Genomic DNA, 72,089 nt, shown 5'->3' with positions numbered 1-72,089 from the left:
GCCGAAGTTCAGAGAGGGAAATGAGCCCTGGTTGTTTCAAATGATCAAGAGACACATGTACCTGGAGGGGGCTGTGTAATCAGGTGAATCCATTTATTACCTTCAGAAAAATTTGATTATTTTTGGAGTCTTAGGACATTCTGTGAGGAGATGTTGGCTTGGAACTGATCCCTGGCCACATACAGGGAAGAAAGGCCTCAGTGCTTGCTTTCAAGATCAGATGCCTGAATGCCATTGGGACTAGTGCCCAGAAGTCCCCTGGGATAGTTTGCATTCTTCCTTAGTCTCTGCCAGATTGTCTACAAAACATGATTTTTCCCTTGAACAATTAAGTCTCTTCCTCCTCCTTAAATTTCTTGGCACAACTGTAACAAACTGGGCTGTCCTTATCTCCATGGTTTTCTGCAAGGCACTGTGGAGAAAGGCACTTCTGCAACACTGGTCAGGAATCTGGCATGTGACAAGTATTCAGCCTTACTTATAACTGTGAGCAAATCCTCAGCCCACCTTTCCTTTTCTCACTCATATCTGAAAGAAGTGAGGCACAAACCCAATGTGGCGAAACATGCAAGGGCCATCACCGTGAGTGTAAAGGAGAAAACCAGTATACCCATCTATCCAGCATGGAAATAGAGGGCTCCAGACAGCAGAAAAAGGGGGAAATTCAGTTCAGGTCAGTGTGGTCAACATTTGTGGCACTCCACTTCATGCCAGGCCCAGTGCGGTGTTCCAGGAACTTCAGTATAGGGAAGATTATTGCCCTCACAGTCACAAGGTCATAAGGTTATAATTTTATTATAATGAGATAAAAGTTACAGTAGTTTAATGTATAAATGTATGGAAACTTGGGGCATAAAATTGAGCTTTGGGGGAAACAGAAAAGGATTCCTGGAGAAGATGATACCTTGGAGTAGAATCTTTAAGGATAAGTGGGAATTAACCAAGAAGTACAGGAAAGTGGGTTCCAGGAAAACTCAGTAGATTCACAGGATCAGGGCACAAAGGTATAGGAGAATATGGTGTGTGCAGATATAAACACATATTTATGTATTGCTAAAATGTGGGTGTGGTTAAGATGAACCTGGAGAGGGACGAAGAGCCAAGTCACGAAAGACCATGAATGAAATTTAAACCAATGTAGACTCAATATATGGAGTGCAGGGAAATGATATGGTCTGATATGCCTTTTGGATAGATCCATTCGGCAGCCCTGTGCAGGATGGATTTAGGGAGTAAGATTAGAGTTAAGGAAGTTAGGGGGCACCTGGGTGGCAAAGCGGTTAAGCGTCTGCCTTCGGCTCAGGGCGTGATCCCGGCGTTACAGGATCGAGTCCCACATCAGACTCTTCCGCTATGAGCCTGCTTCTTCCTCTCCTACTCCCCCTGCTTGTGTTCCCTCTCTCTCTGGCTGTCTCTCTCTGTCGAATAAATAAATAAAATATTAAAAAAAAATAGAGTTAAGGAAGTTAGAAGGCTTTAACTTTGGACAGTCAGCTCTTTAGGCAACACCTCTCTTGGCTTACCCCTTACACTAAAACATCACTCAGGCAGGTAGTGTCCACTATAGAATTATTAATAAGAAAGTGATATTATACAAGCAAAGCTACGTAGACGTTGAAGGGAGAGGTAATGCTACTATCTGAAGAAGAGTGGTCTGACTCTGGGGTTGTCATTAATCCTGTGGATTTACCATCATCTAAGGTCTATCTTGGTTTTCCAGTTTCCAAAAGCGTATCCATCCCCCAGGATCAGACTCACATAAAACAGGCTCATAAGATTTATCTATGAGAGAAGTATCACAATATATTAATTTGTGATGAAAAAGTCAGAATGGGTTTGAAATACTCTTTAAAATTTTTTTAATTTAAATTCAGTTTAGTCAACATCCAGTGGATTATTAGTTTTAGGGGAACATTTGGTGATTCATCAGTTGGCATGTAACAGGTGGCATATAACACCCAGTGCTCATTATATCATGTACCCTCCTTAATGCCCATCACCTGGTTACCCTCCGGAATTGTGGTGCTGCCAGCTTTGCTTTTCTTTTTCAGCTTTTGGTTATTCGGGTTCTTTTCTGGTTCCATACAAATTTTAGGATTATTTGTTCCAGTTCTGTGAAAAATGTTGATGGTATTTGATAAGGATTGCATTGAATGTATAGATTGCTCTGGGAAGCATAGGCATTTTAACAATATTTTTTCTTCCAATCCCTGAGTTTGAAACGTTTTTCCATTTCCTTGTGTCTTCCTCAATTTCTTTCATGAGTGTTCTATAGTTTCCAGAGTACAGATCCTTTACCTCTTTGGTTGGGTTTATTCCTAGGTATCTTACAGTTTTTGGTGCAATTGTGAATGGGATAGATTCCTTAATTTCTCTTTCTTTTGTCTCGTTGTTAGTGTATAGAAATGCAACTGATTTCTGTTCATTGATTTTATATCCTGCCACTTTGCTGAATTGCTGTATGAGTTCTAGCAATTTTGGGGTGGAGTCTTTTGGGTTTTCCACATAGAGTATGATGTCATCTGAGAAGAGTTGAGAATTTGACTTCTTCTTTGCCAGTTTGAACGCCTTTTATTTCTTTTTGTTGTCTGATTGCTGAGGCTAGGACTTCTAGTACTATGTGGAACAATAGTGGTGATAGTGGACATCCCTGTCAGGTTCCTGACCTTAGGGGAAAATCTCTAAGCTTTCCCCATTGAGAATGATATTCACTGTGGGCTTTTCATACATGGCCTTTTATGATACTGAGGTGTGTTCACTCTATCCCTACACTGTAGAGAGTTTTAATCAAGAAAGGATACTGTACTTTGTCAAATGCTTTTTCTGCATCAATTGAGAGGGTCATATCGTTCTTGTCCTTTCTTTTATTAATGTGATGTACCACATTGATTGATTTGGGGATGTTGAACCACCCTTGCAGCCCAGGAATAAATCCCACTTGGTTTTGGTGAATAATACTTCTAATGTACCATTGGATCCTATTGGCTAGGATCTTGGTGAGAATTTTTGCATCCATATTCATCAGGGTTATTGGTCTGTAATTCTTTTTGGTGCGGTCTTTGTCTGGTTTTGAGGTCAAGGCAAAGCTGACCTCATAGAACAAGTTTGGAAGTTTTCCTTCCATTTCTATTTTTTCAAATAGCTTCAGAAGAATAGGTATTAGTTCTTCTTTAACCGTTTAGTAGAATTTCCCTGGGAAGCCATCTGGCCCTGGTCTCTTGTTTGTTGGGGGATGTTTGATTACTGCTTCAATATTCTTGCTGGTTATGGGTCTATTCAGGTTTTCTATTTCTTCCAGTTTCAGTTTTGGAGTTTATACATATCTAGGAATGCATCTATTTCTTCCAGAATGCCTAATTTGTTGGCATATAGTTGCTCATAATATGTTCTTATAATTGTTTGTATTTCTTCAGTGTTGGTTGTAACCTCTCCTCTTTCATTCATGGTTTTATTTATTTGGGCCCTTTCTCTTTCTTATTGATAAGTCTGGCTAGGGGTTTATCAATCTTATTAATTCTTTCACAGAAGGAGCTCCTAGTTTCATTGATCTGTTCTACTTTTTTAAAAAAAATTTCTATATGATTTATTTCTGCTTTATTATTTCTCTTCTTCTGCTGGATTTAGGCTTTATTTGCTCTCTGTTTTTTAGTTCCTTTAGGTGTAAGGTTAGGCTGTGTATTTGAGACTTTTCTTGCTTCTTGGTGAAGGCCTGTATTGCTGTATACTTCCCTCTTAGGACCGCCTTTGCTGCATCCCAAGGGTTTTGAACAGTGCTTTCATTTTCACTTGCTTCCATGTATTTTTAAAATTCTTCTTTAATTTCCTGGTTGACCCATTCATTCTTTAATAAGATATCTTTTAAAGACCATGTATTGGTGGATCTGTGAAATGTCTTTTTATGGTTGACTTCATATTTCATAGCATTTTGGTCTGAAAATATGCATGGTATGATCTCAATCTTTTTGTACTGGTTGAGACCTGATTTGAGACCCAGTATGTGATCTATTCTGGAGAACGTTCCATGTACCCTCAAAAAGAATGTGTATTCTGCTGTTTTAGAATGAAATGCTCTGAATATATCTGTTAAGTCTTTGGTCCAGAGTGTCATTCAAAGCCCGTGTTTTCTTGTTGATCTTCTGCTTACATGATCTGTCCGTTGCTGTGAGTTGGGTGTTAAAGTCCCCTACTATTATTGTATCATTATTAATGAGTTTCTTTAATTTTGTTATTAATTGCTTTATATATTTGCTGCTCCCAAGTTAGGGGCATAAATATTTAAAATTATTAGATCTTCTGGTTAGATAGACCCCTTTATTATGACATAGTGTCCTTCTTCATCTCATATCAGTTCTTTGGTTTAAAATTTAGTTTGATTGATATAAGGATGGCTACTCCAGCTTTCTTTTGATGTCTATTAGCATGATAAATGGTTCTCTATCCCCTCACTTTCAATCTAGAGGTCTCTTTGGGTCTAAAATGAGTCTGTTGTAAGCAGCATATTGACTGGTCTTTTTTTTTTTTTTTTAAATCCATTCTGATACCCTATGTCTTTTGATTGGAGCATTTAGTCCATTTCCTTTTGGAGTGTTCCTGTAGATTATCTCGGTTCCTTTCTGGTCTTTGTTACTTTTGTTCTCTCTCTCCACTCAAAGGGTCCCCTTTAAAATTTCTTGCAGGGCTGGTTTAGTATTCACAAATTTCTTTAGTTTTTGTTTGTCTTGGAAACTATCTCTCCTTCTATTCTGAATAACAGCCTTGCTGGATAAAGTATTCTTGGCTGCATATTTTTCCCATTTAGCATGTTGAATATATCATTCCAGTCCTTTCTGGCCTGCCAGGTCTCTGTGGACAGGTCTGCTGCCAGCCTTATGCGTCTACTCTTGTAGATTAAGGACCTCTTGTCCCAAGCTGCTTTCAGGATTTTCTCTTTATCTTTTTATATATATATATTTTTAAAAGATTTTATTTATTTATTTGACAGAGATAGAGACAGCCAGCGAGAGAGGGAACACAAGCAGGGGGAGTGGGAGAGGAAGAAGCCGGCTCATAGCGGAGGAGCCTGATGTGGGGCTCGATCCCATAACGCCGGGATCACGCCCTGAGCCGAAGGCAGACGCTTAACCGCTGTGCCACCCAGGCACCCCGATTTTCTCTTTATCTTTGTAATTTGTAAGTTTCACTATAATATGTTGAGGTGTTGATCTGTTTTTGTTGATTTTGAGGTAAGTTCTCTGTGCCTCTTGGACTTGAATGTCCGTTTCCTTCCCCAGATTGGGGAACTTCTCAGCTATAATTTGCTCAAATAAACCTTCTGCCTCTTTTTCCTTGCTCTTCCTCTTCTGGGACCCCTATAATATGGATATTATTTCACCTTGCTGAGTTCCCTAAGTCTAACTTTGTGATCTAATAGTTTTCTTTCCCTCTTCTTTTCAGCTTCCTTATTTTCCATCATTTTATCTTCTATATCGCTGATTTGCTTTTCTGCTTCATTCATCCTTGTTTTAATGGCCTCCACTTGGGACTGCATCTCAGTAATAGCACTTTTAATTTGGGCCTGGCTAGATTTTAATTCTTTCATCTCTGCAGTAAAGGGATTCTCTAGTGTCTTCTATGCTTTTTTCAAGCCCAGCTAGTATCTATATAGTCATTGTTTTAAATTCTGGTTCACACATCTTAATTATATTTGTATTGATTAAATCCCTGGCTGTGAATACTACCTCCTATTCTTTCTCTTGGGGTGAATCTTTCTGTCTTGTTATTTTGTCCAGAATAGAAAAAGAAAAACAACCAAACAACAATAACAACAACAACAAAACTAAAAAAAGACTAGATCCTGGGTGTGTTTTGTTCTGCTTGTTAAAAGAAACTAGATCCCCAAATAAGAAAGAAAAACATACATGTAAAATGCATAGAAAGGAAAGAAAAAATAAAAAATATCAAGTATATATAAAAATACAAATTAAAAATAATAAAAAAAGAATTGAAAAATTAAAAAAACTGAAAAAATAATACTAAAAGACTAAAGAATACAAATACAAAGAATGCTACATTCTGTTTTCCCTTAGAGCTGAAGCTTTGCAGCCCTCTATGATCAGTAAACTGAGTGTGAAGTAGTTGTTTGTGCTGGTCTTCTGGGGAAGGGGTCTGTTGCACTGATTCTCAGGTGGACTAGTGGCATTGCTTCTCCAGGGTCCAGGGAGGCAGGGCTTGGTGTAAGCAGCTCTGGACTTCACTAGGTGGTGTTGTTTTGCTCCCTGAAAGCTTTCAGCATTGATGAGTGGGAAGAATATGGCAGAGCCCTGCTTTCTAGCCCTGGAGCTGAAAATTTGCACCCCCACTCTTCATTGAGCCCTCACAGAAAATCAATCACTCCTGTCTCCTGGTTTCTGTCAGAATTCTGTGTTCACCCAGCCTGTAACTGAGCTTTTTTTTTTTTTTTTTTTTTTTTTTTTTTTTTTTTTATCTTGGGCATGTGACTGAGTTTCAAAACTCCAAATTTTTGGAACAGTGTGGACTGGTGCTGTTACTGTGGGAGGGGTGGGGGTGGGGGGACTCTCCCCAAGCTTCTGCCTTTTGCTGGACCCATCCCAGGAAAGCTGTTGCACAAATGTGCAGTGGTTCACAGTTTATGGCAACACTGAGCAGAAAGCCGGCACCTAGACTCGCTGTTCTCATCTGGCTTTCCTGCTTCTATGCCTGAGAACTCTGCTGCACTCAGACATCACCCAATCTTCTTGCCACCCCAAGGATCCCAGATGTCACTGTCACACCTGGGATTCTACCCTGCTTCACCACCTGAGCACCTTTAAGCCAGGCATGTCCCCCACTGTAGCAGACTTCTAAAAGTTCCAATTCTACACTCTGGTGCTAACAATACTTTGCAGTAGCCTCCTTAAGCAGGCTCTCTTCTCTCTGCCATATCCTCAGCTCTGTCACACCAGATTCGAGTTTCTGAAACTCCTACCTTCCAAATGGTGGTCACTTTTCTACTGTAGACTTGAAGCATTTGTTTGCTCAGATCTCTGATTGATTTCTCAGGTGTTCAGAATGATTTGATAACTATCTAGTTGTATTCAAGGGATGAGACAAACTTAAGGTCCCCCTGCTTCCCCACCATCTTAACTCCTCCTCCAGGTTTGGAATATTCGATGTCAGCTTGGTTGTAGCAAGCGTGACTCTGTGGTAGCCTCTCATGCCCTGCTCGAGTGTATACAGAGTTGGGGTATTTTATGCTGACAATTACATTGGTGAGGGTTTGTCCAGAGAAAAATGTTTCTCGCTGATATGAGCTTGAAGTCCACACATCTTACACTGATTTTCCTTGGTTTGTGTCCTAATACATGCTTCCCGAAGTTGAAATAATATTAACATTGAGACTTATCTGGTGGATGGAGTACACTTCCATAGTAACATATCTTATCACCCTTAAAGTCAGAAAGCTCCTCATGGTACCCAGTGATATCTTTTTCATAGGGTGCTATGGGATGCGGGTAATCTCCTTCCAGGCTGAGCTGAGCATGATCTGTTGGTTTCATAGTAGTCTTTTATTATTCTTTGTATTTCTGTGGTATCAGTTGCGATGTCTCCTTTTTCATTTATAATTTTATTTGAGTTCTTTGCCTTTTTTTCTTGATTATTCTAGGTAATGGTCAATTTTGTATATGTTTTCGAAAAACCAACTCTTAGTTTTGTTATTTTTTCTATTGTTTTTCTAGCCTCTATTTCTATTCTAATATTTATAATTTCCTTCCTTCTGCTGACTTTGGGCTTAGTTTGTTATTCTTTTTCTAACTCCTTGAGGTGTAAAGTTGGGTTGATTATTCATATTATTAATTAGTGATCTTTGGCTTACTTAAAAAAATCCTTTAGCATTTTTTGGAAGGCAAATTTGTTTGGTAATGTCTTCACTGCTTCTTCATTTCTAAAGGAAAGGTTTGGTGTTTGTAATATCGGTTGGCTGTTTTTTTTCTTTCTGCCCTTTGTATATGCCATTCCACTCCCTCTTGGCCTGGAGGGTTTTTGCTGAGAATCTGGTGATAGTCTTATGGGAATTCCTTTGTATGTCACAAGTCTTTTTTCTCTTGCTGCTTAAAAATTCTCTCTTTGTCTTGACTTTTGACAATTCGATTATATATGTTGCAGTAATTTTCTTTAGATTCATTTTGCTTCAGGCCTGATAAACCTCAACCAGCTGGATTTCATATCCCTCTCAAGATTTGTGAATTTTTTAGCCTTTATTTCTTTAAATAAACTTTCTGCCCCTTTCTCTTTCTCTTCTCCTTCTGAGACTCTTATAATTCATATATTTGTTCCCTTAATAATGCTTCATATGTCCCATATGTTTATTCATTGTTTCTCATTTTTTTTCTTTTTATTCCTCTAACTGGCTGATTTCAAATGACCTATGTTCAAATTCATTCATTCTTTTGCGTGATTTGTCTCCTTTTGAATCTCTCTATTGAATTTTGCATTTCTGTCATTGTATTCTTTAGGTCCAAGAGTTCTGTTTGGTTCTTTTTATGGTTTTTATTTCTTTTCTTTTCTTCTTAGAAACTGCTTTTTTTCCATCAACCTTATTTCCATTTTGTTTGCCTTTGGGGAAAGCAACTTAAGACCACTCAGTGGTTCCTTTACAGTTTCTATTTCTTTATTAAACTTCTCAATTTGTTCATGCATTGTTTTCCTGTTTTCATTTAGTTGTCTGTGTGTGTGTGTTTCATCTCACTGAGCTTCTTCAAGATGATTACCTGGAATTTTTTGTAAGGCAATTTGTGGATCTCCATTTCTCTAGGGTTGGTTACTATAGCTTTATTAGTACTCTTTGTGGTGTCATGTTTGCCTGATTCTTTGTAATCTGTGTAGCCTTTCATTTGTATTTGTGCATTTGAAGGAGCAAACACCTCTTCAGGTCTATATAGACTGTTTTTGGCAGAAAAAGATTTTCTCATTTGGGATCCTCAGGGTGATGGTATTGTTTTCAGGGTCAAAATCGAGCTCTGAGCAGAGTTCGAGCCAATTTACATGGCTTCTATTGGGTGTATAGCGGGATGCATAGTTGACGGGCCTGTTACCTGGTGCTTGCATGGGCATGGATCATGTCCCGTCCCTGGATGGACAGGTCTGCCTGCAGGACTTTAGTCAGTGGGCTGTTGCTGATACGAGGGTCAACTTCAAGGTCCACAGATGGTGGGACTGTTATCAGGTGTACAGATGGTGTGGCTCCCTTATGGTTCCTGAAGGGGAGTTTCTGGTAGGTGACTGAGTGGGTCACTGCATTGGAAGAATTTGTTTTGGACCATGGCTGAGAGGGTCTGAACTCAGTAACAGGGCTGCTTCACAGTCCACAGCTGGAACCCAAATCTGTAAGCCTGTGTCCAGGCCACAGATTGGCATGCCTCCTGCTAGGTTTCTGGGTAGACAAAACTGCCCTTAGATTCAGCTAAGTGGTTCTGCAGCCTGGTCACATGGCTGCTTCTGGATCTGCAGTCAGACTGATGCTGGTAGGCCTGCTACTTGGGACACAGATGGATGTGTCTCCCTGCAGGTAGCTGGGCAGGCAGGATCACTCTTGGACCATGTCTGAGAGTGACTGGATCTGGGTTATGGGGCTCCTTTAAGATCCACAGTCAGACTGACTCATGGGCCTATCTCCCAGGGCATAGATGGATGTGTCTCCTGGTGGGTTCTTGGTGGGCTAGCAGAAGTGTTCTCAGCCCACTGCTGTGGGAGGCTGGAGCTGAGTTACAGGACCATAACTTGTTTCAGGATCTACAGTTGGATTGACATTGGGAAGTTCGCCTTGGGACATGGATCGGTACCTGTGAAGGCTGGGCTGGTGGCTCAGAGGGACTGGAGGTGGGTCATGAGTCACTTTGGGGTTCACAGTTGAAATTGAGGTCAGTAGACCCGTTACTTGGGGCATGAGTATATGCATGACCCTTGCTGGGCCCCTTAACAATGGTGCTGGTGGCAGGACCAAAGTCAAATGGAGCTGTAGCTGAGATCCCAGGGGCATGAGGTCATTTTTAGGTCTGTAGTTGGGACCGCAGTCAGTGAATCTGCCAACTGGGCATGGGCCCGATTTCACAAAAATAACCCTCCCTGGTCTAGGGCTCCACCAGGAATTTACAGTCTCCACCTGGATCCTAAAGGTCCCACAAAGGTACTTTTCCCTGTGGCTGGCTGCCAAATTGTTGTTGCTATGAGACGACTGCTGAGGGGAACCTCCTAGTCCTCCATCTTGCTGATTTCACTCTCAGTTATGAGCTTCGTGAGTCAGGGTATGTTTTGTCAGTCTGATTTCCATTTCAATTCTGTCACTTCAACAATCTAGCTATCAGTAGGGAAAATTTTCACCTTACTGCCCTCTGTCTTCCCTTCCTGCTGGTCTGTTTATCATTCTGGGTCCAATACAGATTACTACATTACACCTTCCTAAAGTCTATGACTTCATATAACCCTGGAGGAATGATTTCTATTTATTTTATCTCTCTTACTAGATAATAAGTTCTTTATAGTCATGGAATCAGTATCACTCTTTCTCTCTACATGAATATAGTGTAATATGTAAAGATCAATTTTTCTTTTTTTCTTTTTTTAAGTAGGGTCCATGCCCAACATGGGACTCAAACTCATGACCCTGAGATCAAAAGTCACATGCTCTACTGACTGAGGCAGCCAGGTGTCCTAAGATAAAAATAGTTTTTAAAAAATAATTTTTTTACTAGTATCAATCTTTAAAATAGTTTCAGATGTGTAAAAAGGTTGCAAAAATAGTACAGAAATTTCCTACCTATTCATTTTTCAACAACTATTTCTTGAGCTTTTATCATGAGTAAGCAATGGTTCAAAGATATCAAGCTGACAGGGACAGAATAAATTAAAATAAGATGTGGTAAGTACATTGTTTGAGGTCTACATGACTGCTTCAGGAATACAGAAGGCCACTGTCTAACCATGTGGATGATAGAGCCTGGAAAGGGCAGGAAAGTCTTAAAAAGCATCACCAACCTGATACTCAAATTTGAGTCTTAAGGTAAATTTTGGACAAGCTACGTGATGATTGTGAGGGTAGGGAGAAAGACACTTGCAGACAGAGACGTTTTATGTGTAAACTCAGAGGAGGAAGAAGGTATGGAGTATTTGGGTGAGAGAAGGTGAAGTGAGGTCAGATAAAGCTCTTGTTTATCATTCTAAAGAAGGAATTTGGCTATGTCATATGGATAGTAGGACACAACTGAAGGCTTTGGACCAAGGAGCAAAGTATCCAGATGTTTTAAAGAGATCACTGTAGCTGGAGAATGCACTGGGGAGGTCGAGAGTGGAGTTAAGAAAACTTGTTAGAGTTTGTTGCAGTAATCTAAGAAACAGATATGGTGGCTTGGACTAGGTTAAGGTACAGTGGAAATAAAAAACCCCGAATGGACAATGTCCAGAGACATTTAAGGAATATAATGGGAAGAGCTTGGGTTTTGACTAAATATGGGGAGAGTGAGGGCAAACTTAGGAACAATGTTCAAGTTTCCAGCATGGGTAATTGAGTGGATAATAGTTCATTCATTTATATGGGGCAGGGGGAGCAACAGTTTTCAACAGGGAGAAGTTAGTTCTGTTCTGGACTTCATCCAAACCATGGTTATCATAATAGCTAACATTAAGGGCACTGACCATGGGCCCAGAAGTTGTGCCTCAACAACCTTATCTTATTTAATCCTTTAATAATCCTTTCTGAATAATAAAGTAAAAATACTTGAAAGCACAGAAGGGTAAAGTGGTTTTCTTCAGGACACAAACATTTTGGGGCTGGTCTTACACTCAACATAGCTTGTTTAAAGCCCATACTCTTCACTGTGCCCAATAGGCAGGGAGCAGATGGGCCTGGCTGACAATCAGGAGAGACACTGGGACACGAGGTATGACCTCAGAAGTTGTGGGTCAAAAGACGAGTATGGAAAATCTCTTGAGTGAGATTGAAATCAAGGCCTTGGAGACAACTTTGAGGAATTCTAACAGTTAAAGGACAAACAGCAGCAGAAGAGTCTGCGGTGGGATCTAAGAAAGATTGGTGAGAGGCAGGAGAAAAACCATGTGAGTGTGGGCTCAGCAATCAAAGATCCAGATAAGGTAGATAGAAGGGAATGATCAATATTGCTAAATACTGCTATGAGGTTGGGGAAAATGTTTATTGAACTTGGTAAAAAGAGGACATTAGTGACCTTTTCTTTTGTGATGAATGCAAAGAGCAGATGGTAGTAAGCGGGAAGTGATAAAGAGCAAACAGACACAGTTCTTTTCAGAAATTCACCTTTGAAAAGGAAGGGTGAGCTAAGGAAGGCAAGAATAGGATTTACTAACCTATATTTTCTCTGTAACAAAATTGAAATTTTTATCTTTTTTGTGTCTGGCTCTAGTATTAGAAATGTTTTCTGGACCAAGTGGTTATTATCATTATTATTCATATTCAACTGAACAAAACAATATAAATATAAAATCAATTTTGACAGGTAATTAAATTTAGAAAGTGAAACTTGATTGGAAATTTATTTCCAATGAGATGGATAAAATAATTTTTTTCAATTGGTTCACAAATTTTTAGATAAATATTCTGTATTTCTAGAATAAGATTTTATAATGAGTTCCATTCCTGTTTTTTAGATGAAGTTAATTAAAAAAACTTGCTTGTAAAAATGAGTTGATGGATATAGGAGTCTTGTGATAGCACTGTCTCGCAATTCCTCGAATTCTGAGTTGTCTGCCAAAAAATCATTAGTGATCTAGAATTTTAAAAAATGCCCTATCAGTTGACAAGTAACTATGTCTCCACTCAGTTTTGCTGGTATGAAAGAATTATAAACATCTGACTATGAATGCATTTACTACCCAGTCCTTAGAGTCATTGCTGTCTTAATTTCTAAGTTTACCAAAAAGGCTTTGAATTAATTACAGTCATCTCATTTAACCCTCTATTTTCATAAAGAGTTGGGAAATTAAAATACTGTTAACTTCTATATATGTTTGCCAATATGATTTTTTGATAGCTGCTTTTATCTTATCATGTGATTTAAATGTATTTCATTGAAATGCGAAACTTCAACTTCAGCTCTTCTAATCCATGGAGAATATCCACCACAGAAACTAATCAAATCATTGAACACTACATCTGAAACTAACGATATACTATATGTTGGCTAATTGGATTTAAATTAAAAAAAAGAAACTAATCAAATGAATTGGCTTAATTAGCCTACTTTCCATCAGAAAAGATCGGACTTTATTTTTTCACTCAGATGAGCACGTTAATTCATGGCCTCTGCCACAGTTGTTACTTCTGAATTATAATCCTGAGATACACAAACATGCAAGCATGGAGCCCTGACATGGTCGCTTAGATGAAATAAGGTATCCCCACCTTCAGTGTTTCTTCTCATGCTTTACTTTCATGGAGACATCTCTCAGTGCATACTTCCAGCAGGTAGAGGATGAAAGAGATGAGGTAGTTAAATGAAAATTGCCATCAATGTTGCCACCTTACATATATACTTGAATTTGGAACATATCGCTGGGGCCCAAAGCACTTGGCCTTACATTAAAGAAACTCTCCAAACTAAGTTTCAATTGACATTCTGTTGCCTAGGAGATTTTACATGTTCAGTTTTTGGATCAGAGCAAGATTTGGGATAGGTGCTTTTGGATATGCTTTTCATTTTATTTATTTATTAAAGATTTTATTTATGTATTTGAGAGAGAAAGAGGGCGTGGGCAATGGGAGAGGGACAAACAGACCCTTCCCTGAGGGTGGAGCCAGATCTGGGGTCGATCTCATGATCCTGAGATCATGACCTGAGCCGAAATCAAGTGTCGAAGGCTTAACCCACCGAGCTTCCCAGGAGCCCCTGCTTTTCATTTATAAAGCAGGATGAAGTGGGGATGTGGGAAGAACTGGCATGATGCCTCAACTCCGGGTATGTTGAAGTAAATATGGAAGTTGAGGAAATGGGGCTCTTTATTTCTTTTTTATTTTGTCCATCATGTATTATTGCTAACACCGAAATGTACGGAATCACATTTGTGGAGAAGTGTTATTCAGCAGGACATGGAGGATGCAGACAGGAGGATCCAAGGGTGAAATCAAACTTGTTAGCAAGCATATCAAAGTCAAGGAATGCTCCAGCTCATTCTACTCCTCAGTAAAACTTTTCCACCTGAACAAAAGTCCCAGCTGTCACTCCGACTTAGGTGCTGTGTTTTGTAACCAGACCACGAGCTGCTGGGGAGTGCAAGTGTCCCCCAGCCCCACCACCCTCTCTTCTCTAGCTGCTTGGAGTTAGAACTGCTGTCTTCACTCAGTGGTCTTGTTTCTTAAATCATTTCCCAGTCTGAGCAATTGGGATTTCTTAAAAAAAAAAAAAAAAAAAAATCCCCAAATCCATTGAAAGAAATAGCAGAAACACTAATTTCACAATGCTAGTACCTACAGTGGGGGACTTTCTAAACATTTGGTGCCAAAATGTTACTCCAAATCAAAGTTACTCTCTGGAGGTGAGAAGGACACGAGAAAGGAAAGCAGGGAAACTTGGACAGGTTTTGTGGGTTAGTGACAAAGAAGAGAGCATCCTGAAGACGGTGGAGTTGGGGTTTGCTGGGCACCTGCAGGACAGGGACCACTCCCACTTCAAGGGTGTCAGGACCCCTGGGAGCCGTGGGCTGGGGCTCAGGTGCCACCACACCTATCCCCTGCCCTCACCTGTTCTAGTACAAGAGCTCCACATCCTGTCCCTTTCTGGGGCATGGTTGGGGATGGTGCACACGAATGCATCGGTCAGGGTGTGCAGAAGACGCTTCATGAACCTGGGGCCCAGCATCATCCATCCAGACCTAGTTTTATTGTGCCGCAAAGCTCTCATTCCTTGCCAGGTGCTGGCAAGACTTGTTCAAGAGTGGCGAGGTCTGCCTCAGTTCTCTTGGCAGGGCAGCCCCCAGGGGTCCTTTGGCTCCTATGCACCATCCTCTGCCAGAGGCCTACCCTCACCCTACTGTGCTTTCTGAGAGGGCCAGCCTTTGGGTCTGGCTCTCCCTCTCCCTCACAAACTGCCCACGACCAGCCCTGCCTCCCCACCGGGGAAGGATGGGCCACCAAGAAAGGTGGCAGGAAGCAGGGGGGTGGGTAGCAAAGAGGTGTCCAAGCAGGGGAGGAAGTGGGACCAAGCAACCTGAGATGGAGGTGGAGACAGGGGCCCTGGGGAGGTGGGAGACCCAGGGAGTGAGGATGCGGCTGCCAGGAGAAAGCTAGAGCTCCCAAGTGAGAGAGGACAGGGGGAAGAGGCAGTGCAGCCCCCAGGAGAGTCTCAAGTCCAGTCAGCTCTGTCTGTGCTCAGCGGACCTCCCCACGGCTTTGGTGTGAGGGCCAGGCACTCTGCTTGATGGGCCGTGGCAATGCGGGCACCTGGACCTGGGCTGGTGGGCCAGGAGACTCACTTCTTGCTTTTGAAGGTACCCAGGATCTTCTTGAACTTGCCCACCTTGCTGTCCCTGGCGTCCTCCCCTGACCCAGGCTTCTGGCCGCCTGTGCTTGCAGAAGACCTCCAAGCTGCTGTAGGTGCTCTTCTTGCGCATGCTCTGCAAGCGGCGCAGAGGCGGGTTGAGCGCCTGCGCGCGGGCTGGCAGTGTGGGCTTTGCCGGCCTTACGTTCCCAGCGCCACATCTGTCCTTGTCAGCCATGTCAGGGGTCAGGCCGCCGGCAGCTAGTGCTGGGCCCAGCTCAGGGCCGCTGTGACGGGGACCCCACGGTGTTCTGGCTGTGGGCACTGCCGTGCTCCAGAGTGGCTTTCGTGGCATTCCGCAGGTAGCTGCTGTGCAAAGGCTCTGGCCGTGGCAGAGGGACTGCGCGCCTCGGCCCCGCTCGCCTCCTGTGATAGCCTGGGTGCTCTCACCCGGGCCCAGCGACGCCGCCGCCCGGGGGGCTCTGGCAGCCTGTCCTCGCGTGGCGCAGGGAAGCGGCCCACGGGCTCCGCTCTCCCCTGGGGCATCGCAGTGCCTCCACCAGGCTGCCATTCGCCTCCTCCCGGGGCACAGGCGTGGGAGACTCCCAGTCAAGGTAAGGGTGAGGCTGCCCCTGCCTTCGGGGTGGCCCGAGGTTCCCCTTCCTCTCGGGTAGGCAGAGGTGGGCTCCCTTTTGGCTCAGAGGGGGGCTCCTGATGCGGCTTTCTCACCGTTGCTGGGAGGAGGAGCGACGCTGGGCGGAGGGGAAGCCATAGCGTAGGGCGACCGGTCCTCCCCTGTCACACTGTTCAGCAGGTGGGAGGCGGGGAGCGTGGCGGCTCCGCTGCCCCTCGGGCTTCTGGTGCGGCAGCTGTGCGAAGGCGTCTTGCTGGCTTCTCTCACCACCCAGCGCCACCACCTCCCGCCACACCTTGAGGCTCATTATTTCTGTCTTCAATTAACTTGGAAGAAAAAAAAATTGACCCTCAAGGATATGCATGTTCCAGTTAAAAACTGTTGACCTAGACTTTGATGGATGGAGCAGCCTCATTGTTATAGGCAGGAAGAAGAAAAGGAAGGGTTCCGACCGAGGTGTGTAGATGTGACCTTCGGATTTTGAGATGCTGGAGGCTTTGTTGCCAGTTGGAAGGGAGAATGGAGATGATGAAGTGCAAGGTCTGAAGCAAGTGCAGGAACTTGGAAGTTAGTGGCATTTGGGAGACAGTGCAGAGTAGGAAGCCAGAAGAGTAATCAGGCAGCTTGGGCGCTTCCCTGACTTGACAGGGGTGCTAATCTACTTTATTGTGTAATTCTTCTCCAGGAGTGCCCAGCAGTCCAATTGTAGAGCCTCGATTACTGCATTGGTGTAGTCCTTACCAGATTTCAAGCTCTGAGTACAGATGCAATCACCCATGAGGAGTCTGCAAGGCGAATAAAGGACAGTGCTAAGGAGAGTATGTGGGGAACATTCCAGTATAAAGGAAGGATGGAAGAAGAAGACTTTAGGAGACAAAGAAGGATGATAGTAACTCTATTTTGTATTTAGGGAAAAAAAGCCTATAAAAAGCTAGTGACTAAATTTGGAGATTACTTTGAGATTATTATAAAATTTCCTTATGTGTTATAGATATTAAGAGCCTCGCAAGGGATTCTCAAATTTTTGGGATTAGTAGAATCTTAGGACCAAGGAATCTCCCTGGCTACCTCCATTTCCTCTGCCTCTGTGTCACTACGCCTCTATTTCACTACACCATCCATGTGAAGCCTCATGCTTCAGAGATTGTCAGCACATGTGTCTATGTGATGATGCATCATATCATGACATAGGTATGACTGGAGGCAACTCACGAACACCTAGGGAAGGCAGGATATAAAAGGTAACAGGTCTGGTTATAATGTATTGTATTGTATACTTAAAATTTGCTAAGAGAATCAATCTTAAGTATTGTCATGAAAAAGGCAAATATGTGAGGTGATGGATAGTTTAATTAGTTTGATTAGGGGAATCATTTCACAATGTATGTGTATATCAAAACATCACATTATACACCTGAAATATATATACTGTTCATTTGTCAATCATATCTCAGTAAAGCCAGAAAAAAAAGAGAGAGAACAGCTCTGGGAGTCCAGAGTCCTGAGTTCTAGATCCATTTCTCTCATGACCTTCTGTGTGACCTTGACAGTTGCTTTCAGTATCCTAGTATCTAAAATAAAGGGACTGGGAAGATTGAGTTCTAAAGTTGTCTTTAACATTCTCCAAATCAAATTCTCTGATCTTCCCGAACAACTTTGGTTAATCTGCCTACTACTTCAATTTCTCCCCCAGTTGTATTGAGAAACACTTTATAACATTTTATAAGTTTAAGGTACAATATGCACAACATATTGATTTGACATATGTATATCTTTCAGAATGATTAGTGCAATAAGTTTACTTACTTTCTACCACCTGACATAGGTACATATTTTTTTCCTTGTGATGAGAACTTTTAAGATTTACTCTCTTAGCAAATTTCAAATATACAAAAGTCTTTAAGCTGTAGTTATCATGTTGTACATTACATCTACAGAGCTTATTTACCTTATAACTGGAAGTTTGCACCTTTTGACCACCTTTACTCACTTTTCCTCCACCTCCTACCCTCTGCCTCTGGCAACCACAAATCTGATCTCTGTTTCTGTGAGTTTGGTTTTTTAAGATTCCATATGTAAGTGAGATTATATAGAATTTGTCTTTCTTTGTTTGGCTTATTTCACTTAGCATAAAACCTGTAAGGTCCATCCTTGTTGTTACAAATGGCAGGATTTTCTTTCTTTTTTATGCTATATATTATTCCTGTGTGTGTGTGTGTGTGTGTGTGTGTGTGTGCACGCACACAAGCCGCATTTTCTTATCCATTCATCTCTTGATGGACACTTTGTTTGTTTCCATGTTTCGGCTATTGTGAATAATGTTGCAATGAACATGGGGGTACAGATATCTCTTCAGGATAATGATTTCATTTTCGTTGGATATATACCCAGAAGTGGACTTGCTGGATCATATGGCAGTTCTGGTCTTAATTATTTGAGGGATCTCCATACTGTTTTCCATAATGACTGCACCAGTTTGCATTGTACCAGCAGTGTGCAAGGCTTTCCTTTTCTCCACATCCTTGCCAGCATTTGTTATCTCCTGCCTTTTTGATGATAGCCATCCTTAACAGGTATGAAGTGATAACTCATTGGGGTTTTGATTTGCATTTCCCTAGTGCTTGGTGATGTTGAGAACTTTCATGAACTTGTCCATTTGAATATCTTCTTTGGGAAAATGTGTATTCAGGTTGTCTGCCCATTATTAAATTGGATTTTTTTGGCTATTGAGTTATAGGAGTTCCTTATATATTTTACATATTAACACGTTATCAGATGACTGATTTACAAATATTTTTTTTTCCATTCTGTGGGTGGCCTTTACATTTTGTTTGCAGAAGTTTTTTAGTTTGAAGTAGTTCCACTTGTTTTTATTTTTTATTTTTTTGCTTGTGCTTTAGGTGTCATATCCAAAAACTCATTGACAAGACCTATGTGAAGAAGCTTTTTTTCCCCCTCCTAGGAGTTTTATGGTTCCAGGTCTTACATTTAAGTCTTTAATCTATTTCATGTTAATTTTGTGTCAGTGGCATAAGGGTCTAGTTCCATTCTTTTACATGTGAATACACATTTCCCCGCACTACTATTTATAGAAGAGACTGCCTTTCCTCAATTGAGTATTTTGACTTCCTTGTCAAATATTAGTTGACCATGTATGCCTGGGATTCTTTCTGGGCTTTTGAACCTGTTCCATTGGTCCATGTGTCCGTTTTTATACTGGTACTATGTTGTTTTGATTACTATGGCTTTGTAATAGTTTGAGATCAGGAAGTGACATGCTCCCAGCTTTGTTCTTTTTCAGCATTCCTTTGGCTATTAGATATCTTTTGCAGTTTCATATACATTTTAGGATTGTTTTTTCTATCTCTGTAAAAATGCCATAGGGAATTAGAATGTCACCCTTTTGCAACACTTGGTGAATGAACGGATCTAGGCTTTGAGTATCAATGGTTACTGAAAACACAAAAAGAGAGACAAGATATTATGAGCCTTCTGATGAAAAGACACAAGAAAACCTATAGTCCTGCTAACGTGATTAAACCTGAATCTGATGAAACCTTAGGAGCTAGCTGCCAATTTTCAGAAAATATTAGGGCAGACATTCAAATGAAACTGCACCATGAGTGAGTGTGCAATCAGCAAAATCCAGGTTGTGGGTGACTCTGCAGGTTAAATGTTCAAAGCTTGTTAACTAATAACTTTTAAGAGATTAGGAGGGGGAACACATAGATAAAAAGATACCCCCCAAAATTAAATAAGAAATGGGCAAGATGAAATTTTAGTTTGTAAGAAGGCACAATTGGCTGAAAAAACTATAAAGAAATTTAGTAATATCAGGGTAATAACTTGGGGGATTGTGATTGGGATGGGAGTATGGAGGTGGTTTCTAGGGTGGCTGCAAAGTTCTGTTTTGTGATCCTGGTGGTGTTTACTGTGGGGTTAAGCTTATAATAATTTGTGAAACTCTAAATTTGTTTTGTGAGTTTTTGTAAATGTGTTGTATATTTTACAATAAAATTTTTTATTTTTATTTTCTTTAAAGAGGAGTTAATGACAAAGCAATGTACCTTAAGAGATGGGTAGGAATGTGCCAACAGCATGGAGGGGAGGATAAGATTTAGGAAAGAGAATTGATACTTATTCCTTGGAAGAGTTAAGAAAAGAGGAAAGGTGCATAAGCATTTATAGGTAGATGCTTGCTTGTTGGGTGGGTTGGGTAGGAAAACAGAGTAAAGTTTGATGATTTAAACCCTCTGACCTCTATTTTTTTCTGAAATACAGAGAAAAATCATCTGCTGAGGTTAGGATGGCCTGTGGTTGGTGGTGAGCTCAAATAACATCTAAGTTTGACTAGGATATGTAAAAGGAATGACCTAATTTCTAAACTTGACCTGCCTGCAGGATTGTGTAATGTTCTCCAAAGGCTTTCAGAAATCCAGGAGTAGAAGCAGTTTTATGGAGGGCTTTTCTTCTGTGTAGTGCAGTGGAAGAAAAAATAAAAATTAGTGTTCAAAAAAATTGTTTGATGTGGTATCATTTGGGTCATAGATATTACCCAGGAAGATGGAAGGTTAAGGCTTATTATGGATTGAACTGTGGTCTTCCAAAAGATGTTGAAATTCCAACCTCCAGTACCTGTGAATGTGACCTTATTTGGAAATAGGGTCTCTGCAGATGATCAAGTCAAGATGAGGTCATTGGGATGGACTCTAATCCAATATGACTATATCTTTATAAGAAGGGCGAAATTGGACACAGACATAGACACGTACAATGGGAAGACAATGTGAAGACACAGAGAACACCATCTACAAGCCATGGAATGCCTGAGGCAACCATGGAGAGGGGCCTGGAACAGATCCTTCTGTCACAGCCTTCAGAAGGAACCAATTCTGCACACGTCTTGATTTCAGACATCTAGCCTCTAGAACTATGAGACAATACATTTCTGTTGTTTAAGCCACACAGTTCGTAGCACTTCGTCATGGCAGCCCTCAGAAACTAATATAGCATCCTAGAAGAAATTTGGATTTGGTTGATGTAATGTCATATATATGTGATACACATGGTCCATGCTCTTACTGAGCTTGTAGTCAAGTAGACGAAAGTTCATTCTGTGGAAGACACCATCCCTTTAACTGAATAAATGTTGGGTGAAGATTTTTAGGAGGGGAGGCTGATGCAGATTTCTAGGAGGTATGAGTAACATGCGTGAAAGCTGTTAGTTAGGCATATTTGAAAAAAGTGCAGTCCATTAGCATGGAAGATAGTGAGGGAGTGGATAAATCAAAGGAGTTGGGCTGGGAGAGGCAACCAGGGTCCAGATCAGGGTGGACCTTGTCTTCCATGTAAGCACTTTCTATTTTAGTCCCAGTAAAATGTTTTAGGCAGGGCAAATGCATGTCCCAATTTCATGACCTTTTATAAAGGTTATTCTGGTTACTGCAGGAAGGGTGAATAGTAAATATGTAAAAATAATATGGGAGACCAGTTAGGAGGCATTTAATTAGTTTAATTAGTTTAGTCATTGTGGTGCCTTGAATTGATAGTGGTAGTGGAGATGGAGTGAAATGGTTGGGTGTGAGTTGTGTGTCAGAACAGAATTGGTAAGATTTGGTATGGGTGGGGTGAGGGAAAGGAGGTGTCAGAGGCATGCCTGGTATTGTTCTGGAAATAACATGGGACTCTAAGGAGGTTGAGAAATGCTGCTTGCCTGTCCCATGGTAAATGGAGCCTCAGCGGATGAACAGCCTCCCATCACTGAAGGCTACTAGGAAGTAGTGTCCTCAGAGGAGAAACCAGCATTTCACTGGGACCTAGAGGTGGAAGGGTATGTTGGGGAAGAAGATGTAAAGTAGAAGGAACTGATATTCTGGAGGGCACCGCGGAAAGAGTGAAGTGACAGGGTGGGCAGATTGGTTGGATAAGAGGTGGTAACAGGCAGATGGCATGAGAGAATGCAGATCTAGCTGTAGCTAATGCTCCAGGTTAGAAAGTGATCTTCAGGAGAGTGTCCCTTAGTACCCTTGTGCTCACTTGATCATTCCCCTGTGGGATTTCCAAAGTCCTATCTTCTACTCTTTCTATACTTATTGATTTTTTGCTTTGCAATTCTTTTGGGAGTCTTCCACAGGTCTATAATCTTAATCACATCACACATTATATGAAGTTGAAAACAATAGTCCAGTAAAGTGACACACACACACACACACACACACACACACACACACACACACACTATATGGTGAAAAACCATGAGACAGAGTGATGGAAAAATTGGTTCCTGTCCTGGCTCTTCTGCTCACTAGTTGGAGGAGCACTATATCTACTATCTCAAGTTTCAAATGTCTTCTTCTGTTATATGGATCGAACAGTCCCAGAAATGTACATTTTATAAAGGACTTTTCACAAGAATTGCCTCGTCTGACCTCCTAACAAGCCTTTGGGATAGGTAGCACTGATGGTGTACGATCTACTTTACAGGTGGGAAAACTGCCATTTGAAGAGGTAAAGCAAGGGCCTATTTACTGGCTCTTCAATCTGAGTTCAGATCAGAACTTGAATTCTGGTTCTGGGTTCTATACTCTTTGTATAATATCAGGTAGAGCTTTTGTAAAACTTAAAACACTTTGTGAACTGTCAAGCACTGTTGACCTTCAGTCCCTCAAAGCAGGAATTCTATTGTAAATTCTTTGTGTAGCTCACGTTGCCCAGGACAAACGGGTGTGTTCACTGGGGAGCTGTAACATGCAGTGTGCTCTCCAGACTCATGTTGGTGGTGTTAGAGGGATTTGCCCATGCTTTTTGGGAAGCTCTTATTTTCCCTCAATAGATTATGGGCACACTAGAACTGGGCTGGGCCACATGCTCTAATTCTTCTATAGGCAGGAGTCAGGAAAAATTATGTTGTTGCCATATACAAAACTGTGTCAACTTGGGAAAGTCATTTATTCTACCTGAAACTCATGTTTTTGCTTTTAAAAATGGGAGAATAATATCTACTTCTCTGTGTGTGAGTGTATGTGTACATGTGTGTGTGTGTGAGAGAGAGAGAGATTAAAATCAACTATAGAAAACATTTTGTTAACTATGTAAGGCAGCCTTACAGTTCTCTGCACATTCTAGGCACTTGTTAAATAGGTGTACAATGAAGATACAAAGATACTCACACAACATCCTACCAGGGCTAGACTAGGACTGTTCACACAGTATGAGTTCAGTTGCCAGCACACAAGTGGCACTAAGGAAGTCGATTTTAATGGTGAGATGTCATGTTCAAAGTTAGACCTTTAGTTTATTGGACTGCTCAGTGGAGCAAGCAGATGTTCTTGTTCCTGAAAGGTTCACTAGTCATGCAGGTCTTCATGTCTAGAGAGCTACATATAGAGTGAGTCTCTCTTACCTTCCAGTTGTCTCTTTGCTGATTGGTTTAGCTATGAAGAGCTTACTCTTTGTCCTTGTGGTCCTTGTCTTACTCTCCTGTGTTCCACCAGGTAAAATGAAATATCCTCCCTGTGCAATTATAAACAGTGAAGGGAGAGGGAGTGAGGAGAAAGCAGGACTTGGATGAAGGAAGCTGAAACAGGAAGGGATGTGAACAGAGATGGACACTTTGGGCTGTTCTAGAAGATGGAGAGAAGATGCCCTTAAAGGACACATAGCGGGAGGTGGCTCTCTCCAGTGAAGAAGATGGTTCTGGATTTTGGCCTGGGGAGTCTGTGAAGTTTGAGTGGAAAGTTGTACCGATGGTATTGGCAGAAATGGGACAGAGAAAAAGCACGAGACCTTTAGAAGACAGGTAGGATTTGGGAGTGGGAGGGGGAACATTCCTTCAGGACTCTGAGAATTTGCACTCCTAAGTCAGTTACCTGAATTACTTTTCTCACATGGAAAGCCTAAGAAAATTTGATGCTGAGCAGAATTAGCAAGTAGAGCTGGTTGCTCCAAAGTTTTAACTCACAGCATGACGGGATCCTTGGGAACGTTCAGAATTTACATCCTCTGGACAGAAACTAGCAACTTGATAATACCAAGAAGGGTCCACTGAAGTCACTGAAGTGGAGGTCCTCACTGTTTTGCTTGTAGTTTGCTGGGGTCTGCAGAAAGCTGCCCAGACCTTCATATTCAAAAGGTATCACTTAAAGGTCAAGTGTGAAGTACTCAAAGACAAGCCCAGATGAGGACTGTGTTGAGACTGCCGCTGTCCTGGGTGGCAGGACATGGTGCACTACATTGTTGCGGGATTCCTCCGTTCCCAGAGGGGTGCCTCAGGGCTAATGGACACATGGCAGGCAAGTTTGCTTGCCAGTGGCATTTGGTCATACTGCATTGTTTATTCCCATACTGCAAAGACCCCGTAGATGGTTCCATGAACCAGCTGGGTGGAGAGACTGATGGATAGCTCAGTAGGGTGTCTCAGAGCCACCCTCACCATCTTAAACCATTTTCCTACTAATCCCCTCCACCCCTTAGCTTTCAGAGGTACCCAGGTCTTAGGGTTAGAAAAAATACTAGCAAAAGATTTAGATATGGGTTTCAGGTATTTCAAACCATTACACACTCATTATCCCATGTCATGCTTTCAAGTACCTGGTGATTAAGCCAAGGCAGGTAGTAAGGTACCTGGCTAAGTATCACACAGAATGTTATTGGGATGCGGGGCTAGAAGCAGTGATCTTTTCTTCTTCAAGCTGAGACTTTGATGATCTCAAACTGCCTTGGTTCTGTCCCAGACCCTATGCAAGGTTCTCCTTGCATACCTCCTGGTGTAGTGCCTCTGCAGACCCCTGGGACTACTCTGAGCTTCTTTCCATGGCAAAGAGTCCCAAGTTGATTGTGCTGGGCCCTGGTACCTGCATATTGTTGGTTAGTGATTCATGTAAGTGGGGACTATGGGAACTGACGACTTATAATAGGTTCTTTGGAAAGTAAGAGCCACTGAAAAGCAGGCACTCAGCCATAACATGACTGGGATGTTTTGATCTCATCCAATTTACCATTACAAATTTATAAAGTCTAATCTGATTCAGTCTGATTCATCCATGGTATCATGACCCTGCCGAACACGTGCATTAACCCTTGTTTCTGTTGACAGTGAGAAGTGGACCGAATATATATATAAGAAGACTCTTTTCTACATGCTGGCGAACAAAAGGTGTTTGCAAGACATCATGTGGAAAAAGTGAAATACATCATATTTTTTGTGATAGTGCACATCTGTGCTGCATTGACAAAAAGTACTTACCTGTGGAGTTTGGAAAATAGTGCCAAGAATCCGAGGCTCCTGCTGATTTCCTCTGGGGACCCAGATCTTTCTCAGTTGTACCCTCCCATTAAATGATGATTTAGCCTGTCTGTGTTTCTGTGTCTGCTTTGTTTCTCTTTATTTGGAGGCAATTCAGTGTCTCTTCTATGGAAATAATCTCTTGGTTAAATTCCTTGTCTTCCCCATTTTTCTTTTCGTTTATTTATTCCTTATTAAACATTTCCTTTTTTTAAAAAAAGATTTTATTTATTTATTTGACAGAGAGAGACAGCCAGCGAGAGAGGGAACACAAGCAGGGGGAGTGGGAGAGGAAGAAGCAGGCTCATAGCAGAGGAGCCTGATGTGGGGCTCGATCCCAGAACGCCGGGATCACGCCCTGAGCCGAAGGCAGATGCTTAACGACTGCACCGTCCAGGTGCCCCTTATTAAACATTTCCTAAGAACTTTTTTTGAAGTGTATAATAGAACCAGAAAGATATACAGATCATAGGTGAACATCTTAATGATTTTCACAAATTTAATACACCCATGTAACCTGCACCCAGATGGAAAAGAGAATATTACAACATCTTGGTCATTAGTGGTCACTATTCCACAAAGGATAATCCCTAGCCTGGCTTCTAATAGCATAAACTCTGGCACCTATTTTTGAACTTTATATAAGTGGAATCATATAGTAGATACTCCTTTGTGTGTGGCTTCTTCTAATCTACATTATTTTATGACATTAATTGATATTGTTTGATGTAATTATAGTTTGTTTATTCTGAATACTGTGGAGTATTACATTGGGGAATATTTGAATATTCTCGTGTAGATGCTCCTGTGTATAGTTTCTAGGTTTTGGCTCTTATAAATAGTACTGTGATGAACAGTCATGTTTTTTGAGGCTTATATGCAAGCATTTTTGTGGGTATATACTCAGGAGTGAAATCACTAGTCATGAGCCATGCATATATTTGATTTTAGTAGATATTGTTAAATAGTCTTCCAAATTGGTTATACCAGTTTATACTCCCAGGAGGTGTCAGAGTTCTTGCTTCTTTCCATCCTTTTTCACAACTAGTATTTTCTGTCTTTTTCTTCCCCTCCATTTTGAAGGGTATGTAGTGAAGGCCGGTGGTGTTTTAACTTGCATTTTACTGATGGCTAATGAAGTTGTGCACCTTCTTATGTATTTATTGGCCACTTAGATATCCTTATTTGTGATGTACCTATTCAAGAGTTTCATCCATTTTTCTACTGGATTGTCTAAATTTTTCTATTTGGGAACCTCCTAAGAAACACTCATTATTTGACATTGGAAATAATAAAATAATATTGAATATACTTAAATTTAAATATGGAAAATGTTGTAGTTTACAATGCACAGTTAGAGAAATTTTGTACTGTTTGGTATGACCAGGCCATAATGATATTCCATTCTTAAATATTATTAAATTTTATCATAAGCAAGATAAATCATTCAAGTTAATAGTGATTCAGGCCCCTTCTTTCTTGAATAGGTTTTTGGAGGTATTAAGCCAATGAGAGAGAAGTAGTTCTTCCAATATGACAGGGAAAGAAGGAATAGATTTGCTCCTGATGGGCAAACTCCTGGGAAGGGACACTGTCAAAGTATGGAGCTTTGATGGCTGCTGTGATGGGTCAGGTACCCACCTGTGCAGATTACTTCCTAAAGCTGAACTAGACTCTTTTGGCTCTTCTAAGAAAAGGCAAAGGTGATTATATACACAGCCAAGTCATATTTCAATGTCATTAACGTCACTTCTGCCATCAGCTACATCCTTCTTGAGAGTGTCTTGTTTGGTGGGAAGAGGAGGTAGTATTGGTGTTTCCTTCTTTATTACAACCAATAAGCAGGACCTGTTCTCCCTACCCCTTCCCCTTCCTCCTCCCCTTCTTCCCCACTCTCTTCTCCTCTTCTTCCTCTTCTTTTTCCTTGTCCTCCTCTCCCTCCCCGCTCTCTTCCTCCTCCTCCCCCTCCCCTTCTTCTTCTCCTTCTTCTGCTTCTGCTTCTTCTCCTTCTCCTGCTTTTTCTCCTCCCCCTCCTCCTACTTCTCCTCCTCCTTCTTTGTCCTCTTCTTCCCCTTTTTCTTTTTCTCCTCCCCCTTCCCTTTTGCCGCCTTTTTCGTTTTTAGTGTTTGCTTTGTGGGTTCATTTGATCCATACATGTTTGTGGAATAGAGTAGATTAAAATAGGCTAGAAGTATTTTTTCTAATTTAATAACCATTTGTGATATATGAGTTCCGTCAGGCTTCTGAATGGTGATGGAGTTATATACTGGGTTGTGCTTCCTCATCTTGTCTACATCAAATCACTCATTAACACAGAGGTCTTGGATGTGTCTAATGAGACCTCCCTAAAAATTCTTTCATGCTTTTCTTGTTTGAGGTAGGTCCACAAAAAACATTTCTAAGGAGCCTGTGTGGCTCAGTTCGTTGAGTGTCTGCCTTTGGCTCAGGTCACGATCCCAGGGTCCTGGGATTGAGCCCCATGTTGGGCTCCCTGCTCTGTGGGGAGCCTGCTTCTCCCTCAATCTCTGCAGCTCCGCCTGCTTATGCTCACTTGCTCTCTATCTCTCTCTCTCTCTGTCAAATAAATTAAAAAAAATATTAAAAAAACCCTTATTTCTGTGGATGTAAAAAAATCTATCCACCTAATTACAAACATCAGTACCCTTGTCTCTAAGTACTTCAGAATGATATCATCAATTAGCGTTCAACAGGTTTTTTTTTTTACATTAAAAACCTTACATACAATGAAATACACAGATCTTTTTTTTTTTTAAAGATTTTATTTATTTATTCGACAGAGATAGAGACAGCCAGCGAGAGAGGGAACACAAGCAGGGGGAGTGGGAGAGGAAGAAGCAGGCTCATAGCAGAGGAGCCTGATGTGGGGCTCGATCCCATAATGCCGGGATCACGCCCTGAGCCGAAGGCAGGCGCTTAACCGCTGTGCCACCCAGGCGCCCCTGAAATACACAGATCTTAAGCATAGTATTCAAAGAGCTTTGACACATGCATGCGCCTATGTAATCTGAACCTTATCAAGATATCAAACATTTATGGACTCCAGAAAGTTCCCTCATTCCCTTTTCCAGTTATCTGCCACCAACTTTCTGTTTTCTGAGCAGGAACTGCTGTTACGTTTTATATTAACCTTTGTTTAGGCTTGCCTATCTGAAAACTTCATGTATATGTATCATTAGCGATGTACTCTGTTGTGTAAGGATTTTCCCTCCACGTAGATAATACTTGAGGCTCTTCTATGATGTTGCCTGTATCTTTAGTCCATTCTTTCCGTTGCCGAGTACTATTCCATTGTGTGACTTTCCTGAAGTTTGTGTATCCATTCTCCTCTGGGCGTGCACATCTGGGCTGTTTCTACTTTTTAGCTATTTTGCTAAAGCTTCAGTGAACATTCTTGTACAAATCCTTTGGTGAAGATAAGCTTTTATTTCTCTTGGGTGAATACCTATGAATGGAATTTCTCAGACACAGGGTAGTTATATGTTTAGTTTTCTTTTAAACATCTTTATTGATGTATAATTCACATTCGTAACACCATAAAATCCATCCCCTTAAGGTGGACAATTCCATGGTTTTTACTATAGTCACAGAGTTGTGCAACTGTCACACAACCAACTTTAGAATGTCTTTATCACTCCCCAAAGAAACTCTGTCACAGTCATTCCTGTGTTAGTGTGCTGGGGCTGCCACAAGAAAGCGTCACGAACCAGGTGGCTTAAATGATGGAAATTTATTGTATCATTGTTCTGAAGGCTATACGTCTAAGATTGAGATACCAGCAAGGTTGGTTCCTTCTGAAGGCTGGGAGAGAGAATGTGTTTCATGCCTTTCACCTAGCTTTGGATGGTTGGTGGCGTTTCTCAGTTTATGAAAACATCACCCTAATCTCTTCCTTTATTTTCATGTGGTTTTTCCCCCTTGTGTACATATGTCTGCGTCCAAATTTACCCTTCTGTAAGGACACCACTCATATTGGATTAAGGCCCATCCTAATGACCTCATCTTAACAACTACAACAACACTTTAAAAAAAATAATATTTTTTTATTATATTATGCTAGTCACCATACAGTACATTCCTAGTTTTTGATGTAAAGTTCCATGATTCATTAGTTGCATATAGCACCCAGTGCACCATGCAATACATGCCCTCCTTACTACCCATCACCAGCCTATCCCATTCCCCCATTGCCCTCCCCTCTGAAGCCCTCAATTTGTTTCCCAGAGTCCACAATCTCTCGTTTATTCCCCCTTCTGTTTACCCCTCCTTTCTTTATCCCTTTCTTCCCCTACCGATCTTCCTAGTTCTTATGTTCCATAGATGAGAGAAATCATATGATAATTGTCTTTCTCTGCTTGACTTATTTCACTTAGCATTATCTCCTCCAGTCCCGTCCATGTTGAAGCAAATGTTGAGAAATCGTTCTTTTTCATAGCTGAGTAATATTCCATTGTATATATGGACCACATCTTCTTAATCCAGTCATCTGTTGAAGGGCATCTCGGCTCCTTCCACGATTTAGTGATTGTGGACAACGCTGCTATGAACATTGGGGTGATTATGGCCCTTCTCTTCACTACGTCTGTATCTTTGGGGTAAATACCCAGTAGTGCAATTGCTGAACCATAGGGCAGCTCAATTTTTAACTTTTAAAGGGACCTCCACACTGTTTTCCAGAGTGGCTGTACCAACTTGCATTCCCACCAACAATGTAGGAGGGATCCCCTTTCTCCACATCCTCTCCAACAATTGTTGTTTCTTGCCTTGTCTATTTTTGCCATTCTAACTGGCATAAGGTGGTATCTCAGTGTGGTTTTGATTTGAATTTCCCTGATGGCTAATGATTTTGAACATTTTTTCATGTGTCTGTTAGCCATTTGTATGTCTCCATTGGAAAAGTGTCTGTTCATATCTTCTGCCCATTTTTTGATTTGTTTATTTGTTTCTCGTGTATTGAGTTTGAGAAGTTCTTTGTAGATCTTGGATACCAGTCCTTTATCTGTAGTGTCATTTGCAAATATATTCTCCCATTCCGTGGGCTGCCTCTTAGTTTTTCTGACTGTTTCCTTGGATGTGCAGAAACTTTTAATCTTGATGAAGTCCCATAAATTCATTTTATCTTTTGTTTCTCTTGCCTTTGAGATGTATCATGAAAAAGGTTGCTTTGGCCGATGTCGTAGAGGTTGCTGCCTATGTTCTCCTCTAGAATTTTGATGGATTCCTGTCTCACATCGAGGTCTTTCATCCATTTGGAGTTTATTTTTGTGTATGGTGTGAGATAGTGGTCAAGTTTCATTCTTTTGCATGTAGCTGTCCAATTTTCCCAGCACCATTTATTGAAGAGACTGTCTTTTTCCCACCGGATGTTTTTTCCTGCTTTATTAAATATTAGTTGCCCAAAAGGCTGAGGGTCCATTTCTGGGCTCTCTATTCTGTTCCATTGGTATATGTGTCTGTTTTTGTGCCAGTACCATGCTGTCTTTGTGATCACAGCTTTGTAGTACAGCTCTAAATCCGGCATTGTGATGCCCCCAGCTTTGTTTTTCCTTTTCAACAGTTCCTTGGAGATTCGGGGTCTTTTCTGGTTCCATACAAATTTAAGGACTATTTGTTCCAGTTCTTTGAAAAATGTCATCGGTATTTTGATCTGGATAGCATTGAAAGTGTAGATTGCTCTGGGTAGCATGGACATTTTAACTATGTTAATTCTTCCGATCCATGAGCATGGAATATCTTTCCATCTTTTTATGTCTTCCTCAATGTCTTTTAAGAGTGATTTATAGTTTCTAGAATAAAGGTCCTTTACGTCTCCGGTTAAGTTAATTCCAAGGTAACATATGGTTTTTGGTGCTATTGTAAATGGGATGGATTCCCTAATTTCTCTTTCTTCGTTCTCGTTATTCGTGTACAGAAATGCAACTGATTTCTGAGCATTGATTTTGTATCCCGCCACGTTACTGAATTGCTCTATAACTTCTAATAGTTTGGGAGTGGCTTCTTTTGGGTTTTCCATATAGAGTATCATGTCATCTGCGAAGAGATACATTTTGACTTCTTCTTTGCCGATTTGAATACCTTTGATCCCTTTTTGTTGTCTGATTGCTGTTGCAAGGACTTCTAGTACTATGTTGAATAATAATGGCGAGAGTGGGCATCCTTGTCGTGTTCCTGATCTTAAGGGAAAGGCTTCCAGCTTTTCTCCATTGAGAATAATATTTGCAGTAGGCTTTTCATAGATGGCTTTTATGAGATTGAGAAATGTACCTTCTATTCCTACACTCTGAAGGGTTTTAATCAGGAAAGGATGCTGTATTTTGTCAAATGCTTTTTCGGCATCGATTGAGAGGATCATATGGTTCCTGAGTCTTTTCTTGTTGATATGATGGATCACGCTGATCGATTTGCGAATATTGAACCACGCTTGCATCCCAGGTATGAATCCCACTTGATCGTGGTGGATAATCCTTTTAATGAACTGTTGGATTCTATTAGCAAGTATCTTGTTGAGGATTTTGGCGTCCATATTCATTAGGGAAATCGGTCTGTAATTCTCCTTTTTGAGGGGGTCTTTGCCTGGTCTGGGGATCAAGGTAATATTGGCCTCATAGAATGAGTTTGGTAGCTTTCCTTCTGTTTCTATTTTTTGAAATAGCTTTAGGAGAATAGGTATTATTTCTTCTTTGAATGTTTGGTAGAATTCCCCAGGAAAACCGTCCAGGCCTGGAGTTTTGTTATTTGGAATGTTGTTTATCACTGACTCAATTTCTTCATAATTAATTGGCCTGTTTAAGAAATCAATTTCTTCTTGTTTCAATCTTGGTAGTTTATAGGTTTCCAGGAAGGATTCCATCTCTTCCAGATTGCTTAGTTTATTGGCATATAGCTGTTGATAAAAATTTCTAATAATCCTTCCAATTTCAATGGTGTTCGTCGTGACCTCTCCTTTTTCATTCATAATTTTAATAATCTGGGTCCTTTCTCTTTTCTTTTGGATAAGTCTTGCCAGTGGTCTGTCAATTTTATTGATTCTCTCCAAAAACCAGCTTCTAGTCCTGTTGATCTGCTCTACTGTACTTCTGGTTTCTGCTTGATTGATTTCAGCTCTAATTTTGGTCAACTGCTTCCTCGTGTGTGGATTAGGCCTGTCCCTCTGTTGCTGTTCCAGCTTCTTGAGGTGAGAATATAAAAACTGCATTTTAGATTTTTCTATTCTTTTGAGTGAGGCTTGGATGGCTATGTATTTCCCCCTTAGGACTGCCTTTGCAGTATCCCATAGGTTTTGGATTGTTGTATTTTCATTCTCATTGGTCTCCATAAATTGTTTAATTTGATTTTTGATTTCCTGGTTTATCGAGTCATTCCTGAGCAGGATGGTTCTTAGTCTCCAAGTGTTTGAGTTTCTTCCAAATTTTTCCTTGTGGTTGAGTTCCAATTTCAGAGCGTTGTGGTCTGAGAATATGCAGGGGATAATTTCAATCTTTTGGTATCGGCTGAGACCTGTTTTGTGTCCCAGAACATGGTCTATTCTTGAAAATGTTCCATGGGCATTAGAATAGAATGAGTATTCTTTGGTTCCGGGGTGTAGTGTTCTATATATATCTAAGAGGTCCAACTCGTCGAGTATGGCATTCAAAGCCTTTGATTCTTTGCTTAGTTTTTTCCAGGGTGTTCTGTCTATTTCTGAGAGTGGAGTGTTGAGGTCCCGTACTATTAGTGAATTTTTTTTATATGTCTCTTTATTCTGGTTAAGAGTTGGCTTGTGTATCTTGCTGCTCCCCTGTTGGGGGCATATATATTTATAATTGTCATATCCACTTGTTGAATACTTCCTTTAAGAATAATATAGTGCCCTTCTGCATCTCTAACTATAGTCTGTAGTTTAAAATCCAGTTTATCTGATATGGGAATTGCTACTCCAGCTTTCTTTTGAGGTCCATTTGCGTGAAAGATGGTACTCCATCCCCTTACTCTCAGTCTGAATGCATCTTTGGGTTCGAAATGAGTCTCTTGTAGACAGCAAATGGATGGGTCATTTCTTTTTATCCAATCTGCAACCCTGTGGCATTTTAAGGAAGAATTTAAACCATTAATATTAAGACTGAGTACTGAGAAATATGCTTTTAATGATGCCATGTTGTCAGTAAAGTCTTTGTTTCTATAGATTGTGACTTTCTGTTCTGTATCACTCTTGGGGCCTTTTTACTTTCATAGAACCCCCCGTAATATCTCCTGTAGGGCTGGTTTTGTGGTTACGAAATTGGTTAGTGACTGTCGATTCTGAAATGTCTTTATTTCTCCATCAATTCTGAATGACAGCCTTGCTGGATAAAGGATCCTTGGCTGCATGTTTTTCTCTGAAAGAGCTTTAAAAATGCTCCCCCAACCCTTTCTCTCATTCCAGGTCTGTGTAGACAGGTCTGATGTAATTCTGATGCCTTTGCCTTGGTACGTGAGAAATTTCTTTGCCCTGGCCGCTTTCAATACTGTATCCTTGCATCTAATATTTGCGAAATGCACTATGACGTGACGTGGCGTAGGTTTGTCATGGTTGAGCTTGGGAGGGGTCCTCTCTGCCTCTTGGACACGAATGTTTGTTTCCCTTGCTAGATTAGGGAAGTTTTCAGCTACAATTTGTTCAAATATCTCTTCTAGACCTCTGTTTTTCTCCACCCCCTCGGGGATGCTGATGATTCTAACATTGGATCGTTTCATTGAGTCAGTAATCTCCCGTAGCCAACATTCGTGGGCGTGGATTTTTTTAAGACCATCTTCTATTTTCATTTTTTCCTCTATTAACCCATCCTCCAATTCACTAACCCTTTCCTCTGCTTCCATGACCCTGGCCGTCAGAGCCTCTAGTTTTGCCTGCATTTGGCTCATAGAATTTTTAATTTCTGTCAAATTCGCTCTCATTTCCGCCCTTAGGGATTCTATATTCTCAGTAACATTTTCCTTAATACTTTTTTCAAGTCTACTCATCATCTTGACCATTGTTACTCTGAATTCCATTTCTGATAATTTGGTTACATCCATATCCGTTACTTCTGTGGCAGAGGCCACAGACTCACTGTCTTTTCTTTGCTGGGGGGGGGGGGGCTTCTCCTTCTTGTCATTCTGATGAGGAGAGGTTGCGGGGTTGTCCAGAGCCCAAATTATTGACTGGGTCCCAGGCCGTGCCCCTTGTTTTATAGGGATCTTAGAGATGTGGGCTTCTTCTTTAAAGATTTTATTTATTTACTTACCTGAGAGAGGGAGACAGACAGTCAGCAAGAACAGAACAGAAGCAGGGGAGTGAGAGAGGCAGAAGCAGGCTCCCAGCGGAGGAGCCCGATGAGGGACTCCTTTCCGGAACGCTGGGATCACGCCCTAAGCCGGAGACAGGAGCTCAATGACTGCGCCACCCAGGCGCCTGGGTTGTGGGCTTCTTGATTTTTCAGCCTGCCTTCTGTGTTCTGGGGGAGGGGCCTGCCGCGCCGATACTCAGGCAACCCTGTTTGGGTAGAGTCTCCGCGTCCCCTGCGAGGGGGGATGGGGATGGGCACTCTCTGAGCCGGTATTTCCAGGCTTTTGTTCTCTGGCGGCTTACCCTGGCGGTCTGCTGTGCCTCTTCTGAGAGTCAGAGCAGCAGCGGCCGAATTTCAGCCTCTGTCACAGAACAGAGGGATTGCGGCCCGTTCTCCACTGATGTTCTGGCCACTTTAACTCTGTTACTGTTGGTGCTGCTCAACCCTGCAGCGTCCGGGGATGTGCGCACCAACCCGACGTCCCTGCCCTCACTTCCAGGGCCGAAGCGTCTCTGTCCTTTGTGTTTCTAATGCCGCCAGCCACCGGCCGCCCCGCGCGCTCCCGGGTCTCCCGGTCTCAGTCTATGCCCGGTGAGCACACCGCGATTCCGGAGTTTCGGGAGAAGCCTGGTGGCGCGCGCACCCGGTTCAGGGTCTCAGTCTGCTGTTTCGCGGGTGCCGACCGCGAGTCCGCCCGCTCCCCCGTGCAGGTGGCCTGCCAGCCGCCAGCCGCCCCGCGCGCGCTCCGGGAGCTCCCGGTCTCAGTCTGGATCCTGTGAGCACACCGGGATTCCGGTGTTCCAGGAGATGCCTGGTGGCTGGCGTTCACGGCTCACCGGTCTCAGTCCGCTCTCTCGCGGGTGCCCTCTGTGAGTCCGCCCGCTCCCCCGTGCAGGTGGCTGCCGCTTCCCGGCGCCCAAACGCGGCGGCTCCCTCCCCCTTCCGTTTATCTTCCAATATCTGTGCACGGTTTACAGCTCCCCTCTTCGTACCTCAATACTCAGCGCTGGAGATGTTCATTTGTAGAGATCCAGATGTATCTTCCTGCGTCTCAGGCTGATTCCGTGGTTATTTAGGCTGGTCTGTTACCTATCCAGCTCTACTCAGGGGACCGGCTGAAAAAGGGGTCCCCTACTCCTCCGCCATCTTAGCTCCTATCTAGCATGGACATTTTAACTATGTTAATTCTTCCAATCCATGAGCATGGAATATTTTTCCATCTTTTTGTGTCTTCCTCAATGTCTTTCAAGAGTGATTTGTAGTTTTTAGAATATAGATCCTTTATGTCTCTGGTTCAGTTAATTTTGAGATCACGTATGATTTTTGGTGCTATTGTAAATGGAATGGATTCCCTAATTTCTCTTTCTTCAGTCTCATTGTTCATGTATAGAAATGCAACTGATTTCTGAGCATTGATTTTGTATCCCGCCACATTACTGAATTGCTCTATAACTTCTAGTAGTTTGGGGGTGGATTCTTTTGGGTTTTCCATACAAAGTATCATGTCATCTGTAAAGAGAGACAGTTTGACTTCTTTGCCGATTTGGATACCTTTTATCCCTTTTTGTTGTCTGATTGCTGTTGCAAGGACTTCTAGTACTATGTTGAATAATAATGGCGAGAGTGGGCATCCTTGTCGTGTTCCTGATCTTAAGGGAAAGGCTTCCAGCTTTTCCCCATTGAGAATGATATTTGCTGTAGGCTTTTCATAGATGGCTTTTATGAGATTGAGGAATGTACCCTCTATCCCTACACTCTGAAGTTTTAATCAGGAAAGGATGCTGTATTTTGTCAAATGCTTTTTTTTTTTTTTTACATTCTCATTTACTCACTGCCGCTGCTTCCCCTGCCCAGTTTCCTTGACTATTAACATCCTGCATGAGAGTGATACATTTGTTACAACTGATTAATCTATGTGAACACATAATTATTGCCCAAAGTCTGTAGTTTACATTAAGCTTCACTCTTTTTTTAAAAAATAAGTTTTATGCTCAACATAGGGCTTGAATTCACAGCCCTGAGATCAAGGTTGTATGCTTTACCGACTGAGCCAGCCAGGCACCCCTAAGCTTTACTCTTGATGTTGTACCTACTGTGGGTTTGGAGATATTGACATGTGTCTATCATTATGTAACATACAGAGTATTTTCATTGCCCTAAAAATCCCCTATGCTCCATCTGTTCTTTTTTTCCTTCCCTTTAAACCTCTGTAAACTACTGATCTTATTGTCTCCATAGATTTGTTTTTTCCAGAATGTCATATAGTTGGAATCATAGAGTATGTAGACTTTTAGTTTGGCTTCTTTCACTTAGCAATATGCATTTAAGTATCCTTCATGTCTTTTCATGGCTTGATGGCCCATTTGTTTTTAGTGCTGAATAATATTCCATTGTGGATGTACTATAGTTTATTTATCCATTCACTTACTGAGGGATGTTGTGGTTGTCTTCAAGTTATGGCAATTATCAGTAAAGCTACTAATAACATGAGTGTGCAGGTTTTTGTGTTTTATCAATTTCTTTGGATAAATACCAATGGATGTGATAGCTACATTGTATGATCAGAGTATGTTTAATTTTTTAAGAAGCTCGCAAACAGTCTTCTGAAATGTGCATTCCCACTAGCAATGATTAGAGTTCCTGTTACTCCACATCCTTGCCAGCATTGTTGTTGTCAATGTTCTGAATTTTGGTCATTCTAATAGATGTGTAGTGGTAGCCAGCTGGTCTGCAGGCTCCCCGTATTCCCTGAGTGCCAAACTCATATTTCCCCACTCTGTGGCTGGCTCCTTGTGTGTGCTTCTAAGGGTGGGGGCAAGAGTGAGCCCTGGAAGATGGGAGTACACACAGTAGGGAAGCCAAAGTCTATGGCAAGGGAAAAATCACAATTTTGGGCTGTAGCTCTACCTTCAGGAAAACAAGTTTTCTAGCCATCAGCCTGGTGCATTGAATTTTGAGAGAAGACATAAAAACTTAAGAATTTTGCCACAACAGGGCACTTGAAGTATGGAGCAGGTCTATCCGTACAAAGTCAAAGAAAGCCCCAGATATAAGCAAGACTAACGAAAAGTGTCTCCCATCTGACTGCAGCTAATAATGATTGGAGGAGGACACTGCTACTTGAGATGTGAGATCAACAACACAAAGCTCCAAGGAACATGAAGAATGAAGAAAACATGACATCACAAAAGGTCACAATAATTCTCCAGTAGCTAAACTCAAAGACAAGGAAATCTGCAATTTACTTGACAATTCAAAATACCTGTTTGGGAAAACTCAAAAAGAGAACGAACTCTTTGGAGTAAAGCAAATAATTCATAGTTGTTGAATCAGGAGAGCATGAATTGCACATTCAAGCAAATATGCAAATAAATGGGGGCTTCCAATATTTAAACAGGCTGATAGGATTTGAAATCCAAATCCTGAATGATAAATGTTCTGAAATAGAAAGCGTCAGAAAATCAACATCCTGTTCTTTATGGAATTCTGATCCAATTAAGCAAGGCATACATGATCATTTTTATATTCTAACTGATTTTAGGACACATTCAAACCATGGAACCTGTCCCATCATCCTGTGACATATGAGAAGAAGAGGGAGTTGAGGATGTCTCTAGCTTTCTGGCTTATGGTCACAGGAAGCAATTTGTGTAGGGAAAGCAACGGATTTTCTTTCTCTACACCGTCTTGTCTCACTCCAGATAAGCTGAGCAAAAGGAGACCAGGTTAAAATCCGTCTCTGTAGTTGTTGCCCTGCTCTCAGAATCTTTAAAGTCACTTCTAGTTCATCAGCTCCTTGGCTAATTGAGAGAGGTCAGTTCCAGTTCTTGTTTAAGTCAGTTCTAAGTAAAAATGAATTTCCTTAAAGGCAGAGCTTTTACTTACTCTCGAGTCTTCTCAGAATCCCTATTCCAACTTCTTATTCTATTTTTTATATTTGGAGTAATCTTTCATCTGTCGGTACAGGGATTGCTGGCCATTCCCAGCAACTCAGTGCTCACTATGATAAGTGTAGTCTTCAGATGTCATCTTGCAACATTATTACAATATTATTGACTGTCTTCCCAATGTTGTAATTTTCATCTCTGTGACTTATTTATTTTATAACTGGATGTTTATATCTCTTAATCACCTTCATCTATTTCACCCATGCCCCAACCTACTTCCCATCTGGCAACCAGTTTGTTCTGTGTATTTAAGAGTCTGTTTTGTTTGGGGGCGCCTGGGTGGCACAGTCGTTAAGTGTCTGCCTTTGGCTCAGAGCGTGATCCCTGCGTTCTGGGTACGAGCCCCACATCGGGCTCCTCCACTGGGAGCCTGCTTCTTCCTCTCCCACTCCCCCTGCTTGTGTTCCCTCTCTGGCTGGCTGTCTCTCTCTGTCAAATAAATAAATAAAATCTTTAAAAAAAAAAGAGTCTGTTTTGTTTTTTTTGTTCATTTGTTTTGTTTTTTAGATTCCACGTGTAAGTGAAATCACATGGTATTTATCTTTCTCTGTCTGACTTATTTCACTTAGCATAATACCCTCTAGGTCCACCCATGTTGTCACAAATGGCAGGATTTCATTCTTTTTTATGACTAATATTTCATTGTTTGTGTGTGTATATATATATATATATATAACATATATTTTATATATTATGTATATAGTATAGATATATATTATATATATTTTATATGTAGGAAGAAGTGGTATATACATTGTATATACTATATATTACTATATTATATATTATTATATATTATATATGTAATATATGTACCATATATACTACACACACACACACACACACATGCACACATGCACACTCTGCGTCTTCTTTATCCATTCATCTATTGATGGAAACCATGTATTATTTTTAGAGAGTGCAGTGTTGCCACTGGATGAGTGGGATGTCAGGGAGTGATATCTGAAAAGAACTCTGAAGGAAGTTTGCTCTAAATTGTGACAATACCCTTCCACATTTTGTTGCTTTCCTGAGATATTTGGTAAATATATTATTTTAACGAAGGCTTTTGATCTTAGAATTAAATTTCTTTTGGATGTGTCCATGTAACTAGCCATAGTTAGCTAGTTTCTTTTCAGGTTTCATATTTACAGAAGCCCTGAAGAGCTAGAGGTTGCTTGTGTAATATACACACTTTATATCAAAAGGATAAAACAGTTTGCAGCTACTATTGTTACTAACAGAGTTCATTTCCTGACAGGGTATATGGATGTAGAGGTTTGGGTTTATGGAACAGTAAGAACAAGGCAGTGTTGTGTTGGCCTATCCATCTTTATTTTTTTGTAATAGTGGGAAGTGAAGTTTGTCCAAGACTTAGCCAGATTCCAGGGAGTTTCTATTGTTCCAGCAGAGATAACTCAAATTTTTTCCGTTGCTTTGGGGATCACCTCTTTGATGGGAGAACAGTGTCCTATCACCCAGTTGGAAAAAGAGGCTCTTCAGATAGCACACTGCATTGCTTTCAAATTTCAGTTTACCTGTGTGTATGGAGAACGTACACCTGAAGTGAAAGAGTAAAATGAGAAGCGAGCCCAAGTTTCCGTGGATGTTATAAGGTCACAGTTCCATGAGATTCAGTGTCATTTAGGTAAGGACTCTCCCGCCTCCTTCAGAGTCTGAGAGTTTTCCTGGGCCCTGTCTGGATGTGTCCTTTACTTTGGATGCTTGAAAACCATGACTGCCATTCCAGGCCATCTCTAATGCCATTCCATTTAAACTATCTCCTCTACCGACTGCACAGGAGGCTTTGGGCCTCTGCGAGGAGGACACACATCTTCCTCCCTAAAGACACCAACACTGGATTTTATCAAAGACTGAAGAGCATCTGGGAGTGTAGGACTTCTCACAACCCCTCATCTTTCTCATTTACTATTCTCCTTCCTTGTCTTCCGACTGTCATTTTAAGCCAGGACTTGGGCATTGTTTCCTCAGCCACGTACCAGATCAGCAATTGGCTATTTGGTGCTAGAACTCCACCTTTTCAGAATTGTCAGAGAGTCCAAGCTGAACTCAACGCTGAAGTTAAAGAAAATTTCTCCGCACCCAGAATCTACCCCTTTGCTCCTGCACCCTTCGTGCTGAACAGCACGTGCAGAACTCCACACTCATGCATCTGTATGTAGGTTGGTGGTGTTGAGCAGTTAGGCAGACATTCGGCAGCATTGCTGTAGGCAGTAGGATAACCAGCACCACAAGAGAAGTTGTAGGTTTGCCTACCACACCTTCATAAGGGTGACTGGTAAAGAAAATGGTGAGTCCAAATGAACTTAGAAAATTTATTACTTAACATACACAGCAAAGCAAGATCAGCGTGGTGTTAGCTCCTAGGGCCACAGGATGAACCCAGCCAAAGGGGCCAGATGATGGGTAACAGAGATGTTGGGCCACTCTGCTGCTGAGGAGTCAACTGTAAACAATGGCCAAGTGGTCTGATAGCCTGTAGCTGAACCTAAGGAGGTTGAAGTGGAAAGTCCCATGCTTTCACTTCCTGAAACCAGAGAGGTGGCTGAGAACCTGCTTCATGACTGCCCATTACAACATGTCCTTTTCCCTGTGTTTCAAGAATTGCTTGGTCAGATTCAGTCAAGACTTGGGCCAGCCTGCAGTTAAGCCTTGTCTATGCAGTCTAGTGAGAAGCATACAGGGTCATCAGGGGGCTCGGGCAGATCCATTTCTCTAAGATGTGCAGTCCAAAGAGAAGATGAATGGGGAGCTGAAGGGATGGTAGGGTAAAGCCTAGGTGTAAAAAGGTGTTTCTGTAACTTGAAGGCTCTAAAAATAATTAAGACATTCTTTCTATAAGGAAAGAGAGAAATCGGCACTGAGAAGAACATGGATATCACTTTGAAGTGATAAAATATAGCCTAAGTTTTCATGAGAAGCTTAACTGTCTTTAGGAAAGCAGCAGCTCAGCTTTTCATATACAAAATCCTAAGATTCTGATGGCTTATTTAAAAAATACTAAAAACCCACAGCCATGGGCACATGACAGTGTCACAGAGTAATCTAAGTTCCCTGGCTGTGTGAAAGATGGTGGAAAGGATGTCAAAGACTTTCAAGTTCATCAGCATTCCCTGGTTTCTTTTGTCAGGGGTCTGGGTTTCCTTTGACACAGCACTCTAGTTGAAAAATACAGTAGGCAACTAACATTTCACTTGTAAAACACTCAAGTCTGCAGGTACCATTCCCATAGCATTTCTTGTGCATTTCTGATGCCAGTGGATTCATGCCTGGAAAGAAAATGAATGGAAAGATAATTCACTATGGGTCTTTTTGGACTGTAGAATTGGTACTTCCATTTTTATAAAACTGGATTCCAAGGAGACTTGATTATAATGTTTGGCTCTGTAATTGAAAAAAAAATTAACTACAGTTTTCCTCCCCTCTCCCCCTCCATTCATATGTTGAAACCTTAAACTCCAATGTGGCTGTATTTGGAGAGAGGGACTCTAAGAGGTACTTAAAGTTAATTGAGGTTTTAAGTGTGGGGCCCTGATCCAGTAGGATTGGTGGAGAGATTGACTGTCTAAAAGCCAGGAAGATAGCTCTCATCAGAAACTGAATCAGCCTGTAGTTGATCTTGGACTCTCCAGACTCCAGAACTGTGAGAAAATACATTTTGTTTAAACCACACAGTCCGCAGTATTTTGTTATGGTAGTCTGAGCTAAGACGATTAATAACTTGGAAGTTTGCCCAAATTGGTCAGTTACTATACTTGAAACAGTCAGGTTACCTATGCATGTAATCATTCATTCATTATTTAATTATGTTTTCATTCCCAAACCAGTTTCATAAATCCAGGTGCTGTTGGGGTACAGATTTGTGTATGATATAGACCTTAAGAATTTTCAGTCTAGACAAAAAAAGAGAAGAAACACAAAATATCTATGAGAGAGGAGAAAAGATGACAAGTGCAGTGAAGCATTTGCAGCATAGAATAGTATTATGAGTTCAGAGGAGGGTGAAATATATTCTGAAGATTTACTATGTCTTATTGGGGCCCAAGGTATTTTGAGCTGAACTTACACTTTTATAGACATGCTATTCTGTAGAATTATCAAAATATGAATATTTCTTTTTTTCTATATGTAAGAAGGTCTTAAAAGGAAAAGAGTGTCAAGTATTTGGTCATCTGTAGAAATATTGAGCCAACACAGCCTATGCAAATCATCATACCCTGGAGGATAATTGTCCTATAGGGAGAAAAAGTGATCAGGGTTACTTAGCTGGCAAGATGAAAGCCTGAGCGAAGATGTGGAGAAAGGGGACCGTTTTACACTCTTGGTGGGAATGCAAGCTGGTGCAGCCACTCTGGAAAACAGTATGGAGTTTCCTCAAAAAGTTGAAAATAGAGCTACCCTACCACCCAGCAATTGCACTACTGGGTATTTACCCCAAAGATACAAATGCAGTAATCCGAAGGGGCACCTGCACCCCAATGTTTATAGCAGCAATGACCACAATACCCAAACTCTGGAAAGAGCTCAGATGTCCATCTACAGACATGAATGGATAAAGAAGATGTGGTATATATATACACACTCACCATACAATACAATGGAATATTATGCAGCCATCAAAAAATGAAATCTTGCCATTTGCAACAATGTGGATGGAACTAGAGGTAATTATGCCAAGCGAAATAAGTCAATCAGAGAAAGACAATTATCATATAATCTCACTGATATGTGGAATTTGAGAAACAAGGCAGAGGATCATAGGGGAAGAGAGGAAAAACTGAAACAAGAAGAAACAAGAGGGGAGACAAATCATAAGAGACTCTCAATCTCAGGAAACAAACTAAGGGTTGCTGGAGGGGTGGGGGGTGGGGGGATGGGGTGGCTGGGTGATGGACATTGGGGAGGGTATGTGTTGTGGTGAGTGCTGTGTATTGTGTAAGACTGATGAATCACAGACCTGTACCCCTGAAACAAATAATACATTACATGTTAATAATAAAAAAAAATACATGGCAATAAAAAAAAAATAAAAGGTGTTCCTAACATGCAAAAAAAAAAAAAAAAAAGATGGAAGCCTGAGAAGATGAAGTGTAGAGGTCTACACAACAAGATGAGAACTTCCTATGGAAATCATGAGCTTTGGGGTGTATAAGGCAGTAAAGGCAACATTGTAGACTATCTTATTGGCTGTCTAGAGGCCATGAATCCATTGCCATAAACCATAGTGGAATTGGTCCCATCAGTAGCTTCAAGAGGCCTGGATTGTATGGATTCTTAAATCCAGCCTATTGAGTGACATGACCCAAAAATCTGGTTCATCTGCCTACAGATTTCTTGAGGGAGGGTGAGAAATTAAATGGGATTCTATACCATCTGGATTTGAACTGATTCAGTAGCTCTGAGTGAAGAGAATATTCAAGAAGGGATTTTTAAAGTCAGTAATGAATATGGTCAAGCTAAACTATGAGACCAGTCAGTGCTCTCTCTCATGTCTATCTGCTATCTCATTTGATCAGACATTTCTTCTAGCACATAAAGCTTATTAATTCTCTTGGAACAAGCTGTTCCAAATCTATTTCTCCATGTATCTAAGGCATCTACAAATAATAAATTAACTATAAGCAATTTCAGCAAATTAGAAAGCTTAACAAATTGTGTTACCGCTATTTGCTGGTTTTGTCTATTATGCCTAGACATGTTCCTCACTTAGGGACAAAACAATAGTGGCAAAACAGGATGGGGTATTACTAATGACGATATAATGACAGCTCTCACGAGGCAGGTACACTATGTGTTATGTACAGGCCTATTCTATACATTATCACATTTAATCCTTGCAAGACTGAGGTTAGTATTATTGCCACTTTGCAAATGAAGAAACTAAGATTCAGAGAAGATTAGACTTTTGCCTAAAGCTGCATGGCTAACACAAGTTGGAGAGCCAAGATTCAAGCTCAGGTCTTGCTAATGTCAGATTGGTTGATGCTGTTTCCGCTTTGAAAATAGAGGGTCCATAGTGGGAAGACATTCATAGGTTTGCTCAGTGGAATTGCTCTTGTAGACAAATGACCCCCTCCCCCAGGAAAACTCCCATTTTTACCTGCCAGCACTGGGTCCCAAAAGAAGAACAAGACAAGCACAGCAAAGAGAGGCTTCATGGCTGGGAGCTGCCGTTGAGGACGCTGGTGGCAGGGTCTGTCTCTGGCTGTCAGAGTGCAGAAAGGGAAGGTTGAGCACGCCCTCCCATACAAATCTCTCATGTCTGGGATATGCCCTGCTGCAGGTAGATACGCTACACCAATCTTCCCTGAGGCAGAGGAGCTGGCAATACTTATGTGAGGAAAAAACTGACAGCCCTTTCCCGTTTGACAGCTTTTCCTATTGACAAAGGCACGGCTCCCTGACCTGGATTTTCCAAAGATACTAATGAAGACCTGAGAACTATACTTTTTTTTAATTAACTAAATAAAAATATTTTTTGTTTTTTTATGTTACTACAAAAATTAAATGCTAATTTTGGACCACTTATTAAGTATTAAAAGTTACAAAGAGGGAAAAGTTAACACTTGAGCCCCATCTCTCAGAAACAACTCGTGCATTTCTTAAGAAAGTTTTATGTATGCCTAATTTATTATTTAATATTTTGTTATGAATAGTTCCGAACCATATACTTGTAATCAGATATCCTGCTTTTGTAACATGATATATACCATAAGTATTTTTTGGTCTCATTAAAACTCTTCATAAGTGATATTTTTCAAATCTGTGTAATATTCTGTCAAAGTCATTTTTTATAACTATCACTATTTAAAAAAACTTTAGTGAGATATAAATGACATAAAAATTTAAATATTGAAGTGTACAATTTGATAAGTTTTGACACATATACTTTTGTGAAACCGTCATCACATTCAAGATAGTGAACATATCTGTTACCCAACTGTTCTTTATGACTTTTCTTCCCCAGGTTTATTGAGGTATAATTAACAAATAAAAATTGCTTATGTTTAAAGCAGTCAAATGTGGTGATTTGAAGTACATATGCATTGTGAAATGATTACCACAATCAAACTAACACATCCTCACCTCAAATAGTTACAATTTTTTTTTGAGGTGAGAATATATAAGATTTACTTTCTTAGCAAATTTCAAGTGTACTGTATTTTATTAACTAGAGTCACTGTACTGTACATTAGATCCTCAGAATTTACTCATCTTATAACTGAAAGTTTGTTTCCTTTGGTTAACATCTCCCCATTTCCTTCACTTTTCAAATTCTGGCAATTACCACTTTACCTTCTAGTTCTATGAGTTTGACTTTTTTGAGATTTCACACGTAAGTGAGATCATACAGTATTTGTCTATATATAGTTTTTTCACTTAGCATAATATCCTCTGGGTTTTTCCATGTTGTTACAAATGGCAGGGTTTCCTTCTTTTTTATGGCTGAATAAAAGTCCATTGTACATATGCCACATTTTTTTTTTTAAGATTTATTTGTTTTTTTTTTGAGAGAGAGAGAGAGAGATCATGGTGGAGGGTGGCGGAGGGGCAGGGGGAGAGGGGAGGAATCTCAAGCAGACTCCCCATTGAGTGCAGAGCCTCATGAGGGCTTGATCTCACCACACTGAGATCATGACCTGAGCTGAAAACAAGAGTCAGATGCTTAACAGACTGTGCCACCCAGGTGCCCCTCCAATATATTTATTGAAAAAAATCTGTGTGTAAGTGGATCCATATAGTTCAAACCCATGTTATTCAAGAGTCAATTCTGTACTCTCCGTTAGAAGTAGGTGGCTCAATATGAAAGGATTACATGAAAGCATGGATACTAGGAGGCAGGCATCATTGGAAGACATCCTAGAATTTGCCTACCCTACACCTGGATTTTGTTTGGGAAATTCCTTACTAATTTGTTAGATTTTGATTTTAAGAATATTACAAAAAAAAAAACTATATTTCATCTGCTTTCCCCCCAGTTTTCAAAAGTCTAAAACACTTAATTTACCATTATCATATTCTGAACAATGTGTACCTTTTCCCCTCAAAAAGAGAGAAACAAAGAGCAGACTTCTGCATGTCAAAAGACTATGTTCACAATAGCCAAAATATGGAAAGAGCCCAGATGTCCATGGACAGATGAATGGATAAAGAAAATCTGGTGTGTATGTATACAGATACAATGGAATATTATTCAGCCATCAAAAAGACTGAAATCTTACCATTTGCAACAATGTGGATGGAACTAGAGAGTATTATGCTAAACAAAATAGATTAGTCAGAGAAAGACAAATATATGATTTCACTCATATGTGGAGTTTAAGAAACAAAACAGATGAACATAGGGGAAGAGAAGGAAAAATAAAATAAGATAAAAACATAGAGGAAGGAAAACCATAAAGGACTCTTCATTATAGGGAACAAAGTGAGGTTTGCTGGCGGGGAAGTGGCGGGGGTGGAGTAACTGGGTGATGGGCATGTGGAGGACATGTGATACAATGAGCACTGGGTGTTATATGCAACTGATGAATCACTAAACTCTATCTCTGAAACTAATAATACACTATATGTTAATTAATTGATTTTAAATTTAAAAAAAAAAACTTAAGGAAGGTAAAAAAAAAAAAAAAAAGAGTCCTAGGCTCTACTGACTGAGCCAGCCAGGTTCCCCTAAGAATCCAGATTTCTACTTCTATCAAATAAATCAGAAGATACAGCAGTGTTCTTTTGGCATCCCTTACATGGCAAGAATCTGCTAGAACTGAATAGAAATTACTCTCGTGTAAGGCCTATATGCTCCATGGCTCCCCTCTTCTCACCATTCCCCAAGGAGAAGGGATGGGAGGGGGAATGGGGTAACTGGGTGATGGGCATTAAGGAGGGCACTTGATGTAATGAGCACTGGGTATTATATACAATTGATAAATCGCTAAATTCTACCCCTGAAACTAATAAAACACTTTATGTTAACTAAATTGAGTTAAAAAAAAGAGACTATGTTCTTTTGGGCACTGGAAGGAACTCTTGGATTCAGATTTTATGATAGATTTTGGAGAGTGCAGAAAAATTAAGAGCTTATTCCTTCCCCAGACCAAGTCGTGAATAAGGTAGAGGAAAAGGGGTACAATAGGAGTGAAGGAAGATGAACAGTACAGATGGTGGGGGGAGGGGTGTCACTGTTTTTCTCTCCAGTCCTGGGTTTCATATAGTGGGAGGGAAGGAAAATGTGAGGAGGTAGTGGAGGATAGAAGCTCTGGGTAGAGTCTGATGGCATGGTGCACTGGTGTTTCCTTATGTGAGCGGGGCTCAGTGAGGTGGCAAGACCATACATAGCATAGCATTGACTGACTGGGTTTCTTTGGTAGATAGGTCTGAGGTAGTCTCACAGCATTGGTCCCCTCTCCCTCACACAGGTTCTCCCAGCGTGGGAAGAGAGTAGTAGCAGAATCCTTGTATGACTGAGATCTCCGTGGATGTGGTGGAGCAATAGATATTCCCACTGGAATTTCTGGTGAACTAGAATGATACTTGAAAGGCAGAATTATCCCATGCACTAAAGAATGAGCCTCAGCCAAAGAGTTTTAAGAATTTTATTAAGAACAAGAAGCAACTTAGCAGCTATACGTTGGCTAGTGAGTGAAGACCAAGCGGGAATGATGATTATCTTCATATTGTTAACATAATCAATGCTCTCCCAGATGCCTCAGCACTGCTTAAGTCCTCTCGAACCTACAAATAATTTAGAGAAAAGAAGCAACTCTGAATACACTGAGTTTAAGCTTCTGTGACCAGGAGGAATGAGGTTCATAATAGGAATGAGGTTCATTTATTAAAAAATAAAATAAAATTACACTTTTGCAAATGTGCCCAGTGGACTGATATCCATATCCCTTGCGTGACTCTATTATGCTGAAACATCTCCTTATTGACTCTCCCCCAACTCCTAACCTACTTTTTTTTCTGGCCTCTCCAGTTTAGTGAGCTGTATTGCTAACCATCTCTTTGCAAGCTTTGAAATCAGTATCATCTTTCATACCTTCTTCTCATTATGTCCTGTGACCACTAAGTTCTGTCAATCCTACTTCTGAAATCCATCCCAAATCTCCTCTTTCTTCTTAGTCCTCACTACCAGAGTTCCAGTCCTAGATTATTGAAATATAATACTGTTGAATAAATACATTGTTTATATAGGATTGTATATCTCATAAATAGAAAATATACCTTATTTTCAATACCACATGAAATTTTAGCAAATATCAATTTTATCTTAGATCACAAAGAGTGATTCAATAAATTCCAAAAAGCTATAGAACAGATCACATTCTCTGGTCCCATGAAATTGCAGTTAACATGGAGCTTACACTGGGGTCAGGCACTGCTTAAGAACTTCACAGCTACTAATATAATTCTTCTAACACCATGATGTAGGTACTCTTGGTATCTCATTTTGTAGATAAGGAAACTGATGTAGAGAGAGACTCTAGAACTTGCCCAAGGTCACATGGTATGTCATGGAGCTGGGATATAGTATTATAGGTGAAACAACAACATGGTGGTGGATATAAATGAAGGAAGTTAATGTAAAAGCACACACATGAAAAGAGTGTAAGCCTTTAAAAAATTCATATTTACTTTAACCTTATCATTTAAACATATAATTATCATGAATTTCATTTATCCATCATATTAATTTTCCTTATATAGAAAAGAGAGTTTCAAACACTTTCAGTTTCTTTTCCTGGAATCCGAAGAAGATGGGGTTGGACTTTTCACCACTCTTTTTTTTTTTTTTTAAGATTTTATTATTTATTTGTCAGAGAGAGAGAGAGCGAGCAAGTGAGCACAAGCAGAGGAGCAGTAGGCAGAGGGAGAAGCAGGCTCCCCACTGAGCAAGGAGCCAGATGTGGGACTTGATCCCAGGACCCTGGGATCATGACCTGAGCCAAAGGCAGCTGCTTAACCGAGGAAGCCACCCAGGTGTCCCTACCACTTCTTTCTTTTCTTAGGTCTAATTTTCTTCTCTTTGCAGCAGATGGTCCAGTCAGTGCAGTATCTAATTGCATGTTCATCAGCATTGCACTTCATTCTGCAGGTATAGCCTTTTAAAGAGCACGTGTCTTTAAAAAATAAGGTCCTGGCTTTGAAAAGAGAAAAAAAAATTATGTTAGGTTATATTTTTTATTTGTATCTTTTAATGTCTAAAGTGTTTTATAATAAACTAAAACAACATCAATAGAGGACTTGCTCAGAAAAAGGTAACAGAAAAGAATGCAGAAGAGAAAAACAGAGATACTGAGTAAAGATAAATGAAGATCTTTTTCATAGGATAGATAAATGGGGCAGTGAGCTGAGGAGGAGAGTTTCCGATGAGAACTACTATGGCATATTTCTGTGTAAAATGAATAATTTGTTTAGGGGTGGGGATTCATGATGCAAGAAACAATGTTGGACTTCAGGAATAAATTCTTTAAGACATGAGTGGGGATAAAAATCTAGTTGAAAGTGGAGGGGTTAACCTTAAATTGGAGAATGGAGAGAGGGCAGAGTAAGACAAAATTAGGTGAAGGCATATGGTGGTGGGAAAATGAGGAAGTTATCTCTTGGTGTTTTTACTTTCTTGGTGAAATAAAAAGAAATCATCAACTGAGAATGAGAAGGGAATAGAGGAGGCTGAGTCTTGGTTCTAACTGTCCAGTACATTTAGGCTCAAAGCCGTGTCTCCTTTACTGAGGAAATTTCTAAGATTGCACAAACTCCCATAAGTCATAATTTCTCACTTTGGTTTCTCCCTGTCTGTGTCACAAAGGCATTTCCTTCTATCCTTTGTCCCCAAAGAAATCTAAGTTTTTTTTTTTAAAGATGTATTTATTTCAGAGGGAAAGGAGAGAGAGAGAGAGAGAGAGAGAACGCAAGCACAGGTCAGGGGAAGGGCAGAGGGAGAGGGAGAGAGAAACTCAAGCAGACTCCCTGCCTGACCTGGGGCTCAATCTCACAACCCTGAAATCAGACTTGAGCAGAAACTAAGAGTTGGAGGCTTAACTGACTGCGCCACCCAGGCACCCTGAAACCTAAGTTGTATAGTGATCATTTCTTACTTTAAAAAATAGTTTTATTGGGGCGCCTGGGTGGTGCAGTCGTTAAGCGTCTGCCTTCGGCTCAGGGCGTGATCCCAACATTCTGGGGTCGAGCCCCACATCAGGATCCTCCACAAGGATCCTGCTTCTTCCTCTCCCACTCCCCCTGCTTGTGTTTCCCCTCTCTCTGGCTGTCTCTATCAAATAAATAAATAAAAAATCTTTAAAAAATAGTTTTATTACCTGGGTTTCATCCCTAGACACTACAGTTTAGTTTTCTTCTCATTACAATTTTTGATACTCGCTTTAAATCTATAGGTCCTTCCCGGAACCTTTCTTTACAATTTTTCTGTTGAAGAACTTGAGATGTTTAAGATGTAGTGTTTCCTGGTTTATATTCTTCTGATTGCATACTCTTGGAGAGTTCAACATGTTCTTGTGTCCTCCATCTTCAGCAGACTGGCAACTGGATTGAGAGGCTGGATTAGACTCACGTTTGGCTCCCAGAACCAGTTGTACCATAGTTGGTGTTGTGTGTGCGTGTATTGTCAGGAGGGCCTGTAACGTCTGGTTGTCTCTCTTGTGGAGATGGTAGCAACTACTGATGCTCAATGGCTAGAGTCATTGATACCATGGGGGTTTTACTCTAATTATATGATGTCTTTCATTGTTTAGTTATAATACTTTAATAAAGTGACACTTTCTTTATCGATTTTTTAACTACTTGATTATAATATGACTGACATGTAAAAGCTGTACATATTTAATATATACAACCTGATACATTTGGGGGCAAGTATACACCTGTAAAACCATCACCACCATTAAGGTCATAGATACTATCACCTGCCCAAATTTCCTCCCACCTCCATTATTACTATTGTTGTTGTGTTTGTTATGATAAGAATACTTAGTGTAAGATCTATCCTCTTAGCCAATTGTAAGTAAACAATACAGTATTGTTAGCTATTGGTACTAATGGAACTTCAGAACTCATTTATCTTGTGTAACTGAAACTTTGTTCCATTTGACCAACACCCTCTTTTCTGTACCAGCCCCAGGTTACAACCATTCTACTCTCTGTTACTATGAATGAGGTTGGCTTTCTCAGATTCCATACATAAGTGAGATCATGCAGAATCTGTAGGTCTGCCTGCTCATGTCTTCTGCTCATTTCTTAACTGGATTATATATTTTTTGGGTGTTGAGTTTGATAAGTTCTTTATAGATTTTGGATACTAACCCTTTATCAGATGGTCATTTGCAAATAGCTTCTCCCATTCTGTAGGTTGTTTTAGTTTTGTTGATTGTTTCTTTTGCTGTGCAGAAGCTTTTTATTTTGATAAAGTCCCAATAGTTCATTTTTGCTTTTGTTTCCCTTGCCTCTGGATACATGTCTAGTAAGAAGTTGCGATAGCTGAGGGCAAAGAGGTTTCTGCTTGTGTTATCCTCTAGGATTTTGATGGTTTCCCGTCTCACATTTAGGTCTTTCATCCATTTTGAATTTATTTTTGTGTATGGTATAAAAAAGTGGTCCAGTTTCATTCTTCTGCATGTGGCTGTCCAGTTTTCCCAACACCATTTGTTGAAGAGATTTTTTTCCACTGGATGTTTTTTCCTGTTTTGTCGAAGATTAGTTAGTTGACCATATTGTTGTGGGTCCATTTCTGGGTTTTCTGTTCTATTCCATTGATCTTTGTACCAGTACCATACTGTCTGCATGACTACAGCTTTAATATAGCTTGAAGTCTGGAATTGTGATGCCTCCAGCTTTGCTTTTCTTTTTCAAGATTACTTTGGCTATCCAGGGTTTTCTGTGATTCCATACAAATTTAGGATTGTTTGTTCTAGCTCTGTGAAAAATGCTGGTGGTGTTTTGATAGGGATTGCATTAAATGTGTAGATTGCTTTGGGTAGCATAGATATTTTAATAATACTTGATCTTCCAATCCATGAGCATGAAATCTTTTTCCATTTCTTTGTGTTGTCATCAATTTCTTTCATTAGTGTTCTATAGTTTTCAGAATACAGATCTTTTAGGTCTTAGGTTTATTCCTAGGTTTCTTATGGTGTCTGGTGCAATTGTAAATGGGATCAATTCCTTGATTCCCCTTTCTACTGGTTCATTACTGGTGCACAGAAATGCAACAGATTTCTGTACATTGATTTTATATCCTGAGATATTGCTGAATTCGTGTATCAGTTCTAGCCATATTCTGGTAGAGTCATTTGGGTTTTCTTTTCTTTTTTTAAGAGATTTTGAAAATTTTTTAAATCCATCTATCTATTATCTATCTATCATCTATCTATCTATCTATCTATCTATCTATCTATCATCTTTCATCTATCTATCATCTATCATTTATTTACTTAGAGAGAGCCGGGGGAGGGGCAGAGGGAGAGGGAGAGAGAGAATCTCAAGCAGACTGTACTGAGTGCACAGCCTGATGTGGGGCTTGATCTCACAACCCTGAAATCATGACCTGAGCTGAAATAAGATTGGCCACTTAACTGACTGAGCCACCCAGGCGCCCCTAGTCAGGTTTTCTACATAGAGTATCATGTCATCTGTGAATAGTGGAAGTTTGACTTCTTGCCGATTTGCATGCCTTTTATTTCTTTTTGTTGTCTGATTGCTGAGGCTAGGATTTCTGGTACCATGTTAAATAACAATGGTGAGACTGAGCATCCCTGTTTTGTACCTGACCATAGAGGAAAATCTCTCAGTGTTTACTCATTGAGAATGATACTAGCTGTGGGTCTCTCATATATGGACTTTATGATGTTGAGGTATGTTCCCTCAATTCCTACTTTGTCTAGGGTTTTTATCAAGAATGGAGGCTTTGTAATATATTTTGAAGTCCGGAAGAGTGATACCTCCATCTTTGTTCTTCTTGCTCAAAATTGCTTCAGCTATTCAGAGGCTTTAGTGGTTGCCTATAAATTTTAGGATTTGTTTTCTTCTTTCCTTTCTTCCTTTCTTTTCATTCTTCCATTTTTTCCATTCTTAAATTTTTAAACTTTGTTTTAAATATTTCCTTAATGTTTTAGTGTTGTTTTTTCTATTTCTGTAAAAAATGACATTGGGATTTTCATAAAGATTTTATTGAATCTGTAGATGGTTTTGGGTGGTATGCATATTTTAACAATATTCTTTCCACCCATAAACATGGGATATCCTTCCATTTATTTGTGTCTTCTTTCATCAATATTTTGTAGTTTTCAGTGTACAAATCTTTCATCTCCTTGGTTAATTTGTATTCCTAAGTATTTTGTTCTTTTGGTGTTATTGTAAATGGAATTGGTTTCAAAGTTTCTTTTTTGGATACTTTGTTGTTAGTGTGTAGAAATGCAACTGGTTTTTGTATGTTGATTTTGTGTTCTGTAGCTTATTGAATTCTTTTATTACTTCTAACAGTTTTTGATGGTGTCTAAGGTTTTTCTTCATTCAAAATCATGTCATGTGCATAAAGATAAATCATTTTTATTTTTATTTTTTTATTTTAATGTTTTTTTAATATTATGTTAGTCACCATACAGTACATCCCCGGTTTCCGATGTAAAGTTCGATGATTCATTAGTTGTGTATAACACCCAGTGCACCATGCAATACATGCCCTCCTTACTACCCATCACCAGTCTATCCCATTCCCCCATCGCCCTCCCCTCTGAGGCTCTCAGTTTGTTTCTCATAGTCCATAGTCTCTCATGCTTCATTCCCCCTTCTGATTACCCCCCCTTTCTTTATCCCTTTCTTCCCCTACCGATCTTCCTAGTTCTTATGTTCCATAGATGAGAGAAATCATATAATTGTCTTTCTCTGCTTGACTTATTTCACTTAGCATTATCTCCTCCAGTCCAGTCCATGTTGCAGCAAATGTTGAGAAATCATTCTTTCTGATATTTGAGTAATATTCCATTGTATATATGGACCACAACTTCTTAATCCAGTCATCTGTTGAATGGCATCTCGGCTCCTTCCACGATTTAGCTATTGTGGACAATGCTACTATGAACATTGGGGTGATTATGGCCCTTCTCTTCACTACGTCTGTATCTTTGGGGTAAATACCCAGTAGTGTAATGGCTGGGTCATACGGTAGCTCAATTTTTAACTTTTTAAGGGACCTCCACACTGTTTTCCAGAGTGGCTGTACCAACTTGCATTCCCACCAACAGTATAGGAGGGATCCCCTTTCTCCACATCCTCTCCAACAATTGTTGTTTCCTGCCTTGTCAATTTTTGCCATTCTAACTGGCATAAGGTGGTATCTTAGTGTGGTTTTGATTTGAATTTCCCTGATGGCTAACGATTTGAACATTTTTTCATGTGTCTGTTAGCCATTTGTATGTCTTTATTGGAAAAGTGTCTGTTCATATCTTCTGCCCATTTTTTGATTTGTTTATTTGTTTCTCATGTATTGAGTTTGAGAAGTTCTTTGTAGATTTTGGATACCAGTCTTTTATCTGTAGTGTCATTTGCAAATATATTCTTCCATTCCGTGGGCTGCCTCTTAGTTTTTTTGACTGTTTCCTTGGCTGTGCAGAAGCTTTTTATCTTGATGAAGTCCCACAAGTTCATTTTTTCTTTTGTTTCTCTTGCCTTTGGAGATGTGTCATGAGAAAGGTTGCTTTGGCCGATGTCATAGAGGTTGCTGCCTATATTCTTCTCTAGGATTTTGATGGATTCCTGTCTCACATTGAGGTCTTTCATCCATCTGGAGTTTATCTTTGTGTATGGTGTGAGAGAGTGGTCAAGTTTCATTCTTTTGCATGTAGCTGTCCAATTTTCCCAGCACCATTTAATGAAGAGACTGTCTTTTTTCCACTGGATGTTTTTTCCTGCTTTATCAAAGATTAGTTGCCCAAAGAGCCGAGGGTCCATTTCTGGGTTCTCTATTCTGTTCCATTGGTCTATGTGTCTGTTTTTGTGCCAGTACCATGCTGTCTTTGTGATCACAGCTTTGTAGTACAGCTCTAAATCCGGCATTGTGATGCCCCCAGCTTTGTTTTTCCTTTTCAACAATTCCTTGGCAATTCGGGGACTTTTCTGGTTCCACACAAATTTAAGCGCTGTTTGTTCCAGTTGTTTGGAAAATGTCATCGGTATTTTGATCTGGATAGCATTGAAAGTGTAGATTGCTCTGGGTAGCATGGACATTTTAACTATGTTAATTCTTCCAATCCATGAGCATGGAATATTTTTCCATCTTTTTGTGTCTTCTTCAATGTCTTTCAAGAGTGATTTATAATTTCTAGAATATAGGTCCTTTACGTCTCTGGTTAAGTTAATTCCAAGGTAACATACGGTTTTTGGTGCTATTATAAATGGGATGAATTCCCTAATTTCTCTTTCTTCAGTCTCATTATTCGTGTATAGAAATGCAAATGATTTCTGAGCATTGATTTTGTATCCCGCCACATTACTGAATTGCTCTATAACTTCTAATAGTTTGGGAGTGGATTCTTTTGGGTTTTCCATATAAAGTATCATGTCATCTGCGAAGAGAGACATTTTGACTTCTTCTTTGCTGATTTGGATACCTTTTATCCCTTTTTGTTGTCTGATTGCTGTTGCAAGGACTTCTAGTACTATGTTGAATAATAATGGCGAGAGTGGGCATCCTTGTCGTGTTCCTGATCTTAAGGGAAAGGCTTCCAGCTTTTCCCCATTGAGAATGATATTTGCTGTAGACTTTTCATAGATGGCTTTTATGAGATTGAGAAATGTACCCTGTATTCCTACGCTCTGAAGGGTTTTAATCAGGAAAGGATGCTGTATTTTGTCAAATGCTTTTTCTGCATCAATTGAGAGGATCATATGGTTCCTGAGTCTTTTCTTGTTGATATGATGTATCACACTGATCGATTTGTGAATGTTGAACCATGCTTGCACCCCAGGTATGAACCCCACTTGGTCATGATGGATAATCCTTTTAATGTACTGTTGGATTCTATTAGCCAGGATCTTGTTGAGGATTTTGGCCTCCATATTCATTAGGGAAATCGGTCTGTAATTCTCCTTTTTGATGGGGTCTTTGCCTGCTTTGGGGATCAAGGTAATATTGGCCTCATAGAATGAGTTTGGTAGCTTTCCTTCTGTTTCTATTTTTTGAAATAGCTTCAGGAGAATAGGTATTATTTCTTCTTTGAATGTTTGGTAGAATTCCCCAGGAAAACTGTCCAGGCCTGGAGTTTTGTTAATTGGAAGGTTGTTTATCACTGATTCAATCTCTTCATAATTAATTGGCCTGTTTAAAAAATCAATTTCTTCCTGTCTCAGTCTTGGTAGTTTATAGGTTTCCAGGAAGGCCTCCATCTCTTTCAGATTGCTTAATTTATTGGCATAAAGCTGTTGATAAAAGTTTCTAATAATCCTTCCAATTTCATTGGTGATGGTCATGACCTCCCCTTTTTCATTCATAATTTTATTAATTTGAGTCCTTTCTCTATTCTTTTGGTAAGTCTTGCCAGCGGTTTGTCAATTTTATTGATTCTCTCAAAGAACCAGCTTCTAGTCCTGTTGATCTGCTCTACTGTGCTTCTGGTTTCTAATTCATTGATCTCTGCTCTAATCTTGATCAATTGCTTCCTCGTGAGTGGATTAGGCCTGTCCCTCTGTTGCTGTTCCAGCTTCTTGAGGTGAGAATATAAAAACTGCATTTTAGTTTTTTCTATTCTTTTGAGTGAGGCTTGGATGGCTATGTATTTCCCCCTTAGGACTGCCTTTGCGGTGTCCCATAGGTTTTGGACCATTGCGTTTTCATTCTCATTGGTCTCCATAAATTGTTTAAATTGATTTTTGATATCCTGGTTTATCGAGTCATTCCTGAGCAGGATTGTTCTTAGTCTCCAAGTGTTTGAGTTTCTTCCAAATTTTTCCTTGTGGTTGAGTTCCAATTTCAAAGCGTTGTGGTCTGAAATATGCAGGGGATAATTTCAGTCTTTTGGTATCGTTTAAGACCTGTTTTGTGTCCCAGAATATGGTCTATTCTTGAGAATGTTCCATGGGCATTAGAATAGAATGAGTATTCTTTGGTTCTGGAGTGTAGTGTTCTATACATATCTATGAGGTCCAACTTGTTGAGTATGGCATTCAAAGCTCTTATTTCTATGTTTGTTTTCTGCTCCGGTGCTCTGTCTAATTCTGATAGTGGAGTGTTGAGGTCCCCTACTATTAACGTATTTTTATCTATATGTCTCTTTATTTTGGTTAAGAGTTGGCTTGTGTATCTTGCTGCTCCACTGTTGGGGACATATATATTTATTATTGTCATATCCACTTGTTGGATACATCCTTTAAGAATAATATAGTGCCCTTCTGTGTCTCTAACTGTAGTCTTTAGTTTAAAATCCAATCTGTCTGATATGAGAATTGCTACCCCAGCTTTCTTTTGAGGTCCATTGGCGTGAAAGATGGTATTCCATCCCTTTACTTTCAGTCTGAATGTATCTTTAGGTTCAAAATGAGTCTCTTGTAAACACCAAATGGATGGGTCATGTCTTTTTATCCAATCTGCAACCCTGTTGTGTTTATGGGAGCATTTAAGCCATTTACATTGAGACTGATTATTGAGAGATATGATTTTAATGATGCCATGTTGCCAGTAAAGTCTTTGTTTCTATAGATTGTGACTTTCTGTTCTGTATCCCTCTTGGGGCCTTTTTACTTTTATAGAAACCCCCTTAATATCTCCTGTAGGGCTGGTTTCGTGGTTATGAAATTGGTCAATGCCTGGTGATTCTGGAAGGTCTTTATTTCTCCATAAATTCTGAATGACAGCCTTGCTGGATAGAGGATCCTTGGCTGCATGTTTTTCTCTGAAAGAGCTTTAAAAATGCCCCCCCCCAACCCTTTCTCTCATTCCAGGTCTGTGTAGACAGGTCGGACGTAATTCTGATACCTTTGCCTTGGTACGTGAGAAATTTCTTTGCCCTGGCCGCTTTCAATATTGTATCCTTGGATCTAATATTTGCGAAATGCACTATGATGTGACGTGGCGTAGGTTTGTCGTGGTTGAGCTTGGGAGGGGTCCTGTCTGCCTCTTGGACACGAGTGTTTGTTTCCCTTGGTAGATTAGGGAAGGTTTCAGCTACAATTTGTTCAAATATCTCTTCTAGACCTCTGTTTTTCTCCACCCCCTCAGGGATGCCGATGATTCTGATATTGGAACGTTTCATTGAGTCAGTAATCTCCCATAACCTACATTCCTGTGCGTGGATTTTTTTGAGTCCAGATTCTATTTTAGTTTTTTCTTCTACTAACCCATCCTCCAATTCGCCAATTCGTTCTTCTGCCTCATTGACCCTGGCCGTCAGAGCCTCTAGTTTTGACTGCATTTGGCTCATAGAATTTTTAATTTCTGCCAAATTCACTCTCATTTCCACCCTTAGAGATTCTATATTCTCATTAACATTTTCCTTAATACTTTTTTCAAGTCTACACATTATCTTGACCATTGTTACTCTGAATTCCATTTCTGATAATTTGGTTATATCCATATCCATTAGTTCTGTGGCAAAGGCCACAGACTCATTGTCTTTTCTTTGCTGGGGGGGGCTTCTCCTTCTCGTCATTCTGATGAGGAGAGGTTGCGGGGTTGTCCAGAGCCCAAATTATTGACCTGGACCCAGGCTGTGCGCCCTTGTTTTATAGGGATCTTAGGGATGTGGGCTTCTTGATTTTTCAGCCTGCATTCTGGGGGAGGGGCCTGCGGCTCCGATACTCAGGCAACCCTGTTTAGGTAGAGTCTCCGTGTCCCCTGCGAAGGGGAATGGGGATGGGCACACTGTGAGCCGGTATTTCCAGGCTTTTGTTCTCTGGCGGCTTTCCTTGGCGGTTTGCTGTGCCTCTTCTGAGAGTCAGAGTGGCCGAATCCCAGCCTCTGTCTCAGAACAGAGGGATCGCAGACCGTTCTCCACTGATGTTCTGGCCACTTAAACTCTGTTAGTGTTGGTGCTGCTCAACCCTGCAGCGTTCCTGGATGTGCGCACCACACCCAGCATCCCAGCCCTCACTTCCAGGGCCGGCGTGTCTCTGACCTTTGTGTTTCTAACACCGCCAGCTGCCAGCCTTCAGCTGCCCCCGCGCGCTCCCAGAGCTCCCGGTCTCAGTCTGGTTCTAGTGAGCACACCGGAGCTCCAGTTTTCAGTCTGGTCGCACACGTTCCCCGGTCTCAGTCTGCTCTCTCGCAGGTGCCGTCGGGGAGTCTGCCTGCTCCCCCGTGCAGGTGGCCACCGCTTCCCGGCGTCCAAATGCGGCGGCTCCCTCCCCCTTCCGTTTATCTTCCAATATCTGTGTGGTTTCACGGCTCCATGCTTCGTACCTCAATACTCAGCACTAGAGATGTTCATTTGTAGAGATCCAGATGTATCTTCCTGCGTCTCAGGCTGATTCTGTGGATGTTCAGGCTGGTCTGGTACCTATCCAGCTCGACTCAGGGGACCGGCTGAAAAAGGGGTCCTCTACTCCTCTGCTATCTTAACTCCCAGCAAAGATAAATCTTTTTTTAAAAATTTGGAACATTTTATTTTTTTTACTTGTCTAATTGCTCTGGTTAAGACTTCTAGTACTATGTTGAATAGAAATGGCAGGGGTAGGCATCCTTGCCTTTTTCCTTATCTTACAGGAAAAGCTTCCAGTTTTTTACTGTTGAATGTAAGTGAAGAATTTCTTTTGTTTCTGTTGTTTTGTTTTTAGGTAGGCTCCATGTCCAGCATAGAGCCCAATGCGGGGCTCAGCTGTGAGATCAAGATGTGAGCTGAGATCATAAGTCAGGCACTCAATTGACTGAGTCACCCAGGCACCCCTGAAGAATTTCTTTTAACATTTCTTGTAAGCCATTTCTACTGGTGTCACGTTCCCTCAATTTTGTCTTAGAAATTTTTTATTTCATAAATCAGACAGAGAAAGGCAAATGCTATATATTATCATTTATATGTGGAATCTAAAAAAAGCCGATCTTATAGAAGCAGAGTAAAGTGGTGATTAATAGGGGCTGAGAGGGTAGGGGAGATGGGGATATAAACTTCCAGTTATAAGATGAACAAGTTCTAGTGATCTAATGTACAGCATGGTAATTCTAGTTCATAATACTAGAAATTGCTAAAAGAGCAAATCTTAAATGTCCTCACTACAAAATAAAAAGGTAATTACATGCTGTAATGGAGATATTAATTAACATTATGGTGGTAATCATTTTGCAATATGTAAGTGTATCAAATCAACATATAGTATGCCTTAAACATACACAATGTTATATGTCAATTTATCTCAGTAAATCTGGAAAAAATAAAATTTATGCTTAGAGAAGATTAAACAAAACCTAAACCCAAACAGTTCCCCACTATGTTTCTTGATAAGTCGTTCTCAGAGATGTGGTTGTTTTGTGTAAAGAGATACAAAAAAAAATTGCAATGAAATAAAATTGAAATCTTTGTAAGAAAAAAAGGAAATTATTTCTCCTTCAGTTTTAAGGGATAATTTTTCTGGAAAGAGAAATTCTAGATTGGTAGAGTATTTTTTCTTTCAACACTTCAAATATTTCACTTCACTTTCTTTTTGCTTACATGGTGTCTGAGGAGAAGCCTATTGTAAATCTTATCCTTGCTTATCTATAGGTCAGATTATTTTCTATTGCTTTTTTCAAGATTTTGTCTTTTATTTTTCTTCAGGTTGAATACGATATTGCTAAGCTTAGATTTTTTTTGGTATTTATCCTTGGTATTCTCTGAGTTTACTGGATCTGTATTGTGTCTGTCTTTAATCTTGGGAAATTCCCAGTCTTTATTGCTTCAGTGATATCTTTTCTACTTTTCTCTCTTTCTTCTCTTCCTGGTATTCCCATTAGACATATTTTACACCTTCTGTAATGTTCCACAGTTACTGGATATTCTGTTCATTTTCATTCTGTTTTTCCTGTCCATTTTGGAAGTTTTTAATGACATATTTTAAGCTCACCAATTCTTTCTTCAGGTGTGTCCAGCCTGTTGATGAGCCCATTGTTACCATCTGAATTATGTTCTCCTAAAATCTATGTTTTCATATCCCAACATCTAGAACTTCAGAATGTAACCATATTTGGAGGCAAATTTTAAAAATGGATTAAATTAAAATGAGACCATTAGGGTGATCTTGGACTTTCAGCTTCCAGAACTAAGAGAAAACAAACAAATAAATAAATTTTTGTTTAAGCCACGAATATGTGATATTTTGTTATGCACCTAGCAAACCAAAACACCCATCAAAGGCATTCTTCATTTCTGTTACAGTGCTTTGATTTCCAGCATTTTCTTTGATTATTTCTTTGAGTCTCTATCTCTCTGCTTACATTATCCATTGACACTTTCTTGTTTGTCCACTCTTCCATTAGGAACCCTAGCATATTAATCATAGTTGTTTTAAACCCCCAGTTTGATAATTCCAACATCTCTGCCATATCTGTGTCTGGTTTTGATATTTGTCCTATCTCTCCAAACTGTGTTTTTGTTCTTTTAGTAGGTCTTATAAATTTTTGTTGAAGGCTGCATGTGATGTAGTGTGTTAAAGGAAGTGAGATAAATAAATTTTTGGTGTGAGGTTATATGTTTCTTTTGCTAGGGGTTAAGCTGTGTTTACTTTTTGCCTCAGTAGTTGCTATTAGAAGTTAAAATTTCTTTGGATTTCTTTGCTTTTGCATTCCCAGTTGCCTTTGGATTTCCCTCAAGATGACTTCTTGATAAGGTCTGAGACATGCAGTTCTTTCAGTTGTATTCACCTATTGTGATATTTTGGTGGGAGGGCAGAGAAATCATTTTATAGTCCTATGATTAGATATCAGTCTTTTAGTGAGCCTACACCCCTTAAAGGGGTATGACCTTCACAACTATTTCTCAGTATCCCCCTCCCACTTAGGTGAGAAAAGAAGTCTGGGGGTGACTGGTTGGGTATTTTCCTTCCCCCATGTGGAAGGCTAGATCAGGTTAGAGTTGGGTGTTTCACTTTCACCTGGCCACTGAGACCCTGGTAAAACCCCAGATTGTTAGGTTCTGGTAAAATAGTTTCTTTTGAGGGTAGGCTTTGTTAAGAAGAACAGATTGCTCTGGGTATATTTCAAAATGACTACTTTTGCCTCCTTCTGCTGGAAATATGAAAGGATTTTCTTCCCAGTCATCATTGTTGAAACCTGTTAGTGCTCCGGGAGGTAAAATTCACAGGGGTGCGAAAGCACCCCAAAGTCTGTTTTTTTTTTTTTTTTAAATCCCTGGAGTTTTAACTCTCAAATTTATATGAGCTTCCTACAATTTGTCAGTTACCCTGGTACTGATTCTCATGGATATTGCATCTGGGATTCTGTTCCAGTAAGTTTTGACTCTTTCTGTATCCACCTGACTATCTCTCTAATTTTGGGGGCTGTGGTTTGCCTGTCACTTCACTTCTCTGAGGGATCTAAGAACAGTTCCTGTTTTTGGTTTGTTCAGCTTTTCTCTTGCTGTGAAAAATGGCAATGATGGTTCTGAGCTCCTTACATGATAAACCAGAAACCAGAAGAAAGTCTCCATAGCAATTTTAAATTGTTTATATTGAATTTGGAATTATAGTTAAGAGCCTAATGTTGTTTTAAAAGAGCTCTTCAGAAACTCAAGTAATGTAATTTTCATATGTACTTTTTCAGTGGATTGATTGCTGAAATTTCTATGAGCTATTGCAATGAATTTATAGAATACATTTTAAGGTATTATTTCTATTTACTATATGTAAAAGAATTAGGGGCGCCTGGGTGGCACAGCGGTTAAGCGTCTGCCTTCAGCTCAGGGCGTGATCCCGGCGTTATGGGATCGAGCCCCACATCAGGCTCCTCCGCTATGAGCCTGCTTCTTCTTCTCCCACTCCCCCTGCTTGTGTTCCCTCTCTCGCTGGCTGTCTCTATCTCTGTCAAATAAATAAATAAAATCTTAAAAAAAAAAAGAATTAAAAGCTTAGGCTTTTAGCAAATATTTGATGATGAAGTATGTTATGCTTAATTCACCTGTTTCACAAGTAGAACACAGAGATTATATGCTTGCCATGTTTATGGACACTGAAGTATACAGTGAATAAAAACAGTTCTTACTGTCCTGGAGAGGTGGTAGAAATGAAAGAAGTAGGAGGAGTAAATCCCAAGCATGCAACTTTAACACGATGATTTGCTTTGAAGGTTAATAAAGTGTTTAAAATTTTTCACTAATGGCAGATTCTGACAAACATTTGTAGGAAGGAAAAGAAATCTTCCAATAATCATCTTTGAATATGCTCAAATATTGGAATGAAAATTCTGTTCACTTGCTGGACCAGGGAAGACTGCTGTAGAAAGTTTTATCAGCCCTTCATTTTAGTCTGTATGTATCTTTCAGTCTGGAAGGGGTCTTCTGTGCAGCGTACAGATGGCTCTCTTTTTTTTTTTAAATCCATTTAGACATCCTATGTCTTTTGATTGGAGAATTTAGTCCATTTAGTCCATTGTCATTTTATTAATTGCTTTCTGGTTTATTTATAGTTCTCTGTTCCTTTCTTCTTCTGTTGCTCCTTTTGTTTGTGACTTGATGACTTTTGTCCTTTCTCTTTACTTTTTTTGTATCTATTATAGGTTTTTGGTTTGTTGTTACCATGAGGTTCATATATAACATCCTATGTATGTAGCAGTCTACTTAAAGTTGGTGGTTGCTTAAGTTCAAGTATATTCTAAAAAAACTACATTTTTACTCCCTCCTCCATGTTTTGAGTATATGATGTCACAGTCACATCTTTTCATTTTGTGTGTCCTTAAGTAATTATTGTAGATATTATCGATTGCTACTTTTGTCTTTTAATATTCGTATTAGCTTTATAAGTGATCGATTTACTACCTTTACTATATGTTTACTTTACCAGTGAAATTTTTTCCATTCATAATTTTCTTCTCATTATGGCCTTTTGATTTCCACTTGTAGAAGAACCTTTAACATTTCTTGTAAGTCTGGTTTAGTGGTGATAGACCCCTTTAGTTTTTGCTTGTCTGTGAAATTCTTTATCTGTCTTTCAATTCTGAATTATATTCTTGCCATGTAGGGAGTTCTTGGTTGGAACTTTTTTTCCTCCAGCACTTTGAATAGTTATGCCCCTCTCTTCTGGCTTACAAAGTTTCTGCTGAAAAGTTTGCTTGTAGCCTTATGAGGTTTCCGTTGTATATAATAAGTTGTTGCTGCTTTTAAGATTCTTTTTTCCATCCTCAACTTTTACCATTTTAATTATAAAGTGTCTTGGTGTGGGTCTCTTTGAATTCATCCTATTTGGAAATTTCTGGGAATCTGTATGTGTGTTTCTTTCCTCAGATTAGGGATGTTTTCAGTCATTATTTCTTCAGATAAGTTTTCTCACCCTTTCTTTGCTATCTGGTCCCTTATAATACAAATGTTATTATACTTGATGTTCCAAAGGTCTCTTAAGTTATCTTCATTAATTTATTTTCTTTTTGCTGCTATGTCTGTATGAGTTCTGTTGCTTGTCTTCTAGCTCACTAATCTGATTTTCAGCTTCAGTTGTTGAGTCCCCTAGTGTGTTTTTTAGTTCAATTATTGTATTCTTCTTCTCTGTATAATTTCCATTTGGAACTTTCTTATATTTTGTATCTCTTTGTTGAGGATCTCACTGTGTTTATCCATTCTTCTCCAGAGTTCATCGAGCATCATTATTACCATTACTTTCAACTCTTTACCAAGTAGGTTTCTTATCTCTGTTTTATTAATGCTTTCCCCCCCTTTTTTAGTATTTTGTTCTCTCATTTAGAACGTATTTGTCTATCTTCTAATTTTGCCTAATTCTGTGTTGGCTCTATTTATTAGGTAGATTAAGTACCTTTTGCAGTCCTGAAGGAGCAGTCTTTGTAGGAGATGTCACCTGGAGCCCTGGAATGCAATCCCCCCTGACTGCTGGAGTTGCATGTTCAAGGGCTGTCTCCTGTGTGGGCTGTACACACCTGTCTGCTGTGGTGGGGTATATATGTGGTGGAAGGGTGGGTGGGGTTTCCCTTGGATTGATTGTGGGGGTTGGCTAGACTGTGACACATGACTGTGTTGGGACATGGGCCCTGGCTGAGCTGTTGCCTGACCCAGGAGTGATGCACAGTTGTTCTACAAGGATTGATGGGGTTCTCAGTGGGGCATGTCCACTGTCTCTCAAAGGTTATAGAGATAGTTTCAAAATGTCACGTGCCAGTGCCAACCTTAGCAAGACAGAATGAGGTCACAAATATAGCCCTGACTAGGGTCTCCATTCCTGGAAAAGTCCCAGTGGTGGCCTGTCTTTCTGGCAGGTATTTTAAGATTAACAAGTAGGTTTTCTTCACATATGGTCTAGGCTCTTTTCAAATTGGTGTTTTTGCACTGGGTCCCAGAGTGAGTCTGCCATCAGCCCTTTAAGAGTGGGTTCTTATTCCCTACAGGTTTATGGTTTTCCTGAAAATAATCCCCAGTGGTTTTCAAAGCCCAGTATTTAGAGGGTTTGTGAAACATCTAAGGGTGATGGTGCCTGATGTGGAGCACACATCCCTTACTTCTCAGAGATAATTTCCATATTTTTGAGATCCCCCCAATTGTGGATCACCACACCTGGGGTGGGGCTTACTTGGCAAGATGGTGTCCCTGCCTCTCCTACCTATCTTCATGCTGTCCTTTTTGTCCTTTGTTGTGGATGCTCTGTTTTTCTAGTTTCCTGGTCTTTTTCAGAGGAAATTAGTCCATATATGGTTGTTGTAGCCTTGGGATAGAGTGAATTCAGGATCTTCCTATGCCATCATTTTGAACCCAACTTACATTTTCTTGTTTTTTATGGTATTGCGAGTGAGGTCATTTTCTTTATTTCTTCTGATATTTAGTTGCTAGTATATAGAGATGAAACTGATTTCTGTATGTTGATTTTATCCTGAATCTTTACTGAATTTGTTGATTAATTCCAACAGTTATTTTGGCTGAGTAAAGTTTTGCTATATATGATTATATCATCTGCAAGTAATGACACTTTCACTTACTTTATTCCAATTTGGATGCATTTTATTTATTAGTCTTGACTAACTGATTCAGTTAGGATTTCCAGACCTATGTTGAATAAGAGTGGTGAGAGTGGCAACTCTTGTCTTGTTCCTGATCTTAGAGGAAAAGCTTTCAACCTTTTATAGTTGAATATAGTTTGTTGTGGGTTTGTCATATGTGGTCTATATTATGATAAGGTATGTTCCTTCTATACCAAGTTTTTTGAGTTTTTTTTTTCTTAATCATTAATAGATGTTATACTTTGTCAAATGATTTTTCTGCATCTATTGAGTATATCATATGATTTTTGTCTTTCATTGTATTAATTTAGTGTATTATACTTGTTAATTTGGATATGTTGAACCATAGCCAAATTTTTGCATTTTAAGGATAAATCCCACTTGATCGTGGTGTATCATACTTTTAATATGTTGTTTAATTTAGTTTGCTAATGTTTCATTGAGAATTTTTGCATCTATCTTCACCAGGAATATTGGTCTGTGGTTTTATTATTTTTTGTAGTGTCCTCTGTCTGACTTTCATGTCAGCATAAATTCTGGCCAGATAAAATGTGCTTGGTAGTATTCCCTCCACTTCAATTTTTTTTGACATTTGGGAAAAATTGGTGTTAATTTTTCTTTAAATATTTGGTAGAACTCACCAATGAAGCCATTTGGTACTGGGGTTCTTTGTGTAAGAAGGTTTTTGATTATCGATTCAATCTTTTTACTTATTACTGATCTGTTCAGATTTTATATTTTTTCCTGATTCAGTCTTTGTAGGTTGTATGTTTCTAGAAATTTATCCATTTTTTCTATGTTATCTAATTTATTGGCATATAATTGTTCATAGTAGTCTCTTATGATCCAAGTATTTTTGTGGTATCAGTTGTAATGTCTGCTCTTTCATTTTTTATTTTATTTATTTGAAGCCCCACTCTTTTTTTTCTCCATTAGGTAGTCTAGCTAAACATTTGTGTATTTTATATTTTCAGAAAAATAGCTCTTCATTTCACTGATCTTTTCTATTTTCTCTGGTCTCTATTTCACTTATTTCCTTCTTTTGACTGACTTTGGCCTTAGTTTATTTTTCTTTTTAGTTCCTTGGATATAAAATGAGCTCGTTTACTTGAAGTATTTCTTTTTTCTTTTTTTAAAAATTGTTTTGAGGATAGTTGACACACAATGTTACATGTTTCAGATGTACAGCATAGTGATGCAGTATCTCTATAAATTATGTTATGCTCTCCACAAGTGTAGCTACCATCTCTTACCATATAATGCTATTACAATATCATTGTCTCTTCCCCATGCTGTGCCTTTTATTACCTTATTCTTTCCATAACTGGAAACTTGTATCTCTCACTTCTCTTCACCCATTTTGTCCATCCTCCTATTCCCCTTCTCTCTGGCAACCAACAGTTTGTTCTTTATATTTATAGAACTGATTCTACTTTTTGTTTATTTGTTTATTCATTTGTTTTAGTTTTTAGATTCTACGTATGAATGAAATCATAATATTTATCTTTCTCAGTCTGACTTATTTCACTTGGCATAATAACCTCTCGGTCCATCCATGTTGTTGCAAATGGCAAGATCTCACCCATTTTTATATTCTGCACATGTGTGTGTGTTTGTGCATGTGTGTGTGTTTGTGTGTGTGTGTGTGTGACATTTTCTTTGTCCCTTCGTCTTTTGATGGGCCCTTACTTAGGTTGCTTCCATACTTGGCTATTGTAAGTAATGCTGCAATAAACATAGGGGGGCATATATTTTTTCAAATTAGTGTTTTCATTTTCTTTGGAATTACTATCATATAGTAATTCTATTTTTAATTTTTGGAGGACCCTGCATACTGTTTTCCACAGTGGCTGTACCAATTTTCATTTCTACCAATAGTGTATGAGGGTTTGTTTTTCTCCATATCCTTGCCAACACTTGTTATTTCTTATCTTTTTGATTTTGGCCATTCTGATAGATATAAGGTGATATCTCATTGTGGTTTTGATTTGCATTTCCTTGATGATTAGTGCTGTTGAGCATCTTTTCATGTGTCTGTTGGACATTTGTATGTCTTCTTTGGAAAAATGTCAATTCAGGTCCTCTGCCCATTTTTAATGGAATTATTTATTTTTTTGGTGTTGAGTTGTATAAGTTCTTTATATGTTTTGCATATTAACCCCTTATCAGATATATCATTTTGCAAGTATCTTCTCTTATTCAGTAGGTTGCCTTTTTATTTTATTGATAGTTTCCTTTACTATGCAAAAGCTTTTTATTTTGATGTAGTCCCAATAGTTTATTTTTGCTTTTTGCTTCCCTTGCCTCAGGAAACAAATCTAGAAAAATGTTGCTATGGCCGATGTAAAAGAAATTACTGCCTGTGTTCCTTTATAGGATTTTTATGGTTTCAGGTCTCACATTTAGGTCCTTAATCTATTTTGAGTTTATTTTTGTGTGTGGTGTTAGAAAGTGGTAGTTTTCATTTTTTTTTTTTAATGTAGTTGTCTAGTTTTCTTAGTGGCATTTATTGAAGAGACTGTCTCTTCCCTGTTGTGTATTCCTGTCTCTTTTGTCATAAATTAATGGACTATATAAGTGTGGGTTTATTTCTGGACTCTCTATTTTGTTCTGTTGATCTGTGTGTCTGTTTTTGTGCCAGTACCATACTGCTTTGATTACTACAGCTTTGTAGTATATCTGGAAATCCAGAACTGTGATATCTCTAGCTTTATTTTTCTTTCTCAAGATTACTTTGGCTATTTGGGTTTTTTTGTGGCTCTATACAATTTTTAGGATTAGTTCTTCTAGTTCTGCAAAAAATGCTGTAGGTATTTTGGTAGGGATTGCATTGAATCTGTGGATTGCGTTGGGTAGTACGGACATTTTAACTATATTAATTATTCCAATCCATAAGTATGGAGTATCTTTCCATTTGTTTGTGTAGTCAATTTCTTTCATCAATTTTTTTAGTTTTCAGAATACAGATCTTTCACCTCTTTGCTTAAGTTTATTCCTAGGTATTTTATCCTTTTTGGTACAATTGCAAATGAGGTTGTTTTCTTAAATTCTCTTTCTGCTACTTTATTAAAGATGTATTTCTTTTAAAGAATTTATCAATTTCTTCTATGCTGTCCAATTTGTTGGCATATATTTTTTCATAGTATTCCCTTATAATCCTTTGTATTTCTATGATGTCAGTTGTTAAATCTCCTTTTTAGTTTCTGATTTATTTATTTGAGTCCTTTATCTTTTTTTCTTGATGAATGTGGCTAAGGGCTCATCCATTTTGTTTATGTTTTCATAGAACCAGATTTGGTTTCAGTGACTTTCTAATTTTTTTTTTTTTTAGTCTCTATGTCAATTATTTTTGCTCATATAGAACCACAAAATACTTTGAACAGCTAAAACAACTTTGGGAAAGAAAAACAAAGCTGGAAACATTCCAATTCCTGATTTCAGAATTTTACAAAGCTGTAGAGAGATTTAATTTTGTAAAGATGTCAGCTCTCCCTAAATTGATCTCTAGATTCGCTGCAATGTTAATGAAAATCCTCGCTGAATATGTATGTATGTGTACTTGAATAGCTTATTCTAAAATTTATATGAAAGTTCAAAGAAGTGAGAATATTCAAGACAGTCCTTGAAAAAAAGAAAATGTAGATATCTTTCTCTACCATATATGAAGACATCATAAATTTTCATAATTAGAATAGTGTATTATTTGTGCCAAGAGAGACAAATAGAACAATGGAACAGAATAGATAACCTAGCATATGCACTAGATTTATGACAAAAGGGCACTGTAGGTCACTGAGAAAAAATTTTTTCCCCAAGAAAGGTTGTTGGGTCAATTAGCTACATATATGGTAAAAACAAATTTAAGAACAAATTTTGACAAATTTCTTGAAAATCAATACCAGGTGGAGATTTACAATCTAAATTGGACAGGCAGAACAATAAAACTTTTGGAGGATAAAGCATTTTGAAGAAATTATTCAGAGAATATCTTTATGACCTTTAGGTGAGAAAGGAGCACAAAAAGCCCAAATGAAAACAAGGTCTGATGAATTGGGCCGTGTTGACATTGAAAATCTCTTTTTATAAAATAAAATCATAAAGGAGGTAAAAAGGCAAACCATAGAGCAGAAGATTGGTTTTAAGACATGTAATAAAGCATTTGCATCCGGAATTTATAGTGAAAACCTACAGATTGCTGAGAAAATAACAAATAACCCAATGGGATAATGGACAAAATAATTGAAAGGCACTTTGGGAATTAATATTAAAATGGCCCCAAAAAACAAATGAAAATATTTTCAATCTTCTTATTAATATAGGAATTTGAATGTAAAGTACATTTGGTTACTACCATACATCTGCTGAATGGCTATAATTTAACACCTTCATCATATAAACTGTTAGTAGGGATGTGGACCAATAAGAGCTGTTCTTCACTGCTGAAGATAGTGTAAGTTTATTCAACTCCTTGGGAAATTCTTTGGCATTATTTCCTAAAATTGAAGATACACATGTTCTATGAAAAAACTTTAACTCCTAGGTATATACCTGATAAATATGTGTTCAGATATACAATAAGAATCATTTAGGAAAAATTCATAGTAGTAATAGTATTTATAGCAGCCAAATCATAGAATAACCTAAATGTTCATCAACGATAGGATGAATAAGTATACTGTGGCATATTACTATGATGGAACACTACATAAGAATAAAAACTATTGAACTACAGTTGTACACAGCAACACAGATAAATTTCATGCATGTTGTATGGAGTAAAGTAAGCCAGATACAAAATGTACATACTATATCATTTCATTTATATAAATTTTAAAGCAAGGTGACAAAACTAAACAATAGCGTATAGATATATGTGCTCAGGGGCCAGAATCCTAATATATGTTCTTGCAGCTGATATCCTAATGTTTGGTTGTCTACCATTCTTCTAGATAGCCTAGGCATAAATCTGCATTAGTTTAGGCCAATAATAGTGTTCTCTATTTCTTTGCCAGTGATTAGTTTGAGGATGGGTATGCAATTCATTTCTGGGGAACTTCTGAGAAAATATTCCTTGTCAATATAAGAAGAAATGTCCTCCTTTTACTCTGGTGTATTGTGATGGATCTGGATATGATGTCCAAAACAGTGACAGGTATCTCGCGACCATAGGAAAAGCTAGTCAAGGATAAATCTGACTCTCTTCCAACACTTGATGGTATGGATGATCTGCTGCATTAGCCAATTTCAGAATTGTCTGAGCTTTGGACTTCTTATGTGCAATAATATATTTTCTTTATTGTTTAAGC

The 72,089-nt window shown here is 39.6% G+C and overlaps 2 protein-coding genes across 2 annotated transcripts; one reads left to right on the top strand and one right to left on the bottom strand.

Moving 5' to 3' along the window:
* Window positions 1-23,548: 23,548 nt before the first annotated feature.
* On the top strand, window positions 23,549-25,437 carry DEFB135 (defensin beta 135). Its single transcript, XM_026519090.4, has 2 exons — window positions 23,549-23,606; window positions 25,208-25,437. The coding sequence occupies exons 1-2, from the start codon at window positions 23,549-23,551 to the stop codon at window positions 25,375-25,377; spliced, it is 228 nt and encodes a 75-aa protein (XP_026374875.2). The 3' UTR covers window positions 25,378-25,437.
* A 16,355-nt stretch (window positions 25,438-41,792) lies between these two features.
* Window positions 41,793-44,824, bottom strand: DEFB134 (defensin beta 134). Its single transcript, XM_026519089.2, has 2 exons — window positions 44,767-44,824; window positions 41,793-41,935 (listed from the first exon to the last, which is right to left on the bottom strand). Exons 1-2 carry the CDS (start codon window positions 44,822-44,824, stop codon window positions 41,793-41,795), a joined length of 201 nt encoding a protein of 66 aa, XP_026374874.1.
* Window positions 44,825-72,089: the final 27,265 nt, after the last annotated feature.

This window comes from Ursus arctos, unplaced genomic scaffold (genome assembly GCF_023065955.2).
Source record: "Ursus arctos isolate Adak ecotype North America unplaced genomic scaffold, UrsArc2.0 scaffold_11, whole genome shotgun sequence".
NCBI classification, from domain to species: Eukaryota; Metazoa; Chordata; class Mammalia; order Carnivora; family Ursidae; genus Ursus; species Ursus arctos.
This window is presented reverse-complemented; position numbering and strand designations above follow the sequence as displayed.

Excerpts from the sequence above, each read along its gene's own strand:
- DEFB135 (XM_026519090.4), top strand. The coding sequence starts at position 23,549 with ATGAAGAGCTTACTCTTTGTCCTTGTGGTCCTTGTCTTACTCTCCTGT. Across the intron at positions 23,607-25,207 it reads ACTCTCCTGTGTTCCACCAG|TGAGAAGTGGACCGAATATA; the intron begins GTAAAATGAAAT and ends TTCTGTTGACAG.
- DEFB134 (XM_026519089.2), bottom strand. The coding sequence starts at position 44,824 with ATGAAGCCTCTCTTTGCTGTGCTTGTCTTGTTCTTCTTTTGGGACCCA. Across the intron at positions 41,936-44,766 it reads TTGGGACCCAGTGCTGGCAG|GCATGAATCCACTGGCATCA; the intron begins GTAAAAATGGGA and ends TTTTCTTTCCAG.